General features: G+C 37.1%; 4 protein-coding genes across 8 annotated transcripts in view; all 4 read left to right on the top strand.

The window, feature by feature from the left end:
• The window catches only part of LOC121320716 (protein dopey-2-like), a 44,375-nt gene extending 24,982 nt beyond the window's left edge, over positions 1-19,393 (top strand). For both annotated transcript variants that reach the window (XM_041259291.1, XM_041259293.1), the window contains 22 exons: positions 1,449-1,601; positions 1,764-1,864; positions 2,072-2,262; positions 2,358-3,972; positions 4,908-5,019; positions 5,174-5,353; positions 6,137-6,262; positions 6,532-6,666; positions 6,946-7,001; positions 7,413-7,517; positions 7,742-7,808; positions 8,263-8,407; positions 8,632-8,714; positions 9,309-9,418; positions 10,457-10,606; positions 11,920-11,981; positions 12,298-12,426; positions 12,716-12,852; positions 13,100-13,164; positions 15,402-15,548; positions 17,508-17,640; positions 18,703-19,393. In XM_041259291.1, the coding sequence (XP_041115225.1) occupies positions 1,449-1,601; positions 1,764-1,864; positions 2,072-2,262; positions 2,358-3,972; positions 4,908-5,019; positions 5,174-5,353; positions 6,137-6,262; positions 6,532-6,666; positions 6,946-7,001; positions 7,413-7,517; positions 7,742-7,808; positions 8,263-8,407; positions 8,632-8,714; positions 9,309-9,418; positions 10,457-10,606; positions 11,920-11,981; positions 12,298-12,426; positions 12,716-12,852; positions 13,100-13,164; positions 15,402-15,548; positions 17,508-17,640; positions 18,703-18,966 (4,266 nt within the window). In that variant the 3' untranslated portion in view covers positions 18,967-19,393. The remainder of the gene's footprint in view (positions 1-1,448; positions 1,602-1,763; positions 1,865-2,071; positions 2,263-2,357; positions 3,973-4,907; positions 5,020-5,173; positions 5,354-6,136; positions 6,263-6,531; positions 6,667-6,945; positions 7,002-7,412; positions 7,518-7,741; positions 7,809-8,262; positions 8,408-8,631; positions 8,715-9,308; positions 9,419-10,456; positions 10,607-11,919; positions 11,982-12,297; positions 12,427-12,715; positions 12,853-13,099; positions 13,165-15,401; positions 15,549-17,507; positions 17,641-18,702) is intronic.
• Positions 19,394-25,405: 6,012 nt separating this feature from the next.
• On the top strand, positions 25,406-47,980 carry LOC121320715 (MORC family CW-type zinc finger protein 3-like). Of its 2 annotated transcripts, none has more exons than XM_041259289.1 (18): positions 25,406-25,456; positions 30,122-30,194; positions 30,336-30,468; positions 31,899-32,116; positions 32,522-32,663; positions 33,414-33,561; positions 34,227-34,355; positions 34,816-34,938; positions 35,060-35,157; positions 37,359-37,466; positions 38,302-38,430; positions 38,557-38,628; positions 38,930-38,972; positions 41,831-41,944; positions 42,104-42,219; positions 43,171-44,038; positions 44,147-44,307; positions 45,966-47,980. In XM_041259289.1, the coding sequence occupies exons 1-18, from the start codon at positions 25,418-25,420 to the stop codon at positions 46,114-46,116; spliced, it is 2,865 nt and encodes a 954-aa protein (XP_041115223.1). In that variant the 5' UTR covers positions 25,406-25,417; the 3' UTR covers positions 46,117-47,980. The 2 variants fall into 2 exon arrangements, with proteins under 2 accessions (XP_041115223.1, XP_041115224.1); XM_041259290.1 differs by having other exon boundaries at positions 45,945-46,057.
• A 1,851-nt stretch (positions 47,981-49,831) lies between these two features.
• LOC121320714 (chromatin assembly factor 1 subunit B-like) lies at positions 49,832-63,918 on the top strand. Its single transcript, XM_041259288.1, has 14 exons — positions 49,832-49,933; positions 51,233-51,368; positions 51,869-52,001; positions 52,656-52,773; positions 53,070-53,173; positions 53,348-53,444; positions 53,772-53,856; positions 54,052-54,145; positions 55,881-55,950; positions 56,211-56,299; positions 56,527-56,686; positions 58,577-59,017; positions 62,503-62,588; positions 62,924-63,918. Exons 2-14 carry the CDS (start codon positions 51,243-51,245, stop codon positions 63,082-63,084), a joined length of 1,764 nt encoding a protein of 587 aa, XP_041115222.1. The 5' UTR covers positions 49,832-49,933; positions 51,233-51,242; the 3' UTR covers positions 63,085-63,918.
• Positions 63,919-69,430: 5,512 nt separating this feature from the next.
• LOC121320712 overlaps positions 69,431-72,089 on the top strand; it is an 11,087-nt gene continuing 8,428 nt past the window's right edge. For all 3 annotated transcript variants that reach the window (XR_005950871.1, XM_041259286.1, XM_041259287.1), the window contains exon 1: positions 69,431-70,095. Coding sequence is in view for 2 of the 3 variants with exons in the window: in XM_041259286.1 (XP_041115220.1) it covers positions 69,765-70,095 (331 nt within the window). In the remaining variant the exon portion in view is untranslated. The remainder of the gene's footprint in view (positions 70,096-72,089) is intronic.

Here is a 72,089-nt window from a genome sequence, read left to right as displayed (position 1 = left end):
CTTCTTCAGCTACAAAAAGGCACAAGTAAACCTCATGTTATTACTTTATAAAAACATGTCTGGCCACTGTTTACTGTGAAAAAATGGCAATGGCAAGGAATGGAAATAAATAAATAAATAAATAAAATGTGTTGTCAGTTTTATGTACTATTTATTTTGGGAATAAACAAAACAACGTTTAACTTGAACTGCTATTTGGCATCATTTGTTTTGTAGTTAATTCTCTAGGGATAAGTAATCCCTGGGATGTTTTTCTATTTTAACGTGTTACATATTGTAAGATCTTGCTGTAAAATAAAGGCACACGCACAGGGGCCATTGTCACGCCCTCTGCCCCTGCTGCTATGCTCTCTCTGCCTGTGTTCAGAGCAATGTAATGGCTTTTTGAAAAAGAAACTAATATCCAAATGAATATTTAAATTATGAGCGAATATCCAAACATGAAAATCCTGTGTTCGCTCCAGCACTAATATATTTGTTTGTAACAAAGCTTGGAATTTTTCATTACTGTTCTGGGATTTTCAAGAAAAAACCTTTTCTAGATGCAGGCATGTTCACATACTCCAGGCACTTTTAACATGCAAATTAGTTTATGTCATGAGGATGTACCTTGGACTGTGTCTAGTGAGAATGAATACATCTGTGTACGGTTTCTGAATTAAGGTAAACATGGAATTAACTACTTTGTTGTGCTGTAAGCATGAGACCATTTATTAAATCCAAATACCCACATTACATTGTACATTGAACGTCATTGTTTAGGTATAATACGCGCCACTAGTGTTAACATAGATTGATCGGATAGCCTCAGACAATATACCAATGATCTAGAGGTGTGGAACCTTCTTTGACTGTTTACGCCTCTATGCCTGGTATTTATACACTGGTTGGCTCAGAATACAGGACTATAGTTTGTTTCTGTTATCTACTAATTAGATAAGAGCCTCTGCTAATAATAATAATAATAATAATAATAATTACTATAATAATAGTTCATTTCTATTATTATTATTATTATTATTATTATTATTATTATTATTATTATTCAGCTGTTATTCCACTCTGGTGAAACTATGCACAAACTACTCTATTTTACAAGGTTACTATTGTTAATTACTTACCATATTTCTCCTTCTCCGTACATTCCTGCACATGCCTTATCATTCAGTCATTTAAAGCCTACGGCAAAGTCATCTCCAGCAAACTGACTTCACATCACCAACACATTTTGTTTCTTATGATTACCAATATATTTTTACTCTACATCTGGAGTGAAATTATGAGCTGGCTAGTGCTACAGAACCTCAACATTTTGCACAGCGCACACTCGTTGCCAGACTGACAGTACAGAATTTTCAAAGTTCTTTCTGATTTGTTAAAATTCTAGAACATGTTTAATATGGTATGAATTCTAATTAAAATGTGTGTTTGATGATTGTACATCTCAGAGGGTTGCCCATGTGCTGTGGAATCAGCTGAACATGGAAAACAGGGAACACCACATCACCTGCGTGGAACTCTTCTATAAGTTGCACTGCCTGGCTCCTTCCTCCAGCATCTGTGAGGACATCATCTGCCTGGCTCTGCTAGACAGGGATAAGGTAGTACTGTTACAATGTCGAAATTCCAGTAACATGTAGCACTGTCTTGAGGACCGTTTTAGCTAAAATGGAGTTTCATTATTTTGGCATTCACATGCTTTGTAATTTCAGAATGGGTTTCCTGGTATATTTATTTATTTATTTTGTTCGTCTCTTGTATAGGGAAGCAGACTAGAGGCTCTCTACAGATTCTCAGTACTGTGGCATCTGACCAGGGACATTCAAAGTAGTAGGACCATGTCAATCAATCGATCCTTTGACAGGTAGGTTTGCAGTAATAGAACGTGTGATTGGTGGCTTTTAGTAGCTTATCCCTAGGTTGATGTTAAAATAGTATTGGTTACGTGTTAGTCAAGAAAACATACATGCATACATGTATCTACCCAGGAACCATTCACCTCATTGTTTTCATTTAATATTAATATTGAATATGACATTTCAAAGGAGAATGTTAATGTGTTGCTCTGTAGGTCCCTGTTTGTGGTCCTAGACAGCCTGAACTGCCAAGACGGTGCTGTCAGTGCTGGAGCACAAGGCTGGCTGGTGCGTGCATTCTCTCTCAATGATGTGGTGCGAATTGTGGAGCCGGTCCTGCTTCTTCTGCTCCACCCAAGGACACAGCGATCCTCCATTCAGTGCATAAAACAGAACTTAACAGTGGGTAAGTGCAAAGTCCACCTGCTGGGTTTACAAACAGGTTTTTTTTTTTGTAATACTATAGAATTATTTTCTTTTGACTGGATTTTGTTTGTTTAGGAAAGCTAAAGATCATGAACGCCAGGGATCGAACACTTTCCAAAGAGTCTGTCGCCTCAAGTGATCTTGGTGAAAACTACTCTGAGGAGAGCCTCCTTAGCAGGGTGACCACTGTGGATAGGGATGCCATTTGGGCCGAAGTGGAGAGCATCCCAGAGACCATGAAGGTCCATCATGAGCCCCTACTGGAGAAAGAGAGTGAGGGCCCCCCAGCCCATCAGGAGAATGAGAGAAGCAGGACTGAGGTGGGGGAAGACGAGGAAGAGAGGGAGAAAAGTGAACACACAGAGTCTGCTGATACCAGTATGGGCCACCTTTCCACAGAGAACACCAGTTCAGCCTCTGTACCCTATCTGCAGCGGCAAGACTGCAACAGCAGTGGGGAGGAAGATGAGAGTGGGCCAGATGACAAAGGAGGTTTGAAGAAAGACAGCAGCATGAATGGCTCCCATCATGCCTTGTACAGGACAGATTCAGAGAGGACCCAGGCCTCTGAATCCCTCTCCAGTGATGATGAAGACCTAGAGCTAGACGCCATGGCCCGCTCAAGGCTTCTGAAACAGCAGAAAGAGAAGAGGGAGATGATTGACTCTCTGTTCAAGCACATGCTCTTGTACCTGCAGCCATATGACTCTAAAAGGGTGCTCTATGCTTTCTCTGTTCTGGAAGCGGTGCTTAAAACCAATCCCAAAGAGTTTGTGGAAGCTGTGTCCACCACCAGCATGGACACCAGCTCCACAACCAACTTGAACCTCATCTATAACCTCCTAGCACGACATCAAGAGACTCTTGTTGGTCGGAGCTTTTATGGTAAACTGCAAGCCCAGTCACCCATCTCCTGTCCCCATTCACTTCTGGTTGAGCTTCTGACATATCTGTGCTTAAGTTTCCTGAGATCATACTACCCGTGTTACGTGATACTGGGGCACAGGGACATCCTGGGCAACAGGGATGTCCAAGTCAAGAGCGTGGAGGTGCTTATTCGGGTGATGAGTCAGCTGGTACTGGTGGCCAAATCCCAGGACGACAGGAACCTGAACTTCATCAGAAAGCTCTTGTCCAACTGCAGAGTGCAGGAGTATGTCCTCCTCTCCCTCTCGGCCTCCATGTACATTAACCAAAAACCCATCTCTTGCAAGAGGAGCGAGGACTTCTTGGAAGATGGCCTGTCGGAAGAGAGCCTTATCAACTTGGGCCAGGACCAAATCTGGAGTGAACATCCCCTGCAGATTGAGCTGCTAAAGCTGCTCCAAGTTTTGATTGTGCTGGAACACCACCTGAAAGGAACAAGCTCAGAAGAACAAGAAGCTTCTTCCCCCCTGGCCAAGGAATGGCAGAGTGCGGTCCAGTTCCAGCAGTCGATCAAGGCCATGCAGTATGTGCAGTCCCACCCCATAACCTTACAGGGGATGTTTGTGTCGGCTGTGGTGAGGTCTCTGCAGCCTCAGAATGGCTTTAGCATGCATCCGACCTGGGTAAGCTTGGTCACTTCCTCACTGCCATACCTGGGGAAATCTTTGGGAATGACTGTGGCTCCATTCATTGCTCAGATATGCAAGAACCTGGATGATCTGGTCAAACAGTATGAATATGAATCGGTGAAGACACCACTGAGGTATTTGTTTTGTGTTGTATGTGCATGAATTAAAAATTAGTGTCCATGGAACTTTTCTAGGTTTATGTCTTTATAAATAAGGCCCCTGTTTGCATTGTTTGTTAGTTTTAATACTTTTTTTTTTCATTAAATGGTCTAATTAATTGATGAAAACAGGGACAAGAAGACACGTAAAAAAATCTAATTCTACAATACAACATTTTAGGGATACGGAATGTAATATGCTTTTGATTAATTTAATGTGGAATACAAGATTAAACCAAATGTCTCACCTGAAAAAAGGTTGCTGTATAGAATATAATTGTACAATGGTATAGTACAATTAATAATACAAGTATAAGTCTCTGTGTGTATGTGTGTGCGTGTGTTAACAGTACAGAAATACAGATTGCAAGCAATATATCACCCTCTGCAGGTGCAATTCTAATGGTGGCACTTCCTCCTTGGGCTTTGCCTATCTTGGTTTCTTCCCATTGAAATTGAATAATACACATAATGCTTAAATCGTTCTTTTTTTGGATTAAGTGCAGTAATTTTTTTAGTACAGGGAGACAGCGCCACTGGCTCTGTATTGCACATGTGTGAGAGAGCAAGGATTGAGAACAGAGAGAGAGAGTGAGGAACAGTGAGAGAGCGCAAGAGATACAGAGTGAGCTAGATGCACTTGGAATTTTGAATTTGACAATTTTAATTATCGCAGTTACACCAATTAAGAAATATTAATATATTTGGAGGAAGACTTAGTAATTGGGGAGGTAGGAGAGGCGCTCCTTTATTTATTATTTTTATTATTATTATTCAAATTGTCTGCTTTTTCAACTTTGAGTTGGAGCGCTGATTCTCCACTCGCGCTCCCGCCTCCCCTGCCACAGACCTCACTAGCTGCCACTGCTGCATACTGTTGTGTCTGATCAGCTGATTTTATTTTCTAACAGTTTATCTTCAAAGAAAGAGAATATCGCCCCAGATTATCCCCTCACCCTTTTGGAAGGCCTGACCACAATAACTCATTTCTGTCTGTTAGAAAATTCCAGTGTACACAAAAAGGTAACTTTAAATTGGGCACTTTTTTTTTTTTTTTTTTTTTTGATATTGCTACAATTATAGTTGTTTGGGTATTTTAAGATTCTTTTGAATTGTTTATTGGTTTTCATTGATTCGGTGAGTGTTGTCACTGTATCCTCGTTCTATCTCTTGTCAGTCCCATTCTGGCACTGACCCTGCTGATCTTCGCAATGCCAGAAACAGCATCCTTGAGGAGCTGTCTTGGATCATCAATTCCATGTCTTTGTTGTGGGGGGTAATCGGAAAGGTGGAATCGCAGAAGAAATCCACAGACATTACTGGAGGGGCCACCTCTGTCTACTTCAAAAGTACCAAAGTGAGTGGAGCACACCGTCGTGTGGCAACATATAGATACCCCAGCAGTGGGGGAGTTGGATAGCTGCTGATTTTATCTTTTTTTTTTAATGTTGTACCATTGGAGTTAAAAGTCTCTCTTTAGACTGCCCTGAAGAAATCACACTCCTCTTTGGGAGTGAGAGAGCAGTTTAGAATCTGCTCATCCAGTTCTTTACATACCTTTTTGATACCCAATGCTAATGCTGCCAAATTATGAAGGGTTTTTTTTGTTTTAAATGTGCTGTAGCTTTGTGTTCTATCTTAAATGTTTGTGGCAAAGTGGTCAACAGTGTGCACCTGCAGGAATGCAATCCAATAACAATAAACAAACAGTTTTTAGACACAACAAAAAAACAAAACGCTCATGATTACAATTCAGGTCTCCTTCTTGTTTAGCGTTTAACCATAAAAAGGAACGGATTACTTTGCCAGTCATGACCCCTTGGTTAACTAATGCAACCGCTCCTCAATTCCGCGGCTGCCACATCGTTTCACTTCCAGGTCGATGTTTTAGTGTATCGTAGCTCCGCTCCCTTTCTAGATGACTGACTTCCATCTAACCCTGGGAATGAATTGTCTGGTCACCCAGTCCAGGGTACTCTGTTCTCTTTACACAGCGCCCTCACCGGTCGGAAGGGAGATTTATCACCAACAGTCATTGTGTCTCTGTCACAACATTAAATTAAGTATTATTGTTCATATTTATAGCAGTAAAATTCATTAAAAAAAAATCTAATAAATGCTGTTATTATTTTTTATTTAGATTCTCAGGCAGAGGGTGCTAGAGTTTCTTAATCCTCTGACTGCTCAGCACGGTGTACAGCTGATGGCATCTGTGGCAGCCGTATGGAACAGCAGGAAAAACCACAAGAGCCAAAGTAAAAGCAAGGTAATGTGTGGTGTGCATTCTAAAGTGGGTTGCACTGGCAACTCTATACAGAAGTTCATTTTTATCCAAGGGCTGTAGCAGGATAAATAATCTACGTCATAAAGTTTCTGATAAAACATTTTAATAATTTTTTTAATTATAACATAGTTAAGATTTCCAGACACTGGATGATATAAAATGACCAGTTAAAAAAAAAAAAAAAAAAGACAACAACTTGTGAATCCGAGATTAGGATAATGTTGTGGATTTGGCTTTGGTTTTGTGTTTAGATTCTCCCCGTGGCGAGTGAATCCCGCTTAACCGTGGTGGACCTGGTCCAGGCACTCGAAACTCTGAAGACAGATACTATCCTCCAGCTAATAAAGGAAGTAGTGAAAAAACCTCCCCAAATTAAGAGAGACCAGGTACTGTATACAAACAGCAAAGCCAGATAATACCCATCTTCCCACAGCTGTAGACTTTTGCAATAGTTTTGAATAAAGGTTATTTCTTAAGTATGTAATAATATTACTTACAAAGTGTAATTACTTATCTGTAGTATGGGCCATGTACCCAAACCACTTGACTGCCTTTGTTTCTATGAAGTGTGCTTGTGCAGAAACATTCCATGATGTTGCTTGTGGCTCCTTGTTCAAGGGGATGACTGGGTAGCTGTACTTTACTGAATTCTGCTTTCCTTACAGAAATCTACACTGCTGGACATCCCTATGTTGCAGTTCACTTATGCCTTTGTGCAGGGGTAAGCATTTATACAGAAGTTGTTCGTAATCATTAAAACAGTATTGTTCCGGGTCTGTCTTTACCTCATCACCGTTTATTTTTGGTGGGTTCTGGAGGAATCGGAATGATTTCTTCTGTGCAGAAGCTACAACTTGGAATAACTTGCCAGTACAGAAATGCATTTAAACAAATGTAATATTTATGTTTGCATTTTCATTCTTGTTTTAATTAGACTTTTCTAATAATGCTGTTGCTTGCTGTCAACATGCAGTCCCTGTACACAAGTCTGTTTTCTTGTAGTATGGTAAACAGTAAAGTAACTACAGTTAGGGGCAGAATAAACTTCTTGTAGTTTTAATACATTTGTTGTAATGACTTTGATACTATCCTGAGTCTTCATGGAGTTACTCAGTAATGTTTTGTTTTGCAGTATATCTGCTGGGACTCTGCAAGAGAATGTACCGTCCCTGATCAGCTTGTTGAAAGAGTCAGCCCAGTTAAATCTGGCTCCTCCAGGGTATTTCCTGCTTCTTGGGTAGGTTTCACTGCATGTAGGAAAGCACTTCCCCAGGTTAGTCAGACTGTTTTGTGGGAACTTGGTAAATATTTTAGTCTTTTGAGTCTAGCTGAATGTCAGAGGATTTTAGGAGCGTATGAAAAAGTGCCTTTTCTTTCTTTTGGAGCTGCTCACTTTTTCTTTGCTTATGAACCGTTTGTTAAAATGCCTTTTTAAACTTTTTTTTTTTTTTTTTTTGACAGCATTCTAAATGACTTTGTGAACAGACTCCCCAATCTTGACAGTAAAAAGGATCAAAAAGATTTACAGGTAAGAAGACACCAATAAACCATGCTGAAAGAGGTAAGGGGTTCAGAGGCCAGAGAGAGCTGAAAGCATATTTGGTGGCCATTATTTATTTATTTATTTTTAATTAATATTGTTAGCAAACATAAACCCTGGATACTGATGTAGCTCATCATATGCCTTTATACCAGTACCACAAAGGCCCTTGTTTTAATGAATTATCTAATCGATTCATGCCTCACCTTCTTTTGTTTATTTAGAAGGTATTTAGAAGGATAGCCAAGTGAGATCCACAATCTTGTTTCCTAGTCCTTCTTTTACCTAATTTTATTGTTTTTTTGAAACTCAAGAAGGTGACAATCTGGGATTTGAGTTAAACATTTTCTGGGTCTCATTTTTTATGGCACAATATACAACTTTAACACTGCTTGAGAAGCTGCCTCCATCATATGAAGATTACTTCTTCCCTGTTTTTTAGGAGGTGACCCAGAAGATCCTGGAGGCGGTGGGGAATGTGGCAGGGTCCTCTCTGGCACAGACCAGCTGGCTCAGCAGGAACCTGGAGGTGAAAGCGCAGCCTCAGGTGTTTCTGGATGAGGAAGACCCTGACTTGGATTTATATGGTATTACATTAGAAATTACTGATCGCTGTGATATTCTTTTGATAAAACTTTTCTTGCGTTTCCGAGGGGGAGTAAATTAGTCTGCCCTATCCCCACTCTACTTTGATTATCAATCAGTACCACTGCCAAAAAGTACCAACAATGCTATGGTTGTTAAACTTGCATTTTACCACAGACAAAAGCTTCCTGGTGGTAATTTGAAGTACTGCTTTTGATGTTTCCAGATACAGCAGTCCAGGTGTCCACAATGGTATCTTCCTCAGCTCCTTCTGTCTACAGTGTTCAGGCTCTGACTCTGCTGGCTGAGGTAAGATATTCACTCTCCATTGTTATAAAGTTGAATAAAAGCACCGGATGCTCATTGATTGTTTTATTTATGCTAATGTAAACTTAACTAAATTGTGATGATGATTTTTTTTTATAATAATAATAATAATAATAATAAATTATAGTATTTTTTTTTTGACACATCTATAACTACAGATAATTGAATCTAATTTAGCGAAACTGGGAATTAACCAAAAGCTCCTATTTATTAAACCATTTTGCTCCAGCTGCACCTTTACTGTATGTGAAAAGGAAGCGCACCGCTAATGTTACAAAACTAGTGACTATTAATACACTACAGTTTTTTTTATATGTATATGTGCCTATATAATTTTTTTTACAGCAGTTCCTTATTTGACAGTATATCAAATGTTTGAAATGGACACTCATGGACTTACAGGGTCTGAATAATGCTTAACCTAGAGGTAACTGCTTTTAGGTGTTTAAATGTTTTTATAATCCTTGTCCTGTAACATTTCCGTGCATCTCTCGTAGTAGGTACATTGAGACAGCGTGCAGTCTTTCTTTGGCAGAGATTACTGTTGCAGGTGCTCTCATTGTCTCCCTGTTACAGGTCCTGGCTCCACTTCTTGACATGGTGTACCGCAGTGACGAGAAGGAAAAAGCAGTGCCTCTCATTACTCGACTCTTGTATTTTGTTTTTCCCTACCTGAAAAACCACAGGTACATCACCTTTTTGTCAGGTCTGTCTTTTTAAACGAAATTGTGATTAGTGAAAGCTGCTGTTCAGCCACACACACACATTGGGACAGCAGGAGCATTTATACCGTATTCCTTCGAATTTAAGAATCCTCACTTTTTAAACCATGTTTTTCTTCTCAAAAATAGCCGGTGTCTTAAATTCAAGTACGGTATACTGATGTGTGTATTAAAACCAGAAACAAAAGATGTGACTACCCAGCTACACAAACAGCAACGTGACTGACTGGCGAGAAAAGATGAAAAGATGTTACTGCCCGATCTTGATTCATCCATGACACAGGCAACCATTTTCAAAGAAGCGTCATTAGCGTCCTGAGGCACCGAAGAGAAGTTTTCACAATTTCAGCATTTCTAACAAACAGTACCAGCTTGGACAGATCGGAAATGCTGATCAGACCCCCCCCCCCCCCCCCCCCCACAGTTCACAAATTGGGAGAAAAGCAGGTGTGAGTAATCCCCACAGGAAATGAGAAGCAGCACATAACTGTAATGCTCTGTGTGATAGCAGACCACTGCAAAATGCCTCCATATGCGTAATTCAGGTTGTCTCTTTGTAAATGCGTATTTATTTGATGTTTTATTTTTTCCTGAAATTGAGGGTGAAAAATTCGAAGGAATACAGTAGTTTGTTTTGAGTAGTTTAATACTGCTAAGTAATTTTTGTTCTCCTCCCCTCAGAAAATCTCTGCTGAGGGGCCAGTAAGAGTGGTCAGTGGTTTTGTGATGTAGACACTTGTCAAACTTATGTGTACTTTTTGGACTTGGCTATATCTTCTCATGGCTGACCATGGAGTAGACAGTGTCTTTCCTAATGAACCACATGCTGGTGGAACCTAATCATTAAATGGATGGCATACTGTCTTGAAGAAGAAAATGATAGGGAAAGCCAGCAAATTATGAATGTATTTAGGGTTAAAGATGTTTATTTCTCTGTGTCTCCTTTTCTGGATGTTTCATCCATTTTGTCATGCACATGTTGATTGTATACCCTGTCTGCAGCCCCTACAACGTCCCCAGTTTTCGAGCCAGTGCCCAGCTCCTGAGCAGCTTGAGTGGATACGCTTACACAAAGAGAGCGTGGAAGAAGGAAGCCTTCGATCTATATATGGACCCTCTCTTCTTCCAGATAGATGCCTCCTGTGTCACCCAGTAAGATCAAGATGGGGGTTCTGTGCCTCATTCGTGAAAAAAACCCTGAAACCATTTTATTTTTTGACTAGTTTTAACCCCCAGCAGTATTTTAATTCTCTTTTAAACAGCAATTTTTTTTATGGTTTTGGTTCTTCTTGTTCCTGCTAGCTATTTGAACATATTTACTCCAGTAAGATACTCCAGTACTCCAAGTAAGAAACAAACAAACATAAGCCTGTTAAAGAGATCTTCAATTAAAGGTCATTGTTTGGTTCTAGGTTTGTAAGAATAACAGGAGTTAGGAGTTAGTAAAAGACTGAATTAAACTTACTCCTGATCTGGGAAATGTAGGAACAAGAGTAGTTTCCAATCTGAAATATTATTTAAGTTTGGAGATATCGACGACTTACTATGAACACCCACTCTACAAGGAGCATTTAATTAATAGCAACAGTTTACTGAATACAGAAATATGAAAGAACAGACATCCCAAAACTCAGCAAGAATTCTTAAGCATGTGCTGTGCATCAGTGATAATCAATAGTGTCAAACCTTCAATCTAACTCAACTAGATATACTTGTCTACAGCAAGTTTACTTAAAAATGTTCCATGCAAACAACACTAGGTATTCTACCTTTTCAGTTACTTATCAAGGTTCATTAAAAGTTACTTTTAAGACTATAAGAACATTAGAAAGTTTACAAGCAAGAGGAGGCCATTAGGCCCATCTTGCTCGTTTGGTTGTTAGTAGCTTATTGATCCCAGAATCTCATCAAGCAGCTTCTTGAAGGATCCTCACAGTTCTCTGTGTAAAAAAGTGCCTCCTATTTTCTCTTATGAATGGCCCTTTTTCTAATCGAAATTTGTGACCCCTGGTCCTTGCTTCTTTTTTCGGGTCGAAAAAGTCCCTTAGGTCGACATTTTTTAATGCTTGAATCAGATCGCTGTGCAGTCTTCTTTGTTCAAGACTGACTAGATTCCGTTCTTTAAGCCTGTCTGCATATGACAACCCGGAATAATTCTGGTTGCTCTTCTTTGTAGAGCAGCAATATCCTTTTTGTTTTGGTTGCCCATACTTATTTCTACTTAATTAGTCAGTTTGCCAATAATTAATCAGTTTACCGGGAATACCTCCTTCAGAAACATTTTTCAGAAGTCTTTTTCTTTTGGGAAATGGTATTAAAGCTCTGTAGACGTTTACTTCTCTTTGAAAGGTATAGTTAAAGTTACCTTCCCTTTTTAAGGTTGTATTATATACAATAGATTTTGCTATTATTTGAGAAGAGGTAATAATTTGACCCTAACAAGTTTCTTTGTTCATACCTTTCAGCTGGAAGTCCATTGTTGACCATCTTCTAACCCATGAGAAAACAATGTTTAAAGACCTAATGAGTGAGTTGATGAGCTTTAGTTATTATTAGTACTGTAAAATAAATACAGTACACCCTCGCAATAATGAACCTGTTGGGGTCCAAGCCTTTTGTTCATTATATCAAGGGGTTTAGTATAGCGAAAGGACAATCAAAATTAAGGATAAACTGTTGAAGTAAGTTAATGAGATGACATTATGAATAAAAGTAGAATTACTTTATAGCGAGGGTGTACTGTATTGCACTTGTGGATACAATGTGAAAAATGTGTGACTGAAGCTAATAACAAAATTGTTCTATAATGACTTTTTTTTTTTTTTTTTTTTTTTTTTGGGCAGGTATGCAAAGCAGTTCTTTAAAACTGTTTTCCAATTATGAGCAGAAAGCCATGTTATTGAAACGTCAGGCCTTTGCAATATTCAGTGGGGAGCTGGACCAGTACCATATGTACCTGCCTCTCATCCAAGGTATTGGTTCGTCTCTCTGCTACTATTTCATGGTAAAGTGGGTATCTGGTCTAACTTTTGGGCACAGTTCAGATGTAATCTTTTACTCCTTCACTGAAACCTTTTGACTAACAACATCTAGTCAAAAACGTTGAAATTGTAATGATGGCTTCATTTTATGTTAAGTGAACCTGTCGTTCATATATTTTGCACTTATTTTTTTTATTTAATTTTTATGTTGCTTTTTTCTGTACCCTCTTTCTAAGGTAGCACCATTTTGAGAAAAGCTTTATACATGATTGTTTTTCAGAGCGTTTGACTGAGAACCTTCGTGTTGGTCAGACTTGTTTGGTTTCTGCTCAAATGTTTCTTACCTTTCGAGTTCTGTTGCTACGGATTTCCCCACAGCACCTAACATCTCTGTGGCCTATAATGGTGACCGAGCTGGTAAGCAAACTTTACAAGATGGATGTAACTCTTCTTCTTATTGACATATTCACGATTTAGGGTCCCAGTGTGGGGCTTTCAAGACTCAATTGCCTCTAATATTGTGAGGTTACTTTTAAGGACAAAATAAAAACAAAATATACTGCAGATTTATTTTAAAACTGCTGTAAAGTGAAACGATAAGAAATAGAAGTATATAGACACAATTTGTGCTTCTAGTATTTACTGTTACTGTCCTTTTATTTAGATCCAGATATTTATTCAGCTGGAGGAGACTTTGGATGAAGAAGAGGAGGATGAAAAGGATGGAAAGTGAGTCTGTGTCCTACTTTTTGTCCGAGAAGTATTCATCATTTAAATCAGTGTATCTCAGTCCTGGTCCTGGGGACCGCCTGTGGCTGCTGGTTTTCATTCAACGGAGCTTTCTATTACTTACCTAGACCCTTAATTGAACATTATTTGCTTAATTAGACATTATTTTATTATTTTCAGCTGTTAAACAGTTTCAGAGTTTAAATGACTTCTGAAATGTTACGGCTAACTTGAAATCAGCAACTGTTTAAGAGCTGACAACAATTAAATAAGGTCTAATTAAGCAAATTATCAGTTCAATTAAGGGTCTAGATAAGTAATTGAGAGCTCAATTGGAATGAATACCAGCAGCCACAGGGGGTCCCCAGGACCAGGATTGAGAAACACTGATTTAAGCTGTAAGACCTGGCATGATTTGCTGTATTATAGGGTTAACCGGCTATTTTGTGTGTGTTTTACTCGCATATAAAAACACTAGGGGAGTGCACACAAGGGCATAGCAAATTGAAGCCCAAGGGATGACACAAGCCAGAAGAACTGACATTGGAGCAGAACACACGAATAATAACCTGCAGTCTGCAGTGACAATTTATACTGTTACACATGTAGGGTTAGAGATAAACTAAGAAAAAGTTAATATTATTGATGGAAACTGAATTTACCAAACATAAGTTGTCTTCGTAGGAAAAGAGATTTTGTCTGCATAGCAAGTAACTATATTAAGAATACAGACTAGTGGATTTATAAAAATAAGTTAATAATGTAGGACCAGAGTAGCCTTATTATTATCACTTAGTAAAAGAACGTGGCACAACCCTAGCTTGGGTGCCTTAGGTCTACAAGGGACAGATTTTTTAGGTTCATTTGAACTAGCTAGTTAGGCACAGTGGAGGACGTTCTGCAAAATATAGTCTTAAAGCGTAAGACCGATCAGTTTTTCTTGGCTCTGATACATCGCACCGACCAAAGCAACCCCAAACCATGACACTGCCTCCTCCATGCTTGACAATGGGAACCACACATGCAGAATTCATGCGCTCACCCTCTCTGCGTCTTACAAATACTTGACGGTTGGACCCAAATATTTCAAATTTTGACTCATCGGTCCATAAAACCGACTTCCACTCCTCAAACTCCAGTTTCTGTGTTTTTTGGCCCAGGCAAGTCTCTTCCTCTTATTCTGCACTCTTAGCAACGGTTTCTTTGCAGCAATTCTTCCAGTTAGGCCAGCTTCATGCAATCTCCTCTGAACAGTTGACGTTGAAACATCTGTACTTCTAGTAGCATTTAGCTGAGCTTGTGTTTCAGGGGCAGTTAAAATCGCCGGTTTTGCAGACTTGTGACTCGAGTGAACTTTTTCTCTGATTCTGAGGTCACCCTTGGCCTACCTGACCTTGTTCGGTCCTCATGAGTGCCAGTTTCTTCGAATCATTTGATGGTCTTGGCCACAGCAGTTACAGACACCTGCAAAGTTGTTGCGATTTGTCTTAAAGATTGACCTTCATTTCTTAAAGTAATTACAGACAGTCTTTTTTCTTTGCTTAACTGAGCGTATTTTGCCATTTTCTGCTCCCTTACGTTCAGGAATGACAAACTTGTGCCTATTCTACCTATATTTATAGTAATCATGGACCCTCACCTGTTAACAATAATTGGTGACAAAAGGTTAATTAGGTAACATGCTAGTTAACTCGGAGAACATCTAACAAAGACACTTTTATACTTAGGCTAGTGTTCTAACACCGTGTTATACACATTTCAGACTTTTAACTGACTTGGGATCCAGACTGAAATCCCCTTGCTTTGGGTGACCATTTCATTGAAATTGACAAGATTTACATTTTCACTTAAAAACTAAATTTTTGAATGCAAATCACTTATGATTATCAACTTATATAAGTACACGTATCATATAATGAAATATTAAGTGTTTATAGACAAGTTTACACAGTTAAAAGCATACATAATCATGAAAAACCTGGTTTCAAGCAGGTGTACTCAAACTTTTGACTGGTACTGTGTGTGTGTGTGTGTGTGTGTATATATATATAATTTTTTTTTTTAGGTGAACATACTATTATGAATATTAAGAAACAATCAAAGATGAGAAAACCCACAAATATTCCTTTTTTTCCTTTTGGCATATTATACCCGCAAGTTAAGCTATGGTTATTGATTTAATTACTTTGTGCATGAATGTAATTTATTTAGGCAATTACTTTTGCTTTATATTAAAGGAATTCTGGCAAATCAAGTGGACCAAGACATGCAGATGGCCCCCTTCTCTCATTTCAGCAGAGTGAGCTGGATCTGTATCTGTCTGCTTGTAAATTCCTCGACACTGCACTCTCATTCCCACCAGACAGAATGCCTTTGTTCCAGATGTAAGTTCGAAGTGATTTGACCTTTTGTTCAATAAATCATAATTTTTTATGTTTATAAATAGTATAAAATGACCGTTAACCTGGACTTTGTTTGTATTATTTGTGAATGGTGCCCCAATGAATTGGCTCAGTACAACAGTTTATTTTAACGTCTTTATTAACAGCAGTGCAACAGAAATAGAGGAAAGGGATATTGCCTTATTCAGGACCAACAGTGGACAGCAGTCTTCACTTCACTCTGTTCTAACAGCAGTTTTAATCTGTCCTTTATTTATACACCACTTGTTTTACATCTTTTGTAACTAATCCTCTGTTCGACTTAATGGTTCATGATCAATAGTTCATGAAACCACAAGTCAAGTAGTTATGAATCCATAATGCGACAAGTGTACAAAGTATCACTGCATTTGGGAGTCTGTCCGCTGCATATATAGACGGTCACAAAAAGGACAACACCTATGTTATCCTCGGAAACCATTTGGTGTGAGGTTTCCAATTAGGCAAATTCAGATTTTAAGATTACCAGAGTTCAAAATGTTAGTCATGGATGGCTTGATGGAGACCAGGAAATAGACACAGGCTCAGTACTGCGGGGTGAGATGCAAATGCGCTCTTTGTTTGTTAAACAACATTAAATAAACCAAATACAAACAAAATGGCACATGGCCAAAATAAACAGACACAATAATTCAACAAGTATCGTGCTGGCCTAAATCCAGCACGAGTAGCAATTGTTTTACTTTCTTCGTTCAGACGTCTTTCTCTCCATCTCCTTTCTCCTCTATATATACCACTCATTCTCACAGGATGTATTTGGCAGAGACGAGAGGCAAGCATCATCCCTGCCAACTACATTTAACTAAAACAATAAGAGTGCACAATTTAAATTAACCGAAATAGTAACACATACATTAAATAATAATAATAATAATAATAATAATTTTATGGTATAAACATTCAAACCAGGTCATGAAGTTCCGCTTGTTTGAAACCTTCACTTGCATTGTGTAACAGGACCGTCACATCAAGGATGAGAGGCTTTTACATTTAATGTATTCATATTTATCAGCACAGAACCTTTCACACTTTGTTGTACGTTTTGCTCTTCTCCTCTAATCAATGCAGCTCATGCAAATTTCTTGCAGAAAATAACAAAATAATACATTTAGAAAATGTTTATAAAGTAAATACAAATTGGAAGCCTTTTCATTTAATTACTAGATATCTGCAGGGTTAATTGTGCGTCACTTTATGTTACTTTGTGGATTGAACCCAATGAATGCACTCACTGCAACAATTTATTCAGACAGTATGCAAATACAGAAAAGGCTATATTCTCCAATTCTGGAGATACAGAGTGGGAGTTTTCTCTTCTTTCTCTGATGTAACAAATAGCTCCAATTAAGCCTCTATTTATACAGCCCCTGTTTGCATCTTTCATAACTGCTTCTTTGTTTTACCCAATAGTCCACATTGTTCTCCACCAGTCATCAAGTTCCATAACAGTCTTAACATCTGCCTATCTTCATTTGTTTCAAATTTTTATCTCTTAGGCTAGCAAACAATTGTGGTTCACACTAGCATTTAATGTTGTGACCTTGCTCATGCAGTTACTATTTACGTGGACTCCCTAAAACTCTCCAATTAATTTCCTTTACAACTACAGTTGCCTTGTTCAGAATTATGCAGTGAGCTCAAGCAACTTTCTCATGGATTTTTACGGGGTGATTAGAAAGTAAGTTTACACATCAACTATGCTGCGCTGATGTGCTAAACTTTATATCACTCTGTATATATCTGTTCATTAAAAATACCAAATGGTTGTGCGAGTTCAAGTCTTACACAAGTCATTCATTGAAATGATTACACGTTGCTGTGGCTTGCAGCTACTGGCTAACAACAGCATGCAGCAGTAAGGCTAAAACATTCCTGTTCATTTAGTGGTTGGTTTCATTGTAGGTACCGATGGGCATTTGTGCCAGAGGTAGACACTGACGGATGGAACAATTTGGAGAACAACACACTGGAGACAGACCAAGAGTGCAAACCTCATGTTGTCAGAGTCATGGAACGTCTTAACAAAAGATGTGGGGTAAAGAAACAACTACTTCTGTTATCACTGGATTGGGTTCTTGGGAGATTAGCAAGGGAAGTCCCAGGTACTTCATTGAGCAGGGTGAGGTGTTGGTGAATTGGTAGTTAGTACTCTGCCTTCTTGACCAGAGCTCAAGAAATGCAAAGACTTGGGAATGCAGTGTGCCACTTGTTAGAAGAGGTAATATAAACACGGTTTCCTCTCCAAGATTACCTCCTGTTCAGCAGATATTAGGACTCCACAAGAGCCCAAATGTGTAAGAAGTTGTAAGGTTTACAAAGTGAAGGTAAACATGGAATTAATTAATTAATTAATTGATCATTATTGTTTAGACACAATGACGTGCCATTAGCATAACAGAGTATTTGAGTAGTAATTTATCAAGTTACCTATCTGCTGGGAGAGAGCACACAGGTGATATGATGATCTGGGGGTATTGGGAGCTTCCCATCTGTGTATTCCTGCATGCCTAGTATGTATACTCTAGTTGTCTCAGAGCCTATGTGACTACTGTTTGTTTCTGTTATTTTACTAGCTATAGTTGTCTTGTCAGCAACAGAATTAGTTACTCAACTGTTACTCCACTCAGGTGCATCAGACCACACATTACTCTCTTTTACAAAGTCGCTGTGGATAACTGTTTATCATAGTTAACCACTCTCATGCATTCTTGCACATACCCAACTGGTTTTTTGCCATTTGCACTCTAATACACATTAACAGAGATATTTACACTTGCAACTATAAGACCTTTCACACTCGCAATTGCTGGTCCATTTGGTATACATGATCATTCACGTTTCCCTGCAAAGTGAGGCTGTTTTTCCTTTTCTAAATAAAAATGAACTAGGCAATAAACAGAATAAGTTATACTTTGATCTGATGACAGAATAATTGTGCTTCACCTTAATCAGACAGAAAATAAAATCTGGATTTGCAGACAAAATTGAATTATGAGCGGTAAGAAAATATTGGTCAAAGCTTTATTATATCTTTAAGGCTGGCAATTTAAATTTGAATCTAATGTCTTTGCTTTGGTTTCTTATTGCATTGTTTCAGGATCTTAATGGAATGAGCGAAATGAATAATTCTAAACATTTGGAATTCCCCCTGCTAACACTGCGATCCATTTCAAGCATCACCCAGCTTGTGCCTTTCCTAAAGATTCTGAGCTGCACCTTCAAGGCCCACACTGGCCGAGATCATGGTGCCAGTGAAAGGTCTGTACTCCCCTTGGAGTATCCTGCTGCAAACAGTGATGGCATTTTGAAAAAACTGGAAGAGAACATTGAATGTGAATTTCTGGAAAATGTGGACAACTAAGCAATTAATGGCAACCACTATGGAATCTCTTTGTTCCACTACTCACATTTGGAGCTTATATCATAATATTTGGGTGCTGATTTGATGAATGTCATTAATAATCATTGTATGTCTGCTACCTATATCAGCTACATGTATGGTACTATAACCACAGACTGTAAATGCCTGCTCAAGTTTCAGTAGCATGCATACTTTTCCTCTCTATCCTTCCTGGGGGCTGATTCATTGTTTGTAGTCGTAGAAGTATATTGGTCTTCCATTGGGACTTAAATCAGGAGCAATACACTAAACCAGAGTGCTTTAGTAGGTGCATCAAACCAACACATGTCTTATTCTCTATGAATGTAAAGAGAAACACCTATTCAGGCTGAAATCCTAAGTTTTCAACACATTATATATATTATATATATATATATATATATATATATATATATATATATATATATATATATATATATTTTTGTGTTATTTTCCTTTTACGGGTTACAAACACAATGTCTTAGAATTAAGTTGTACAGCATTGTTCGTACTTGCTGCTCTGTGTACTTTTACTGAAACCTTTTGTGTTCTTATTAAGACTAGACCATAGATCAGCACAAAGCTTTTTTTATGATTATCAAAGCCGTTTAATTACCTAGAATCACTGTCTTTTCTTCTGTTCTTTAGCTATTTTACTATTACCTACCATTTACTTACGAATAGGAACTACTACTCCTTACAGCACCCGTAGCTTTGATGCAGAATTAAAACAGGAATCAGGTGAACACGGTATTGCTTAACTGATTTATCAGTTGTCTTTAAACCATCCGCCCCCCCCCCCCCCCCCCCCCCCCCCCCCCCCCTCCAAAACTATGGGAAGTGAATGTATTTGTAAGCTAGGGGAGAACAGTGGCTCAGTACTACTAGGTGATTTGGATTGAGTGAAGTTACTAGTCAGAGCAGCAACTACCGGTTGTGATATTGATTTACATTTTTAAAAGGGAATGCTTTTATCTTTGTTTCTCTGGTGAATGTAAAGGTAGTTTAGTGAATTTTAACTTATTTTTCACTACATGAATGTAAAGGTTATTTTGAAGTCTTAAAAACTGTTGTGCTTATCTAATATATGTATCTATATGCACACACACACTTGTTGCTTGTGGACATTAAAAATGATTAAAACAATTTAAATTCTTTCAATCTGAAAGCTTCTGTGATGGTTTAGATAAACAATCAGGCTACTTTTTATTACAGTACATAAAGTTCCCAGTAAGCAAGTTTGGAATTAAACTATTCACTTTTATCAGACCATCATTTATTTATTCACACTGCATGATAAAACAATGTTTTCTTAAAGGCAATGCTTCTTACCTGAAGTATCTTATTTCATATCTGGGATATATTCCACAAAACAGCTTGATAGAATAACATAGAAGACATCCTCTGAAAATGACTTAATAACGAATACCTTACAGTATGTTACATGTAAATACAATCAGAAGGACTCACAGCCACTTTGGGTAAACTCTCTGCCTCCCGTAGACCATTCAAATTGACACACTACAATGGTGTTCTGAACCCTACCAAAAGTATGAGAACTTGGTGCAACAGCTACAGAGTACTGAAGACGAATTGGTGTTCCAAATTGCTCATATTTATATGTTTTCTAAACTCCTGATTTGTAAGTCAGTATCACAGTTCACACCTAAGATGTAATGGCCAATCCAGGCCACGAGATGGTTTTACCTTGATCAGTGAAATCTTTGATCTAGACTCTTGCTGAGAGGGTGCCAGAATGCCTCTGATTGCTGTTAATTTGTATTCATATTATATTTTTTATATAATATGTAGATTTATCAATCTGTACTGTAAAGATGAGAACTTACACTTAATGTAATGCAAACACTATTGGTAAAACTTCAAGGTGCGCAATCTAGTTTTATGACAAATAAGGGATACCTAGGTTCAATATTGGGTCCATTAATATTTACCTTTTTATTAAATGATTTACCAACTATCTGTAGAACTATTCAAAAATAGTTTGAAGAAAATAAACTGGTATTAAACAGCAACAAAACATTATGTTGTTTGGCTCACAGGCCAAATTGACAATATTGAGTGAGCCCTTTGTCATTCACTTATCGGTTGATGTGGAGATTTATCGTGACTCAAAGCTTAAGTTTGACATTCAGCTTGTTTACACTGTGTAACACAATTTTTGTTCCTGGGTAGTAAGTGTTATTTCCTAATTGCTTATGCCTCAAAAGTATAGAAAATGGCTATTATTCCCCACAAACTTTGCTTTTGTGACCAGGACAGTGGTATTTCAAAATATCACTATTTCCAATGGGAAAACGGGCAAATGTGTGTCTTTTCGTTCACATAAAGTCAGAAAAAAACAACATATGAATCAAAATTAACATATATTTATACTAAAGTAATACAAAAATGACTACAAAAGATTTAGAAGTGAGTAGTTTTTCGAGATTTACGATTATACTGTAGTGTTATGTTGTTTTTTACTGACTTTATGTGAACGAATAAATGTGTAACTGGGCAGGCATCCACATATTTGATTGAACATTTTAATAGAACATATATAAGGTATGATTTGAGAGCTGCACAAATCTCCAATTATAGTTAGTGGTCTACTTAAATCGTTGTAAATTTACGTATTTTTCACAGAAATTTACGTAGGATTTCGCAGACCTGTTTAAACATTAAATAAACCTAAGTAGACAGTATTTAAGAACACCTTACACCTTCCTTACTAAAACAGAGTGTTGTCATTTGTTAAAGGCAAGCATGCAGCATCCCCCTGCAGTTGACTTGCCCATACATTGAGACTGCACGTTCTGCATCCACTGAATTGGCTGGAGGTTGAGGCAAAGCTTTGTCACGTTATACAGATGTGGAACTCGATTAGAGACAGCCCTAAAACTCGTTTACCCAAGGCCGTCTGGCATACTTTAATAAAGGCAATGTATGCAGCACGTTCGTTGTCATGTTATTTGTCCCATCCAATAATTAATTTTATTAGTATTGAGTCAAAACAGAAAACGTGGCTATTTGGGTCTAAAATTCCAACTGCGTAAAACTAAGCAGCAGGTTGAAGCGAGGTGGCTGTGCTAGATCGTTGTGTACTGAACTTTAACTTACAGACAGAAATACTTTTTGCCTGCACTGACTTTCCAGTTAGGTTTCTGAAAGCTGTTTATTTTACATTCTATTCAGCAGCCTGTATTAGCCTTTTGTTTAATGTGTGATTCTGAAGCTAAATAGCGATCGATCATATTTTCTCCAAAGACACATCAAGATATGCAAAAACAATTACCTCAATCTGCATGTACAGTTTCTTTGGGAAATATCTTGACACGACCATCAGCCGAAATATACCTTGCTTTTTTTGTCGTTCATTTCTACTATTTTACCGCCAATGCTGAAAACTAGATTTTAGCAACCTAAATGAAAACAATGCAGCACCAACTTGTACCCACCCCCTACTGCACAGTACAGGTCACAGAAGCATTGAAGACGCACTGATAGGCTGATTAAAACTGCATTGTCATTTGAATAGTAAACAAAACAACGGTAACGGCTCAAAGGACGGTGAAGGAATAAAAAAATGCTATCTACAGAAGGAAGAGCTTATGAATTGCATTGTGCAGTAGTCCATTTAAACAAGGTTTCTTTTTTTTCTCTCTATGTACTTGTCCGGTATGCATTGGCCCCTGAAAGAGGTGAATTTCGCGGTTTTCCCCCTCAATTTCATGATTTCCACAAAATCCGCAAAATTGTGATTTAGGTAGACCCCTAATTATTACCTAAAGTTAAATGATGAGGGACTTCTAAGATAGTAATAACATTATTTAAAAAAAAAAAAAAAAAAAAAAAAAAGCACAGTGCGGAACGTAATTATCTGACTCATTTTCTTTGTAAAACCCGACGAGTTTATCAGCTTTCAGGGATCAAGGGGATAAAGACCACTCCTTACCACCCACAGACAGTTGAGCTGGTTCAATGATTCAATTGTACCCTGGAACGTATGCTGAGGAAGTTTTTGTCTACCAATGGGAAGGATTGGGAAAGATTGTTACCCTGCCTCTTATTCGCAGATTGAGAAGCCAGAAGAGATGCACTGAACAAATATTCTATTTGAATCTACTCAAGCCTTGGAATTCAAGGGTAGAGACTGATAAGCAGCAGCTGTGCAACCTATTGAAGAAGAGGAGGAAAGCACAGATCAATATTTTCCAGTAGAAAAAGTCTGACAAGCCGGATTTCACATATCTTCCCACTAAACAGCAAATTGACTTGTAAGCAATTATTCCACCAGTATTTTTTTAATTATATCTGCCTGGAAAGTAGGTAGCAACATGGACTTATTCAGTAGTGGTTTATTCTACTAGTGTAATATCAGGGATACAATGACACCCAGTACTGTATCTCTAGCCCCACCCCTTGTTCGCTGTATTTTTCACATACCTCTTTATAGATGTGCATACTGATAAATCCTCTCCTGATCACACATTTTGTCACCAAACATGTGATCAATAATGTGATCCAAGTCATTATTTTATTACTATAACATCTCAAAAAGCTCTGCAAATGTCAATGATATTCTTTGAGCAGTGGATGCAGAAGCAGTTCTCTCCTTTGTTATGTCTGTGTTATCTCTGTAGTACATGGGGTTATGACATATGCCCTTTTTTATCTTTGGTTTCATTCGGCCATTGAAAGGTTTTGTTGGCTTTTAATCTGGAGAAAAAACGACTAGAGACCTGTGCTTTACGTCGGACTGGAAAGGGAAAATTGTAATGCCGGACCTGGTCCGACATTGGACCACAAAGGGTTAATCATGAAACAAGTGCAGTGTTGTCCAGGTTAGCCGTCAACAGGGAGACTCCATAAGCTCTGGAGCTGGAGCAGGGGGTCACCATCAGCTCTGGAGCCAGCCTAGAGCTGGACCTGAGCTACTGGAGTCACTCCAGAGCCATAGCTAGCAAAGCTGGAGCACCTTAGTTTGCTGACATAAAGGGGTTTAACAGTAACATTTTAGCAAAATACCTGAGAATCTGTCCCGGTGAGTTTTCCGAGAGAAGTGTCCAAAAAACAGGAGGGTCTCAGGAAATAAGTGAGAGTTGACAGGTCTGTGTACAAAATATAGAACATGTACAATATATAATTAATAAGGATACGATTTTTGCACGGTGATTCTTAGTACATTTCACAGGCGAGTTGCAGAAAAAAAACAACAAAAAAAAAAAAAGAATTCACGGAAATGTCACCGTAAGGCCACCAAATAATGCAGGTTTAGATACATAAACTTACACAAGAGGTTTTAAACAGTACACCAAAAACAATAAGATAAAGACTATTGCTTTTGACTGCTGACAAGTTTAAATGTTACTTTAGAGTAGAAAACTTAAAGGTCGTTTCACACCGCGAAGCGAAACAGACAGTGTTGAAATAAACTGTTCCTATTTCTCTGTGAGCGTCCGGCATAATGCACACACACACATATATATTACAGTGTTCAAAATGAAAACGGTATATATTTATTTCTTCGCTAATAAGAACGAGACGTTTCAATTGGTTGTTTCTGAGTAGCCTACACTACAGAGCACTGCACCTTTGAAAATAAACAAACAAAAAAATAAACAGTTGAAGGTCAAATTACACAGGCAGCACCGTGTCCAAGAAACTGCATCACAGAGATCAGATAAAAGACCAGAAACAGACAAAGCTCTCGTTTTATCTACAGTTTAAATGAAATAAAACAAGGTAACAAAAAAAAAAAAAAAGATTTTTCCAAGACTATTTAGGTACATTAGCTACACTGTATGAAAAAAAGTTTACAAAAATGTCATTAATATTTTTTTGAAGCTGCAAGCCCACTTTTTTGTTTCAAAAATTAAATTAACAAGCTCATAAACAGTATGTGAAGATGACAGCCGAGAGTTTACAGTAACAACGGTCTGTGCTTATTTACATGCTCGCTCAGCTATAAGAATCTCATTCGCTGACTGACACAGCTACACCCGTGTGCATACACAACCAAATAATTTAAAGAAACACTCATATTTGTATGTTCACTGCATACTGCATTTTCAAAGGAAATAAAAGCAGTGCCTAACCAAATGTGTTTTTGCACTAATTTCCAATATTTCACGGACTTTTGTTCAAATTCACGATTTCCGTGACAAAATCCTAACCTTAACAATTAATAAGTATGAGTATAAATTCGTTATGGTGTTATGAATTTAATAATACGATTAAGAACGATTACATTTGTTTCCAACGTAATTTGTTAGTAGTGTGTCTTTTACCGCATTTCAAACCAGTTTGCAACACTTAACATCCAGCAATGAAAACACAAGCGCTACCGGTGGAACGTCAGGCCCAGCTCTGACGTAAGGGTGGGCGTTTCGGGTTTGGAGTCTGCGCACTGCAAATCAAATCATTCGGAAAGATGGCTGCGCAAACAGATAATGGGATCCCCTTGAGTGCGGTAAGTTTTAAACCATTTTAACACCCTCCGTGATGATGCAGATCTGTTTTATTTGTATGCAGTTGGTATCGATTTCCTTTGCAGTCTGAATCGTGGGCTTATGTTGATTGTAATCGGGAGTTCAGGTGGCATGTTGATGCTGGCGGGGTGAAACGTAGTAAACCATATACGGGTGGTTGGTAGTGCTTGGAGGGACCGACCTTAATTTTACCATCATTCATAAACAACAGCCACGGTGTTAATGTCAGTAAATGTCGAATATGTAACATAAATCCTTCAAGTTGAGAATTGTCACATTTCTGGATAATTCAAGATAACCGGAAAAGACCTTCTGTTTATTAAATATTGAGTTTGCAGTGTATGTGTAGGCGAATTACAGTGATAAATGAGGAAGTCGACAACATCATCATTATATAACAGTAGACGCTGTCGATACAAGCTGTCACTGTACTTCGGTTAAAACGCGAAATAACCAATCTGCAAACGTGGGTACTGTCCCGCAGAGCACAATGCAGAGTGAATATTCCTAGCAAATGTATTTGTTTTTTTAAAGTTGCCAAGCTTCCAATTTAGGGGAAAAACAACAATCGCGCATGTCCAGTGCATTTTTATTGGTTTCGTTTTCGTTTTATCGAAACTTAACGTATGACGTTGTTTTTAGTAAAATGGTTTTGCTTCCTTTGAATTCATTGTTTGCATGACTCAGTAAGGATGGGGGTGTCTGTGTATATAGTGTTGATAAGAGTCATGCTCAACGTTTTAGTGTGATAGCGCTCATTTTGAATTTACAAACGACAGGATGTTAGTATTATTACTGACATACTAGTTTTAGTTTGTGAGCCGCGTTAGTGACATTAAAACTGACACCTCACACAGTACAGAGTGGAATCGCATACACTACACACTGAAATGGGATGTGTTTATTTAGTTATCAACTGTGCAAGCTATGAATTTATATAACAAGCGTTATTCAATGACCACCCTACTATTCACCATCTTTATTTTAGTGAATCCGACGTTTCAAATCTACCGATGTAACAATGTGGAAACCAATGTGAAAAATGTTCACGACACTGTGAATCTGCATATATTACATTTTTTTTAATCGTTTATTTTATATATATATATATATATATATATATATATATATATATATATATATATATATATATATAAAATTAAAAAAAAGACAGGCTATTGTTTTCCTCAGGGAATATGCAAACAAACTAATCACATTTGTATCTAGTTATTGTGTAATTATTACAATTAGTTCAGTAACCCTCGTCCCAAATATTGATTAGATCAAATGTTTCTTAGTCCCTGCTGCGGTCTGGCTCATGGTGTGTCTCAAGCAACAAAAATATGGCTAAACAGAATAAACAAAAACATTCCTTGCAGAAGTGAAACCTTCATGCAGGCCTGGCTCTTTGTTATTTCATCAGCTTAAAAACTGCCATCATGCATTTTGACTTGCTTAACCTGGGTCAAAGCATGGGTCACTGGGTATGACCCAGGATTGTTACCCAGGTAGCCAGAACCTGGGTCCAGACCCCGGTAGGATTGCCAGTGTGAAATCTTGCTTTAAAGTTTGTATATGATCATTTGTACAATGGAATACATTAATTGGATCTCTTTTCTTTTTGTACACTGATGTATTTAAACTATTCATTTAATAAAATGTACATCTAGAAAATATACTGAATTCAGATTACTAACCAAACTGAATTAAATAGCAGGCATGCTATTATTGATGTAGCCTATACCCCAAATTCCAATTCTAATAATTACCTGTCCAAATAATAAAAAAAGAAACATATTGTCTGTATCTATACCAATTTTCATGAGATAAATAGGGATTGTTATATACATAATTCAGCTGAAAACATTTGTATAATTAGATGCAAAAGACAAACCATTGCAGGTCTTTAAATCTGTAAATAATATACCTCCTGGAATTTAAAATAATTATTCTTTAATACTGCTGCTAATTCTGCTTGTTGGTGGAGTTAATCCCTCCCTCCTGTCCAGAAAGTATTGCATAGTTTCTGACCCATGAAGAATATGAGTATACAAGCATGTAACATGCAAAGATCCATAATAAATCTGAGGGGGATGCATTATAAATATATCATTTTATTGAGAAAATCCATAGTATCTTTAATATAAGAGGGCAAGGATTGTACTAAAGCTTTAGTGTGGTAACACTATGTAACACAATTTTTGTTCCTGGGTAGTAAGTGTTATTTCCTAATTGCTTATGCCTCAAAAGTATACACAATGGCTATTATTCCCCACAAACTTTGCTTTTGTGACCAGGACAGTGATATTTCAAAATATCACTATTTTCAATGGGAAAATGGGCAAATGTGTGTCTTTTTGTTCACATAAAGTCAGAAAAAAACAACATATGAATCCAAATTAACATGTATTTATACTAAAGTAATACAAAAATGACTACAAAAGATTTAGAAGTGAGTAGTTTTTCGAGATTTACGATTATACTGTAAATTTACAGTATAATCGTAAATCTCGAAAAACTACTCACTTCTAACGACACAGTGCACTCCAGAAGCGATAACACGACGCGACAGCTGGAAATTTGCCAGATCTTTCAGAAAGTATGATTACTAACAAATGCAATCGAAAATGGCTTATTATAGGTCAGGCAAATTAGGTACTGCAAGTATGATCTTTACCTCAGTTTTCAGTGAAAGTGTGTGACCTTGTGTGTATTTTATTATTTATGTAGGTATTCATTTGTTGTTGTTATTGGTTGTAGTAGTTTATCAATATACTGTGTTTATCTGTGGATGCATGAAAGCCGTCTGACATGATTATTATTATTTAAGATGACAGCAAAAAGCCGTGCTTTTGTGTGTTGTTTATTTAAAAACCTTGTGCAGTATGTGACCATCTCCAGAGTTAATTCATTGATTAATTGTTGCTAATTTGGGGATGTTCACCTGTATAAAAGGGCACTAGCCAAAGTGAAACAAACACTAACAATTCTAAACAAGTATATTTTAGATATAGCAATTGTTTCTCTATTAGTTTAGACTCGCGTCTCGCCTCCGAGTCTGACACTCTTCTCCTAGAGCGCAGAAAGCTACAGGTTTTTATACAGATGACCATCTCTGGTCACTTGTCACCTTCTGCATGAGCTTTACAAATTAATAAACAAAACACAAACGCCCAGCTTTTCGCCGTCATCTTAACCTGTTAAACCCCCAGCCCCCAACAGGTAATTTCCACCTGAGGGGCTGTGGCCTTAAATAAATCACATTATCTTCCAAAGTATAGACAGCACAGGCATGGTTCAGGGCTTGAATTCAAGGGTACCCCTTGGGCATCGGGATTTGATGAAAGTCTTGCTCAGTACCACACTGGAGGGAGATATTCAGAAAAAATACATAAAAAAACAACAAACGTTTATATTCTATAGTCATTTTTTCAACTTGTATCACATGAAGAGAGACAGATTTTTTCCCAGTGCTTCCCCAACATGTCTACTACACTGGATAAAAAATTGAACAAAGGGATCAAATTCTACACAAGTTTTTACAAAGCTAGGCCCAAGGATCTCTGAACCTCTCCAAAAATGAATATTGTATTAATCTTTATGGCCAGTCATACACAAGTCTTGAGCAAGTTCTAAAAGGGATGTTACCCTCTGGCACCTCACATGCTATGCATTGATCATTTTCAACATCACTTTCACTCCTATCCATCTCCTCCAAAAGGTCAGCCAGGGTGTCCTCGGCTCACCGTGCACCAGCGACCCCTGTAGTCTGGCCGGGCGCCTGCGGGCTTGCCTGTTAGCTGCCCGGGAGCTGCGTTGTCCTCCTATGCTGTAGCTCCTGGGCAGCTGCATGGTGAATCCACAGTGTGTAAAGAAGAGGTCGGCTGACGGCACTCGCTTCGGAGGACAGCGTGTGTTTGTCTTCGCCGCTCCCGAGTCAGCGCAGGGGTGGTAGCGGTGAGCCGAGCCTAAATAATAATTGGGCATTTCAAATTGGGAGAAAATAAAAAAAATAATTGGCAAATGCTAAATTAAAAAAACAACAAAAAAACACTAAATAACAAATTGCTTTTACATTTTGCTGTTGCGAATTTTGCTTTAAAACGTCTATAGATTACAGACTAAAAATTGCGCTTGTTGGCAAGTGCCGCAAAATCAACATTTTACACAAGCAAAGCTCCATCTGTTTGTGTGTGTTTGCTGATAAATTCAGCTAAATGTCATTCTGAATTGCTACTGTTCAAGTAATGTATTGTTTGGATACCCTGATAACATGTTGTATGTAGTTGTTTTACACCTCTCCAAATTCACAGGAATTTGCATGTAAAGCTACATGTTTAAAAATATATATTTTTGTGAGTCCTGTTTGCAAAAAAATAAATAAATAAATAAATATCTCTGTTAATATGCAGAGCTTTTACTGCAGAAAGAGGCACCACTAGTATCAGTGTTGTCTTCCATTTTACCTGCAGGCTTGTTTAGTTATGTATGGTGATCATTTAAGTGCTGGTGAATGTCCCTTCTGCAACCATTCTTGGTGAATTGATTTTTAGGTTTAATTTGAGGCAGACGGTTTCCCTGTTACTATATATACAGTAAGTGTGGGTGTACAATGCCTCACTAATGTTCTGTTTATCATCTTTCAGCTTTGTCCAAAGTTTCTGCATACAAATTCTACCAGTCACACCTGGCCCTTTAGTGCCATTGCTGAATTGATAGGTGAGTACTGTACTTTTAAAAATGTATCCTGTGGATTTAGAGCTGGAGAGTTGACTGCTTCATTTTAAGAACAGATTACTTTAATCTAACTTCCGTAAGAAAGTCAAATGCTGTGTTAATTTTGTATATATTTATTTCCAGATAACGCATATGATCCAGATGTGAATGCTAAGCAGCTGTGGATTGACAAGACACTGATTAATGGTCAAACCTGTTTGACTTTCATGGATAATGGAAATGGAATGGATCGGGACAAGATGCACAAAATGTTGAGGTGAGTCATTTTAAAGTATTGATGAATGCAGCATATGTTATCAAAGTGTACACATGTGTGTGCTAAACCTTATGCTAAAGATAACAGGGATTGTAAAGTCTTGTGGGTTTCTAACCACATGTAGTAGCTGATGGTAGAGTCCTGCATCGGGTCAGGTACCCACGGGGCCTGTGGGTGACCCACAAAAGCGGGTCGGAATGCAAACTTTTTTGTGGTTCTGTAGCGGGTAAAAAAAATAACAATATCGGGTCTGAATTTCAATCGCCAAAAACGTTTTCTGTCCTTTCAGCGTATTCGTCTGTAACCCTATCCCAAGTAACATTAGAAGGTAAATGTCCAGTATTTCCTGCACTAAAGCAGTAGGCGATTAGGGAGGGTTCAGCTGACTAAGCAGTGTCGTTCTTGCTTGTTTGATACGTCGCAAGATCTCGTCACGTCTGCTTGGTGGTATTAAAAATGTTTGTGAACGAGGTGAAACAAAAGATAGCTCAGTGTTGATATCATGTAGTTCAAGAGGTAAATCATAAGTGTGGAATTATTTTGTTATCGTTTCAAATGAAAATAATAAACATGTGATTGGATCCGTTGTTTGTAAAATCTATCATTGTTTTTTTGTAAATGACAGCCACAAAACTGGTACATCATCTCTGCGAAAGCACAGATGTAGCTCCCTTTCAGCTGGTGGCACGAGCGGAATAGACAAGTATTTTATAGTAAAGTAGAGACAGTTAATATGTTACAATGTTTAAAATATATCCAGGCCACTAGAAATAGCTACCACGTGTATAGCTTATTGTGTAAACTCAATCCATGGAGAATGGTAGAGATATCTGAGTGTGAATGTTAAAGCGCGATAGTCAGTTGACGCAAGCAGTAGGTAAAGGACAAACACTTGCGGGTTTGGGTCGGGTTGCAGGTCTTATTAACGCAGGTCATGTTGGGTTGCGGGTAAAGAGAATGTGTTGCTGCGGGTTTGGGTCGAGTCCTGTAGTAGCGGGTCCGGGTTGGAAGTGGATCGTAAAAATCTGTCCCGCGCAGAACTCAAGCTGATGGCAGTAATGGGAAGGTGTGTTCATACTACAAATACTACGTGTGACTGCAAGAGGGAACCTGAGACTCGCTCAATCCTTTCAACTCTCCACACTGCAGGCATCCTCATCAAGATCAACACTACTTGAGGTTTACATAGATACAGAAAACCACTTATTCAGTTGTGAATAACATTGCTAAGGACCTTCCTTGGCTTAAGTAAAAGTGATTATCAGATTCGGGTCTCATGAAAGTTTCTGCCGTATTGCAAGTAATTCTGTTTTTTACATGAACATACAATAGATGTAGCAAATGGCGATTTTAACTGTTTCATATTGATCACTTTTTAATTTACAACCTTGGCTGTATGTTACTGATCTACTTGTTTATTTTTCTTACAGCTTTGGCTTCAGTGACAAACTTGCTGTGAAGGGCCATGTTCCAGTTGGATTATATGGAAATGGATTTAAGTCTGGTTCTATGCGCCTGGGAAGAGATGCACTCGTTTTCAGTAAAAACGGCACAAGCATGAGCATAGGCTTTCTGTCTCAGACCTATCTTGCAGCCATCAAATCAGAGAATGTGGTTGTACCTATAGTAACCTACTACCTGGGCCAACATATCCTTTTGATTGTAAAGTGTTTTTTCTCGAAATGTTTTGTTAATTTAGAGCTTGTTACTTGAACGCTGAGGGACTACGACCCAGCGGTGCTGCTTCTTGATGCTCTGGGGGTGTGGTAATACCCCAGGGTGTCCGTTCTGCACTGCAGCTGACTCTGTAGAAGACATTTAAAAGGCAGCAGCTGTGGCAGTTAACATTAGCCAGTTTAGTTCTTGTGAGATGTCTTTGAAAGCCAGTAATTCCGAAAACATCCACAGGTAGTTTCCACGTTGTCTTTTTCTGTACTACTATATAAACGCATGCGACCTTGTTTAAGACACAATGAAGAGTTTGCATTAAACCATTTCTTGCTTGTGTTAGTGTGTACAGTTGCAGAAAACACTCCTTAACTTACTAAATTACGGAAGAGCAGAGAAGAATCCCAGGCAAGTTTAAATGCAATACTGCAGTATTCGCTGTTCAATTCTGAAAGGGCACTCATTTCAGAACTGGAAGCCATTATAGGGCAGCGTGGAACAAGGATCATTATTTGGAATTTAAGAAAGTAAGTTTCAAATTAATAATAATAATAAATAATTATTTGTACTGAGCCAACAATTATTTCTATAAAGTACTGGTTTATCAAAATAAATGTCAAACACATTTATTGGAGCACCAAACTAAAGGTAACAGGACCCCTAACTTTGTCAGATGGCTAATCCAGTTTACTGACTTTTAATATATCATTTACAAATCAGTTTTATTACACTTAGTTTTAACACACACCATTTTCAGATCTATACACAGGTCCCTTCCTTCACACATAACAGCTATTGTCTTTTTATACCTGCCTGGCTCGTTAAATTACAAACAGGTGTATTAACTTAACTGATTGACAGTCACTCAGGGTCTGTTCATGGAGATCATTCTGCGCAGATTCTGTGCAGGATCAGTTCAATTTAGCCAATGCGTGTGTTCATGGAGATCATTCTTAGAAGATCATTGGCTAAATTGGTCAGATTCTGCACAGAATCTGCGCAGAATGATCTCCATGAACGCACGCTCAGTGTTCTTGGATAGCTGAGGCATTCTGGGAGAAGCAGTTTTCTCATTTAAACAGACCTACTAAGAACTACATTTATTTTTCAAACACTTTTTTTTATGCATACCTTGCATTCCATGGTAAAGACTGTGTACTATTCGGTGTCCTGTGTATCGCCCTTCTGTATTTTCACCCCATATTGTACCACAGCATACATCGTTTTAATCTGACTCATTCCGCTCTATTTATGATGAGGCATCTGACATTTTTCAGGTCTAATGAAGGGAAAACTGAATTTGATTTTGATGCTGACAAATATGACATCAGGATCCCAGCTGACGTGTTGGATAACATAAATGAGAACTACAAAAGGCAGGAAAGATTGGACCAGACTGTTCCGGAGAGTGACTACTCATTACGGGTAAGGAGGGAGAAAAGGCACATTTGTTTTGCAACCCTTGTTATCCATTATATGACCTTATTCTCCACCTTTGGTGGGGTTGGAGGGGGAGGGGGGGGGGGGGGGTCACACAAAGCGACATTGCAAAACAAAGTAGCACAAACAAAATATGTGTAGTTTGATTTAAAAAAAAAAAAAAGTGTGTGTGTGTGTGTGTGTGTGTGTAGTTATACATATACACTATATATATATATATATATATATATATATATATATATATATATATATATATATATAATTATTAATGTACATTTGTGCAAGTAGAGTGATATCTGTATTTGTCATAGTTTTAATAAGCAGGGTTAGAAACTCGCACTACTGCACTGGGTCCATGGTTATGTATGTTTTTTAAATGATCAGGAGCCTGGAGTTTCAGCAATCAGGCTGTTGTTAAACAAATACATTGTTCATTCCCCTAAAACTTTATGAACAACACGTGAGAACTATATATTGATAACAGATCTATTTTTTTTTTTTAGATACTTGTAGAAAAACATAATTCACGTTTCAGCACTATATCAGAACCTACTCAATGTTTAGATTTTTGTCTGTATTTTTCTTAGAATGTTTTGCATCGTCATTAAAAATAAAATGTTTTAAAACCACAACTTCTGTTTATTTTTCAGGCCTACTGCAGTATCTTGTACCTGAAACCCCGGATGCAGATTATTCTCAATGGACAAAAAGTGAAAACACAACTGATTTCTAAAAGTCTTGCATACATTCAAAAAGATACCTACAAACCATCATTTCTGGTATCCTTTGTATTGCACAGAACCAACTGTGCATTTTTAAACTTGTAATGTTTCATGAAGCATTCTTTATTTTAACTTTTGTAGGATTTCAAACAGTGTCTTTACAAGTTGTATTTCATGATGCTCTTAATAAACTTCAATTACAGGTGGTGTCCAGTAGAATTTAAACTTGTGTATAACAATGATAATGATATTTGTAACATGTCTACTTCATGTGATCTAATATGACGTACCCATTGAATTATACTACAGGGATGCTGTGCTTTTGTTGTTTTTTGTTATGTACTAGTTTTGTGTTTTTGTTTATTTAATGAATTCTAGAGAATTAGCACATCTTCAGTTACATCAAGGGAGCACTTTGCATACCTCTACATGGAGTCTAGGAAGGACCCTGAAGTGGTATTGAAATAGGAAAACACTAGCATTGCTTTAACTTGTTTTTCCTAAACTTTCTGATCAGAAAAACAAAAATGTTGTCATGACTTTTGGCTATAACACAAAGAGCAAGGAGCAGTATGGTATTATGATGTACCATAGAAACCGCCTCATTAAAGCCTATGTGAGGGTTGGAGGTCAGCTCAAGGTAGGTGTACAAAAGGAACATTACTGGGCAGTTGTGTGTGTGTAGATGTATAGCTGTGGTAAGATTAGCTGTTCATACCAACCCTATTTCATTTTAATTTGTAATTTCATTTGTTTTTTAGGCCAGCCACGAAGGTGTGGGGGTAATTGGGGTTGTTGAGTGCAATTTTTTGAAACCAACTCATAATAAACAGGATTTTGACTACACCAATGAATACAGGTAATGTATTTTTCAGGACACAAAATAAACATTTGTATGTGTTCCTGATAACTGTTAATTATTGGCAACCAGACTAATTAAGTAGGAATCATTTTTGGCAACCTGGCTCCACAGAACCAAACTATATTTAGAAAAAAACAATATCATTATAAAAGCTAAGACTCTGGAACTAGAATTATTACCTTGAATGGGAAGTGCACCACAGACCCCTTCTGCTTAAAAGACTACATTAGCCCAGCCAGGAAGGAGCACAATGCTCTCTAACTCTGAAAACCCAAAGGTGTCATAAAATGAACACTTCACTTGTACATTTACAAAGGTTACCTTACTGTGTTGCAGTGAGAATGTCCACATTTAGGTTTTCCGAGAATGTAGAACTCTGGATGCATTTTAAGTCCGGAAATTGTGAGAAGTAACAGATTTTGTTTACGCTGCCCGCACTGAAAAGTTTTGTTTTCAGCCCACCCCAGCGTATGACTATAGCATTCTGTAGTAATTAATCTCAGCCAGCATACAGAAGTTATTAAAAAAAAAATTAAAAAATTAAAATGTATCATTTGTCATGGTACTGTGATTTAAGGTTTGATGTTTATATAACTATACTAATAATGTTAATCATATAATAATAATTAGGTAATAGTTGTACAGAGAAAAACTTGAATACGCATTAGTAGAAGCATAACTGTACTGCAGTTTTATATTTACCTAACTTTTGGCTCATCCCCGAGTTAAACCTTAACCCTTTCAGAACCAAGCATTTTTCAATGGGATGCACCCCCAGGACCAGGTGTTTTTTGGCCGTATTAGTAGCATTTTAGAAATGGTGTCCTTTTTTTCAGAACACTCTGGGAAAGTACTTCAGAAACCATAGAAACCTTTTTTTTCCAACACAGTATTCTTTTACATGTGTAAAAACGTGTTATGCTATAGTCTGAGTGACCTTACAATACTTACTGAAGGATTTGTTGTAAAATATTGATGTTTGGGCAAATTACAAGACGCTATGTCCCCTGAATGATTGCAGTGACATAATACACGTTTATTCTCAGGGTCTCTATACTCAATAATGGACACTACTCTCGATTTATTTTCTCAGAATAAATATTTATAAATAAAAGTTACTCATTCCATTATTGTCAGTAATAAGGAAAAAAAGTACACAATAAATGTAGTTAATGAAATGGTATCTGCGCATATCTATCAGGAAGTGAAACTGAATGCTTTCCCTATACAACGATATGTGTTTCAAGCCTGTACTGCAAAGTACGGTGGCCCTGTCAGTCCTCAAAATAAAGTATGTTTTATCGTGTTTACATGATCGCCATCCCAGAAGCCCACTTCAGTATGATCGTGTTAACACGATCTCAGTCCTTAAAGGTTTAACGTCATAAACATGACCTTGCGATGCCATGCTGATGGTTTGTTTACAACCAGGTTCATGGTGGTTAAGCCCGTTGCTAAGCAAGCGACGCATTGACTTTCCTAGCGTATTACTGTACATAGGTCAACAAAATTGATGATTGTTCAGTAGCAATGTCTTTGCTCATTGCCTGCCTTGTGAAAGCAGTGAAAGCGAAAGCTGCCTTTATGTAGAAAGAGTAGTGAATGATTGACATTATTTTAAATATATTGCCAAAACCCAGGTTTATCGGTTTTAAAAAATGGGGGTGTTTATTCATCGGTTAAAACTGAAAACTTTAAGCCCTAAGTATAATCTGATACATTCTCCACATGAAACCAAATTGTATGAAATATAGTTACCTATAACATAATAAATAATTGTTACTATAGTTACATAACCTTTCAAGAGTAATTTGAATGAAACTTGATTTGTACTTGAAAAGTTAGACTACCTGTATTTACATGAAGAGCGTTTAAGTAAACTTGCAGTCTGTAGAAAAGTATATTTAGATAAGCTAGATTTCTGTTCTTTTGTGTTTCTGTGTTTATTAAACAGCTGCACTTTCCTTGTCTAGTAGGTATTTTTAAAGTAAGTCCTCGATCTCTCCGAACTTAAATATTTCAGATTGGAATTGCTTCATGTATTCTTTAAAGTGTAAATGTACTGTAGTCTCAAACCAAGCCGCTTACCACATGCCAGAAAATGCTTTATTAATGCAGATGTTTTCAGTTTGCCTAATCCGGTCACTTAAGATTTTGAAATGAATTGTGTTCGACTTTATTTGGTATATTTCTTTCAGACTAACCATGCAAGCATTGGGTACTAAACTCGGAGATTATTGGAATGAAACTACATACAAACGAAAGAGAGAAGACCCAACCAGCAGTGTACCATTAGAGGATACAAAGTAAGTGGCAGCCAAAAAAGAAACTTTATTTAAACAAAAAAGGGGGAGGCAATGGGTGATCAATTTATCCATGGATTGATATTGGTTACAAGTGCACTGAAAAGTTACAATTTTAGCAATCTTAATAGGATGACTTTTATTGACAGACTTTGCTGTCATTTTCATCTATTAGCAGCTTAAGTAGTTTGATGAATAAGACATTTAAGCACTTTACAGACCACTACATGATAAAAAAAGGTATCTTTATCTACCTGTGTGATAGAATGAAGATAGACCACCACCACCCCCCCCAAGCTGAGATTCAAAATGAACATCTTAGAATATATACGCCAGAAAATATGCAAATTGAGTAACTAAAAAAGAATCCTGCATATCCATTTTTTATGAATTATTATAAAATGCACCATTCTTTTGAAGATTCATGTAAGATTTATTTAAACCTGTTACTGTCTGAAGTACAAAAACATTATTCTGGTTGATTTTAGTTTAATTTAATTTAGATATAATTTTAGTTTAATTTTGTTTCTGTAATTGGAACAAATACTAGACTCTGCAGAGCTGACCCTAGGGAATATTTTACCAAGTATAGAACAACTTCACTTTTCCCAGTTCTGAAGTTCAAAATTTCAATATACCCCCTAATTAATGCCTTAGTTACTAGATCAAATGCAACAAACTAGACCAGTATTCACTTCACAAGTTGAATTGATTTAATTTATTTTTCAACAAAGATCGCATGTGTAAAAGATAAACACACCTATACAACACCTTTTTAAATGTAGCTATTTCTCTTCCAGTATAACAACACTTTGCTGCTGTTCTGTTTGTCTTACAGGAAACGCCCTGATCAGAACTGGGTGCAGTGTGATGGTTGTTTGAAATGGAGAAAACTTCCTGATGGCATTGATCCAGACAGACTGCCTGAAAAGTGGTACTGCCATATGAACCCCAATACACAGTTTAGGTGAGTTAGAAAGACACGCAAGGCTTTTTAATGTCTCTACTTTGATTGCTGTAAAACAAGTGATCATGGTGGAGTGGAGCTGTCTGAAAAAATGATTTTATGAGATAAACCTCGTCCTTTTTTCAGGAACTGCTCTGTAGAGGAAGAACCGGAAGATGAGGATGAAATCCATGTCACCTATGAGAAAACCTACAGACAGTATGTTTCAGTTTTACCAACCCCACTATACACACAGCCCTGAATTAGTAAAGAAATAGGCTGAGATCTGCACATTATTAAATGCTTAGTTTGGCTTTTGTTTGGGTGTACTGTATGGGTTAATAATTCAGTGTTTCTCCAATGTTTACAAATATTTACAAATTAAAATGCAAAAGTGACCAATATCTAATTGCCCGCCCTCCCTGGCACGTAATTTAGCACACCTACATTTGTCAGCGTCTGGAATTCAGTATAGCTGATGTATCTCTTTTTTTTTTTTTTTTTTTTTTTTTCCTCCAAGGGAGAAGAGTAATAGGATCAGACAGGAGCTAACTAGACAGCAGGTAAGAACTAAATGCTGTTTAACATCCTGACTCTAATGGCTTTCATTCTTGCTGTCATTGAGCATTTACTCTGTCAAAATCATTATAGCAGAATGTTGATAGTTTATGCTGATTCCACTGTGTCACCACTAGGGGTGTACCGAACCCAAGTTTTGGGGATTCGGCCCGAATACCGAATCCATCTGAAAAGATTCGGCCGAACACTGAATCTACATAAACTGTCAAGGAAACTGTTGAATGAAAAACAGATTGGCAGCTACTAACAAGGGATGCGCACAATCTGTAGTTTTTAGACTTTCAGTTTAAAGTATTTTTATTACCAAATCAAAATATATCCCTGAATGAGATTTCAGTTTGAAACGTACACAATTTACCGCTAGCCCCCTCCCCCCACAATAGAAATGTCAAAATACAGAACTGTTTACTTTACCGTTAAAGAAAGGAGAGCACCGTCGTTGCCATAACCAGTGGTGTACTCGAGCCAGAACGTTCCGGAAAAAAGTTCTGGTACTTTTTTTTCTATAAGCAGAATCTTGACAAGAATTAACTAAACATTTGTCATTTTGTTTTAAGAAAATGGTTATATAGTGCCAGACAGCTGTAATTTCGGTGGCTGGGTATCAGTGAAGTGATATATACTTTGTCTTTCCACTGAATAAGCACTAGGAACAAATAAATCGGTGTCCGATTCTCTACATACCGGTTTTGATGGTACGTTCAGTCTCTGAATAGCGCTTATTTTAAATGTGTGTTTTCAAATCTCCCGCGCAATTATGATTCGGTCGTCCTTGTGATGCACTGAAGGGAACATTGGTACTTCTATTACAAACTACAGTACTACTTTAAGAAAAATAACACTTTAAAAAAAAAATTTTTTTGTAAAAACGCTGACGATGACAGCTGACAGCAGAAATGCATGCTACGATTGTGGCAATAAACATGGGTTTAAAGCTGTTTTGTACATCAGTCACAGACCCCGGGACTGAGTTGAATGACTGCCCTTGCATTTAAGATTTAATGTATATTACAAAACCATAAATAAGTGCTACACATTTATTTAAAATAAAAAAAAAAAAACACTGGTAGGTAATGTTACTCACAACTTAAAATACCAGAACCGCTGTTTATTTTATTTTTCTAGATAATATTCAAAATGTAGTGTACAATTAAATTGTTCAAAACTGTCGGCAAATAGTCTTTAAAAATACATTAAAAAAAAAAAAAAAAAATACTGATACAGTTCTTAAATACTGAGCGTCAACGGTTCATAATTGTATTGGATGCAGGACGTAATAGAAAAGAATAGAAAACAAAACATGCATGATAAAAATATCCAAAAAAAAATAACACTATGTAACACAATTTTTGTTCCTGGGTAGTAAGTGTTATTTCCTAATTGCTTATGCCTCAAAAGTATAGAAAATGGCTATTATTCCCCACAAACTTTGCTTTTGTGACCAGGACAGTGATATTTCAAAATATCACTATTTCCAATGAGAAAACGGGCGCTTTTGTGTCTTTTCGTTCACATAAAGTCAGAAAAAAACAACATATGAATCCAAGTTAACATGTATTTGTACTAAAGTAATACAAAAATGACTACAAAAGATTTAGAAGTGAGTAGTTTTTCGAGATTTACGATTATACTGTAAATTTACAGTATAATCGTAAATCTCGAAAAACTACTCACTTCTAAATCTTTTGTAGTCATTTTTGTATGACTACAAAAGATTTAAAAAAAAAAAAAAAAAGATTTGTTACACGGTGTAACCAAACCACCAAAGACAACATTAACCCTCTAGATGCTTTCAAAACAGGCCAAATTTGGCTGGAATAACGTCACTCTCAGCACTGTGGGGAGTAGCCTCAACGTCGCAAGCGAGACAAACGCATTACCTATTAAAACAAATGTTCCCTCAAGTTCAGTGTACAAATAAAATTGAATTCCAATCATTTGTGTTAGAAAAATCTATATTTTAATTGGCGTTCGGGTACTTTAAGATTTAGGACTGCACCACTGGGCATAACCCACTATTTTCTTTAATGACGTTTCAACCTGTGTCACCTGATCTGAGACTGAGAGCTATGAGGAAAACATTACCGTGATGAGTGACCGGAATAATACCCACGTTGATTTAAGTACACAGTGTGTGTAACACATATCAAATAAGCTATGAAATAGTTTAAAAAATATTTTAATAAAACACAGCAGTTCCGAAATGGTTCAGCTTGTATTGGCACATTGCAATAACGTCAAATGTAATTTACTAAAGCTTATATTGTTCAAAAATGTCTTGCACATCTGACAATTGTAAACTTACAAAAAATGTATTATTATTTATTTATTTATTTATTTATTTTTATATATCAGTATAATCTCTAGAACATGTTTGACAGACAAAGCACAAAAGTCTGCAACAGTTTACTGTTACTATATATTGCAGATTTACTGCATAACTTTACTCCTTGAAAAGGTGCTGTTGCATACGGGGTATGTTTGCATTTAGCAGCTGTGTGTGTTTAGTGTGTGCGCCACCAGTAGTTAGGGAGTTGAGAGCTGCAACAGAGTTCATGAAACGTGTTCTTGTTATTAAATACTGCACAACAGTTATGTTCAATACCGGATTCGGGTGTCTTTTATTTATTTAATGAAGAACTGCACACATTGGAGGGATGTATTAAAATGGATGTACGGATGTAGGATTCGGATTTGGCTCACTGAATCCTAAGTATTCGGCCGAATCCGAACCCTGCTCGAAAAGTAGATATTGGGGCCGAATCCTGGATTCGGTGCATCTCTAGTCACCACAGTTTTGGTTCTTATTCACCCACCCAATAACACACATATATCATTTTAGATGGACGAAGAAAAGAGGAAATCAGAAATTAAAACAATGTTTTCAAAACTCAGAAAAGAAAAAGAAGCACTGCAAAGGGATCATGAGGCCCTGAAGAGAAGATTGAGTGAGAATGTACGTTTACAAAAATACCACACCACTTTCTTCTTCAGTTTGTTTTATTTTTTCTATTCTGGCATTTTCAGTATAGTAGCAGAACTAAAATAAATGTATTTTAAGGTATACAATGTGATTTTGATATTCTGTTTCTGAATTTGCTTGTCTTTCATGTAGAATTGCAGAATAACAATACCCAGTCAGAGCTTGTCTGCCGTTGCTGCTTCAGGCAGTAACAACACAACCTTGCAGATCATTGATGTCCGATCGTTGGCTGCTATGAGAAGTCCAAGGTACGTGTGTAAAGAGCACTTTGGTTCTTCAAAGGACTTTTTTATTCTCTCAGCTTCATGCTGTATAAATGTACTACTCCTTCAGCAACTGGGGCTGATATTTCCCTTAGACGGAGCTGTTGTAAATTACAAATTCTCACACATTGTCTGCACTGAGGTAAACTGCATACAGTACATATATTGAATGTCAAATGCATTTTATTGTTTAAATGATGAGAGTGTGTATAGTGTTACTAAAAAGTATTTCAGAGTGGAACATTTGTTGTTGGTTTGACCTCACCTACTAGCTTAGATAATTGATTGCTCTTTTTAAATATATTCTAATGATTTTAATGAGCAAACTGTCTCACAGGAGTCCCACAATGCTGTCCATGTTAACTGACAGAGTGGAGAATCCCTTGTTTACTTGATATCTTGGTAAAAAAAAAAAAAATTGCTAAATATTTGATAAATGCAGTGTTGATGACCTGAAATGGATTTCTGCAACTGCCAACTGCAGGCTACAAAATAAACATCAAAACTTGAAGGATTATGTTAACTTTTATTGAACCAGAAAGTCCACAGTGTAGCATGGAAAGTTGGTAATAAAGTGCTAAACTTTCGTTTTTAATTAGCTGAAAAATGTATGAATACCTAGATACTACAAGTGGATTCAATGTATGGGAAATAGCAGGAGTGATACAAGATGTAGACTGATTTTTAGGCTAGTCTTCTGTCTCTAACTGTTGCCTGTCTTTAAAACTAAGACCTCATACAAAGAAAACTCAGTTCAGTAAAGGGTTTAATGTGCTCTTATTGCTTACTCTGTTAGAGATTGCACTGGCATTCCTTCCTTGAGATGCTCTTGCATTAAAGCTAAACTGTATTTTTCTGTACAGTGACAAAGCCTAAATTGGATGCCTGCTGCATTTACCAACCTAACCTGCTAATTTCATTTTCTTGTGTTCTCAGCATTAAACGAACAATGCCTGTGGACACCGGCGACCTGAATTTGAAGAAGATGAAATTGAACGGAGTCAACGAGGAGGTGGAAACCTCCATAGAAGACAATGATATTGTTATAGTTGAGACAAAGAGCACCCCAAAACCCTGTAGGAAGCTTGACATTTCCAGGGTCAAAGTGGAACGCATGGATAGCCTGGAGCCCATCGGCATGCGCATGGAATGCTCCGATGACAGCCACTTGGAGTCAGAGAATGGATGCCCCAGTGCCTCCTCTCCTCTGGAACAATGCATGTCCATAACGACTCAAACAGAAGACAAACCCCACTTGATCCCAAAAGAGGAGGACAATCTTCCTCGGGATGCTATAGAGGTGAAGGAGAAGGTAAACAACGATGAAGAGCGTTGGAAGAAAACCCTGTTGGCGGCTCAGGTGCAGCAGGATGAGCTATTAGTGCTATTAGACACCACATCCCAGGAAAGGGATGACTATAAGAATCAGGTTCACACTTTGACATGCCAGATAACCGATTTACAGACACGGCTTCAGGAATTACAGCAGAAGTACTTGAAGAAAGAAGTCTGCCATCAATACACTGAGATCGACTGCCAGATTCTGGGAGAGATGACAATGCCAGGGTCAGACTTTTGCCGGCTGAACCAAGTGGAGATGGCAAAAGTTTATGAGCAAACACTGAAGGAGATGGAGGGGTTGAGGGAGCAATGCAAAGTGCAGCAGATTGTGAAAGCTGATTGCAGTAAATGTGCTTTGTCAGAGAAACCTAACAATAATGATGATGAACTAGCCTTACAGCTAGATGACCTGTTCAGACAGCTGGATAAGTGTATGCAGGAAAATAAAGCATACAAGGCTGAAGTGAGTATTCAGTTAATCTGTGGTAATATAAATACTTTATAAATGGTTGGTTAATGTTCAAAACCATCCAGCGTTAATTGTCTTTTTCTTTTGCACTGTTTTATGTAGCTCGAGGTGCTTCAGCAGGAGAAAGCTCAGGTCATGCCACAGTGTGAAGAGTTAAGGAAGACCATTGAAAATCTGAGATCTGAAAAGCAAAAAAGTCACGAAAACAAGGGCTGCAGTTCAGCTATGCCTGAGGGTGTCATGGGCAACTCTGAAGAGAGTTGGTAAGAATTTAGAGTAAACATGGTTTAACCAATCCGCTCTTCATTTTCTATTATATCCTGTTTCTCTCCCACGTAAAATAATCACTGTTTTTTATTGGTGCGTGTGGACATGATTTCAATTTAATCATCTGTTACTTTTGCAGACAGACATGGAAGCTCAGTAAATTAAAAATCAGGGGTGAGTTGAAATGGCTGCGCTCAGACATTATGGTTTGGGAACCGCGGCCTACACGGTCTCAGATCTCGGTTAAAGCCTCGCAAATACTTACTACCGCGTAAAAGAACTGCTTTTTAGTCAGGTGAGCGGGGCTATTGGTGTGTTATGTCTAGTTCACCCTTCGTTACTCCAATGAGGTGAGGGGGTTCCTGGGGGGGGGGGGGGGGAGCTATTAACACATTTTGGACGACCCCCCCCTCTCATCCCCCCTCGGATATAACACATTTGTTGGTGGGGTTCATATTTATTTTTTTACTGAAAGAACAAAATTCGCAATTTCATTAAGGTGGTTGTTTTTACACTATGTACCCCATTGGTGCTTGGAGACGGCTGTCTTGGCAAGTTGCTATTTCATTGATCCACAAAGAAGTACTGTGCATTAAACTGTTATGGTGCAGTTCTGCAGTTCACATCGCAGAAAATGGTAAAACTATTAGAACTTGAGAAAAAAAAAAAAAAAGTTTGGAACTGGTTAGAACGAAAAGTAACAGCATTCATTGGAAAGAAGCAAGAAAAAGTAAAAACGCCCACACGAGAATGTTTTCAGAAAGTTGATGTACCGGGAAAAGTGCTATGCATTATGGATCAAGAGGATACAGGGCGTTGGAAAGCCATATTCTCAGCAGAAAACATGTCGTCTGCATTTTCTGTGCGACCTGATGTTGGAGACAAACATGGCGATCCAGCGAATTATAAAATACACCATGTTTAAACAAGCATCTTTTGAAAAACAAGAAGTTGCCAGACATTTAATTCCTATAGAAGACTGAGTGAAATATCAAGAGGCCATTTTTAATTTATTTTTATTAACAGAGCCTTAAGATTTTTCTTTAATTGTACACAGAACCTTAAAGTAAGTAAAAAAAAAAAAAAAAAAAAAAAAACAATCTTACATGACGTGAGCAATTAATTTTTTCATCTTTTTTTCCCATGGTAGCAAAATGCACAGGTAAGAAATTATAGATTTCACTTGAAACTAAATATATATTTTACCTCTACTTTGACTGGATACTTGCATGACTTGTCTAAAAAGAAAAAACAAACAAACATCTCATTTTGCTTGGCAGGTGCTGTTTTGTTCACTCAAGTATTGGCATTTCTGGATTTGTGAAACCAGTTAATTTATTTATTTGGTATACATTGTAATTTCAGGTGTAATCTGAAACTGGAGCAAAAAATCCAACACGGAAGTGAATCCAGATTCCTGCTATTTTTCAGATTTTTTGTTTTCTTCTCCTCACTCTCATCTCTGTTAAATGTGTGACCTTTGTGATTTATATGCTGCATATGAGAGAGAATTGAGAGTCTGACATGAATGTAAACTTTCCGCAAAGCTCAGTTAATCCTGACCTAAAGGATCAACCCTGTTGTTTCTGCTGTACTTCTCCAAGGAGAATTACAGCATTGTGATTTTAATCAGTCTTGTTTTGTTTTGACACAGGAGACTAAGGTCCCTTCGGATTAGCGTAGGGAAGTTGCTGGTGAGCTTTGTTCCAGCTTTGGATTTGCAGCAAGTGAACTATGAGAGTGATGTTATTGATGAGATTTTGGACCAGGTGCTGGATCAAGTGACGTTAACCAGTTCAATATGAAAAACCACAAAGAAAACCAGCCACTCTGCCTTGCAGACAAAGGCATCTCTTCTTTTACAAGAAGTGATCTGTTTCTGTTGTTGTTGTGTTGTGTTTTTTTTTTTTTTTTTTTTTTGAGAATTTAAACTGTTGTTAATGAATGTAAATCAACCAGAGTGCATTGTACTTTATACCTTTTTGTTATTTTTCTGTTGTGATTCTGACTTATCAGTAAAATCTGATTTGTTTTTTTTTATTACTTCAGGTTTAAATGAATACAAACTAGTCTTAAGTTTTCTGAAGAACATAAGAGAAAATTGAAATTGAAAAATTAATGTCTGAATACAAGTAATTCCTGGTAGACAAATATATTGGCCAGTATCTTTTCCATGTCACTAAAATATTTGGATTAGATGCCAGAACTTTAATTATTGTTTTGTTTATATGTTGATTGGAGAGGATAAGACAATTAACATCTGAAAATAACAGTACAATAAATTCATTATAGAATGTCTGTAGGTACACAGAACAAAGTAGAATGTCTCATGGCAAATTTCATACATTTTTATTCTAAGAAAAGCTATTTTTTATGCTTTATTTTAATTGATGCTGTAAATAGAAATATTTTTATATTTAACTAGTCATGAATCTTCCAACCTGAAACAGTACAGAGTTTGAAACATTTCATTTGTATTTCAAACAATGCGGTAGATGACCTTATCTTTTCAAATCCTCTACCTTACCAATGGCGGTAAGGGCTTTCACGTTTTAAAAACAAGTTGCCTAAAGGATGGTCATTGTTTAATATAGTATAGTAATATGTTAAAAAAATTACTGCCACTTGGGTATTTGTTCATGTTAAACAAGTTAAAATTTAAAATGGACAGGTTAAAAGAATAAAATAAAAAATAAAAAATTACACCACAAATGACCATTAAGGGCACATGTTTTGTATAGAAAGACAATGTCCGAACATCATTAAATTTACAGTTACATGCATGCAGTTTATACTGCAATTAAAGGTACTATACTGGAAAACAGCATTCACAGTACATTTATGTACTGTGCTGTATTTCAAGCAGTAAAAAAAAAAAAAAAACTGCAAACTGTCCACTTGCAACACTTGTTGGATGTTGTAACTACAACTGTTTCTGACTTTATAAATGTGGAGAACATGCAACATACCATAGCTACAAAAAACAATCATGTAAATCACTTCAAGATAAACTATGAGGATTAACCTGGCAATTCTTCCCGTATTAATCCCTGTTTACATTGTCTCATGGTTACTCTGGTCAGTCCTGTCTGATCCAACAGTAAAATTTTTTTTTTTTTTTTTTAAACTTTGTTTGACCGTGTAAAGTTACTTTCATACAAGTACAATAGGTATTAAACCACATAGTTCAGGCTCGGAACTGAAAGAAGTTCTATAACCAGCTGTATTTAGTAATGAAGTTGCTCTTTTGGTGTTCCCTCCTGCACATTTACTGTTCTAACTTTTAAGAATGTAGAAAGGGCATGCCTTTTCTTTTTTTGTATTCCTGGGACCACTTTCGTGTTTAAAATGTGTTGCATTAACAAAAGTACAATTTCCATTTCTTCTTTTATACATGTTCTCTTGAGCATTTTTTTTGTTAAATTTGTATTCTTGGAATGCTGTTCACCAGACTTGCAGAGACTGAAAAAATACATTGTACGTCTGTACCAGGCTTTTAAATGTTAAAGGGTTGTGTAATAGTTTTATTTTTACAGGTTAACTGTAACTTAAAATCTCTGTACAGCAATTTATTTGTAAATCAGTGTGTTTTGATTTTATTGTGATGTTGTTGTTATGCCTTTTATGTTTATAAGATTCTTTATTGAATTAAATTAAAGGTTCAAGTGCCATAAAGTTTTTTTTTTTTTTTTTTAAATATAAATAAGTAAAAGGACCAAGTGTGTGTGTGTATTATTCTGTGCTCACACACAAGTAAGCCAACTTCCCTCTACTAATACTCTGTTTAATTTCAATAGTTTAGGTTTGTGTCCCATGGTTTCGACTGTATTCAATTGCCTATAGACAATCGTATTTGACATACTGTGTGATCTTTAAACATTACAGGCACACAGTGTTGTAGGGGTATGTACTCTTTTCTCCCGAAAGGCTTTTAGCACACAAAACAGCACGAACATCCAATACAGGCTCAGTAATGTCCAGATTGGGATACTCAGTTGAAGTGGGGAGAGTTGAAGAGGTAGTGAAGGGACGTGCGTGTAACCCCACAAAACTCGGATGAGCCCTGTCTAGGGCCCTTGTCAAGTCTCGCAGAGGTCAGAAAACACTAGCCTTTGCTGTATTGTTTCAATGGTATCCTGCTCTTCAAACCATGCTTTCACACATGCAGCCCTGTGGAAAGATGCATGATCATCCAGGGGGACAACAGCATAAGGTGAACATTATAATATTGAATTCACAGATAGTGCACAACAGTCACTTTAATTACCAGACCCCTTGACAGCTGAATGATCTCGAACCACCAGACAGCTTCTTAATAAATGTAGTTTAGTTTGGCAGTTCCCATTGTCAATACTGTACAGTGGTACAGTATTGACAAATATATAGTTAGATACAATTAAAAAAAAAAAAGTTTTCTGGTATTTGGGGACTGAATAGTATGGTACAGCAACCTGCAGGTTTTGGGATTGTTTCTTTGCAGGGGTGACCAACCCAGTCCTGGGGAGCCACAATCCAGCAGGTTTTATAGGTAACCCTTAATCATCAGTTTCTAAAGACTTGGAACAATTTAATTTTGACTAATTAAGTAGTATTTATTTTTTTCAATTTAACTAGTAATTTGTTCAATTAAGTAATTTAGAGATTATTTGGAACAAAAACCTGAACACCCTGCAGTTCTCATGGACCAGAGATGACAACTCCTGATTTAGTTGAACAATTTAACTTGCTAAATTGATCAACACGTTCCATTCTTCAGAATTGAAATACATTGATAATTTAAGGGTTACCTATAAAACCTGTGGGATGGTGGCTCTTCAGGGCCATGGTTGGCCAGCCCTGTTCTGAGTGTTAGCACAACATAAGTACCGTAGACATCATGCCTAGCATAACAGTCTTATAAAAGGCTTTATTGTACTTTTCTGTTGTATGTTTCTTGCATCTGTGTATACCCGTTATATTTTAGTGAAGCCTGCATTAGCCAATGCAGTGTTAGTAGATGTGTGAACTCTGAAACACTGCGTGTAATCATATTGAGAAAGAGCAAGGTGAATAGCCTAGCCTCTGCAAAAACTTTAAACTAAGCAACACAGTCCTTTATTGAAAGAATCACGTTGTCACGCGAAATGTGGTACTCCGGACTAAATTTAATAGATCACCCTTTTTGTGTGTAGTTGTGTTATTTTATTTGTATTTACATTGGTCAGTGTTGTGTGTACTTGTGTAAGGCTACTAGGCCAATACATCCTAAAACCTGCCAATGTTGCTGTTTGGAAATTTTTACAGTTTGGTTCGGTACTATGACTATGTGGGTTGGGTTTTATGCTTTTAATTAAAGTGGAGCTTAGTTAAAGATGTTAATTAACATAAACGTTTTCGTGAATCCGGTGACTCTTCCAAGGCAGTAGGTGGTGCTGTGCAGTATTTTATACCCTTGGCTCTGCTGCGCCGCTGTACAGCTCTTTGACCCGAGTTCAGACAAACTGGGGTCTGCGCGCGCGGGAAATCAACTTTGTTTAGAATTCTGCGCATCAGGGAAAGTACAGGAAGGGGTAGAGAGAGCTCTTCAACTGCGTCACTTTATTAACCTGTCACTTTATATTCGTGGGATTTACACACGTAACGGTACTAAAGAATTCGAGACAACAGGGATAAGAATATATATATATATATATATATATATATATATATATATATATATATATATGATATGTATGTATGTATGTATGTATGTATGTGTGTGTGTATGTGTGTGTGTATATATAAGATTTGTATGTTGTAAACTTTGAGACGCCGAAGAAGCAGCAAAAAATGCATTCACTGTTTATGTCAGTAGTAGCATACTCTGCACATAGGAGAGAAAACACATTTTAGTTTTATTCAGATGTGTTATTCATAATTATTCCTATTAACCTTAATATCTGTCAGTAAATGTAAGTTTTATATTGAAAAGCTATCCCCATAACGTTTCATTTTGATAGATTGCGTTAGCAGGTCCTGGTATGACAGTTCATTTGCTTTTTAATGTCGAGTTAATGCGTTTATAAATTTGTGCATTTACATTGATTTATAGTTTTGTTTTGCGTTATCTCCGTGAAATATTCTGTGTTCCTTCAACTGCACGGATATCGTCTGGTTACATACAATCCTGACATGTTGTAATTCACAGTACGTGTGTTTTAATGTGTATAGGAAGGAAGGCCACACGAATTGCCTTGTATAGGCATTGTGGAGTTTTGTAGTACCCACAATTTTGCTGACATCGCCAGTCTGTTCCACATTCCCTCAAGTTAACACAAACTCGGATGATATGTAGGTTCCTTTTAGTAGTTAAAGCTAAAATGTGTTTAAAAAAATATACTGGTATTCTACAGAAATGAAATGTATCTTCAGAGCAGAAAACACATTTTACAAGTTTACATTTTTGGTGTTCGAAGTATTGAAGTCATCAGATTTCATCCATGTTGATTAATTGGATAGAACTAAGTGTCTCCAGATCCATCCATTGTCTAATATCTTTGAGACCAACACTTGAGTGTACCAAGCCACTTTCAAACCCAGGGCTCAAGGGCTGATGGGCAGTTGCATGAGCTCACAATATAAGTTATAAACAACAATGAGAATTGCAATCTTTATATTCCCTGCTACTAAGAAGAGGATGGTTGAGCCTGTAATCAGTTACAAGACAGGGCAGACAACTTATGGTCTTCATATGGGGGAAAGTGTCCATATATACAAATGTCGGTTCTGCAAGGATGCATACAAATGATGTACAAATAACTATTTTTTTGCTTTTTATTTTGTTTAAACGCTAAATGTAACCAGACTGCTCTGTGACAGTACTGTCCACGCATGACTGGCACAGGGATGGAATGATATGCTTTGCTGTGTTTTAAAGATAAGCGCTTTACACATTTGTTGCAGGTGAAACAGAATGAAGGTTATCACTTGTGAAATAGCATGGCATAATAAAGAACCTGTGTACAGCATTGACTTCCAGCATGGAGCTGATGGGAAAATCAACCGGTTGGCTACTGCAGGTGTGGACACCACAGTTCGGGCAAGTATTATTGTTATTATGATATATTTTTAAGGTGATTAAAGAGCGAAAGGCTGGGGTAAATACTGAGGTTCTAGGGTGTCCACCATCGTTGTATATCTGAAAACAGTCTACAAGTATCTGGATCTAAACTGTCTAAGTGCACCAATTGGTGTTGCTCAATGTCTTATGGCAGAGACTTCCATAAAATACAGTTTCCACAAATGGTTGAAACAACGCCCAAGAATTTGGTGCACTTGAGCAGGAATGAGCCATACCTTATAATGCCAAGAAACGGATACTAGCAGGTAGTTCTGTGCATGTATCCAGATCTCTGTCACTCGCATTTAATCATCACCTCAATTCAAGTGCGTGGCATGTGGACTAGCTCCTTCAAAAGAGAACTGTTACATTTGCATCAGTGCAGACATTGATTATAGGATTAAGTGAGAAATCTATTGCATAGCATTACCTTTTAAATCTTGTTACTTTTCTCTATTAAATAGTATTTGCCTTAACAGATGTGGAAGATTGAAAAGGGGCCCGATGGAAAGGCCATTGTGGAGTTTCTGTCTAACCTGGCCCGCCACTCGAAAGCTGTGAACGTGGTGCGGTTTTCCCCTAGCTCTGAGCTCCTGGCATCTGGAGGAGATGGTAAGGAAGGAAAACTGATTTTTAAAAAAAAAAAATTTAACACAATTTTAAAACAATACTATCCATATACCCTTTTCAAACTAACTTTAATAATGCACCATCTACACGTGTTGAAGAAGTGATAGTCATTCAGAGTCATCTTTTCAATGTGTTGATCACACTTTGGTAGTGTTAAGAGGAAGTCAAACTTTTTCAATGTAATGATATTTGAAATTCATCTCTGAGTCAGTGGTATGCAGTGGGAGTCCTGTTCCCATCTGTGTGCAGTATGTCTCATTTAAGTGCAATTTTACTTTATTAGTGACATTTGTTAAATGAATGGATTGGGTCAAGATAACCCACATTTTCATTAATGTTAATATTAGTAATATGGTTGATTAATTTTAATAAGATAATATTTTTCAGTTTTGTCAGTTACAAGATTTCTTCATCTGTGTGGGTCCCCACTATCTTGATCCAAGTCTTTCAACTCTTATTTCTTCAGGAAAGCTGTGCAAGTGTTGGGAGCCCTCCTTGTGCTGCTTGCAGAATTTGGCAACAAAAACAAACAGAAATAACAGCTTGTTAGAATTTATTTTAATGTTATTTGCATTTGCAAATCATTCCCTACAGACTGACTTATTTGTGTGCTGTTCTGCACATATTTCTATGTAGATGCTGCAATTTTGCTGTGGAAGCTCAATGACAGCAAGGAACCAGAGCAGCTAGCCTTCCAAGAGGATGAAGATGCTCAGCTCAACAAAGAATACTGGACTGTTGTCAAAACATTGCGGTAAGGATCAATGAGGCAGCTAGTGTCACCTTACTAATATAAAGGCACTTTGAATGATCGAGCCTAGATTACTACTGTGGCATGCTACTATAACTGCATAGAAGTTCCAGTACTGAAAGTTCAAACCCCCTGAACACACCAACAAACCACTTTTTTATTGCAAAAATCATGAAATGACTTTTAAAATAACAAAAAGTAATGTAATTTGAAGCCCCTTGTTCTTTTAATATATATTGATATTCTGTAGATTTCAGTTTTTGGCATGCAAAAAAGATAATGCTTTCATCTTAATACAGCGGTCACATAGAAGATGTGTATGATATCTCTTGGACAGCTGATGGGAACTTCATGGTCTCTGGATCTGTGGACAATACTGCAATTATGTGGGATGTCAATAAAGGTGATTTTAATACCATGTACAATCTTTATATGCATGGTCATTATAAATCTTGCCAATAAATACTAAATGATCTGAAAAGTATATCTTTACTAGTAGGGTGTTTTATATTTCAAAATATTAACAAGTAAAATAAGAAATTGAACTTTTTTTTGTACCTGTACTAATCTTTTTCAGGACAGAAAATGACTGTTTTTAATGAGCACAAGAGCTATGTGCAGGGAGTTACCTGGGACCCCCTGGGACAGTACATCACCACCCTCAGCTGTGACAGGTATCATCAGTGACTGCTAATCATTATAACTAGTTACTCTCATTTCTTGTTGTCTTTGTTGACATAACATTATTCAGCAGGTTTCATTCGACTTTGTGAAGCAAAATTAGTTAATTCTATGGTTATGCAAAATGTTTGGCCACAGCTGTAGGGCAATAAAATGTAACCCTTTTTGTACTGTTTCACTGCCATCTTATCCTGTGGTCATTTCAGAGACAGCTTCATTTTTTTTGTTGTGTAATGATAGTTTTAACCTCATTGAGTAGAGCATTATGTCATTATGTTGCTACAATCACACTGTCTGCTTGATAACCTGTGTTTGCCTAGGGTAATGAGGGTTTACAGCACACAGACCAGAAAAAAAACCTACAATGTCAGTAAGATGTTATCTGGGGCAGCGACAGAAGGAGAGGCAAGTAGTTTTTGTTTCACATACCAGATTGCCTTTGGCATAAAACTGTCCTAGTCCTTTAAGACTGAAGTGTTGACCCGTAAACAGTCCAAACACTAGTGCATTCCTTACCATAATTTTCCAGGGGTATTTTATTTAGTCACATTCTGAAATGGAATCCCACACTTTTTTTATTCTAATTGTGTCTTTTTACAGGTGAAAAATTATCGAATGTTCCACGATGACAGCATGAGGTCTTTCTTCCGTAGACTCACTTTCACACCAGATGGGTCCTTGCTTCTCGTCCCAGGTATTGGCAATATGTGTGGGTTTTGTTCCTCTGTATGCTATATTAGTAAACATCCCTGTGATGGGAGCTTGACATAACTTATATCTGCTGCTACTACAAATACAAATGGCTAATAAACCATTTCAGCTGGCAACTTATTTTTTGTTTAATGTTCTGGGAACTTCTCTGGCAAAAAGAGAGTACAGTTTGAGTTTGTCTTAACATTAGGGCAGCAACGAAGGGTACATTTTGAGCTTCGAAGGTTCGGAACAAATTTTCGAAGGAAGGATCGAACCTTCGATGGTACTCATTTTCATAATTTACGGGCGACGTCACCATAGCTACTTGTTTATATTTAAAACATTCATATGTACTTTAAAAATGTTACATAGAACAGTAATCATATTTTTATAATTTAAATAAAAATAGTTTATTTACACGTAATTGATACTGCTTGCGAGTAAGCTTGCATTGCAGCAGCACTAACTGCAACTGACTTAAGCAAAACAAACTGAATTTAGCAGTCACCGTTCCAAGCAGGAACTAAATAACTTGTTACATATTATTATTATTATTATTATTATTATTATTATTATTATTAAGAAGACGACTTTACTGTCGAGGTGGCAAATGAAGAAATTTGCCTCCTGGTTAACACAAGCTGGATGGGGGGAGGGACGGACGGACGGACGGTGCTCAGTTTTTTTGGAAATAAAATTAGTGTTGGCGTATATGTTGTATGTTTGAAACATATTCTACCAAAACACTTCTCTTGCGCTGCCTTGTACACTAGATATTCAGTACATGTTTTACTGAAGGACTACAACTGCAATAGGTACCCCACCCAGTGCTTTGGCATAATATACCCTGCTTCGTATACCCGACGCCATGTAGAGTTACTACGTATAACGATTTGGTAGTGGATTTTCATACAGCTTTTGTTTAAGTAATATGTATTATACGAATCAAAAGATCGAATTTTGCATGGGAGTGACATTTAATGTGTGATTTTAACGTGTTCACACGTGATCAAACGATTTCTGTTACCAGAAAAAAACAAAAAAACATACAGTAGGTGACTGGCGTCTGACGAACCTTGAAGGTTTAAAACAATCTTCGAATGTCTGGCTCCCGAACAAACCTTCTAATACAGCCTTACTTAATGTTTGGTACACGGCTGTGTTCTTTGATTTTTAAAGCTATGTTCTATTATCTGTATAAAAATAAAAGAATAATACCCATTTACTGCCCCTTTTTTTTTTTTTTAAACTTCTGGCCGTATCAATGATACAGACCTCATCATATACTATGAAATGATTTATTTGCAGTTGGTACACAGATGTATTCTAACCCCTCAATGCAATTCCAGTATAAGTGGTATCCATTACCTTATATGCCCAGTTCTGTTGATCACAGAAAGTAATGACTAAAAATCTGGATCGGTCACCTTAATTTACAAAGCACAATGTCGGTTAATTAACCGACAGACAGTGTCAGGACAGAGGTGAGGTCAAGCCAGTCATCATTTTGAATTACTGGCCGAACTATGGGTGTGTGCGGTTTTTGTTTTTTTTTTTTTTTTTTTTTTTTTTTTTTTGTATTGCATGTTCAAGTTACAAGCACATAGTGTATTTGGCAGTTTCTGGCATTATAATAATCCTCCTTGAAACTGCCACATGTCCTGTATTTGACAGGCACCAACTGGAAAAAGTAATTGATTATTTATTTATTTATTTATTTATTTATTTTTTTACAGCTGGGTGTGTTGAAGCAGGAGAAAATGTCACAAACACAACTTATGTTTTCTCACGGAAAAACTTGAAAAGGTATATTTTTTAGCTCCCAATTTCCCTGTATATAGAGAGAGATTGATTATTTATTTATTTATTTATTTATTTTTTAATGAACTGAACTGGAAATTAAGGTTTTGCTGTAGCGTAACCAGGATCTGCTCTGTGTACTGATAATGCTAGATACAAAAAAATAAGCAGCTGGATTTACTTATTCTTTGTTTCTGGATTTTCACTGAGGAAGGGCATGCCAAGTGGAAAGTTCCTTAACATGCCTTCTGTGCCTTCGTTTTCAGGCCTATAGCTCACCTTCCATGCCCTGCCAAAGCAACTCTGGCTGTACGCTGCTGTCCTGTCTTCTTTGAACTGAGATCATCCTTCAAAGGTACTGTGTCAGCAGTTGCTGAGAGGCAATGTGTTACTTGCTAGTAGCAAAGGTTCATCAGGTTCTTGAGAAACTTGGCAAAAGTATGCGTGTGAGAACCAAATCCTCGTCACATTTTGTATGAAATGAAGAACTGTTAACCACATTTTATTTCCTCTGATTTCTCATGTATTAAATGTCTTGTGCTGATGTGCGATGTGTTTTTTGTTTGGTTGTTTTCCCCACAGATAATTCCTCACAGAAACAGTGTAATATTTTTAACCTGCCCTATCGGCTGGTGTTTGCAGTTGCTTCTGAAGATTCAGTGTTCCTGTATGATACTCAGCAATCCATTCCCTTTGGTTACATTTCAAATATCCACTATCACACGCTTAGTGACGTCACCTGGTGAGTAGATTTTAGTAGGTTTCTATCTATCTATATCTCTCTATCTGTCTATATTGACATAAATTTAAAAAAAAAGGCCTGTCAAGTGATTTAAAAAATATAGATAGAGCTCCAGGCAAGGTTTTTGGGTCATTTCAGTAATTTACTCTCCAATTTAGACACCATGTGAGTAAAATGCAACATTACCTTGCAGTCATGTGTACTTTTCAATAAATGTACAACTATGGCCAAAAGTTTTGCATCACACTGTAGAATTAACTAATTTTGCTTCATAAAGTCAAATCAGACCTGCATAATAATGCCACATTAACATATTGAACTACATACAGCTTTGTAGTTTTCCATATACTTAAAGAACAACTGACAATAATTGGGGAAAATGTGACATTTTGAAATCTAACATGAAATACTGTACTGCATTTACGGCTTCCGGTAGGCGCTTGAAATATCATTTTATAGTTTCTTTGATTTACATGTTAAATAAAATGTCTGAATTATGTTAATGTTGTTTTGTTTTGTTTTTTTAAATGATGATTCTAGGTGATGCTAAACTTGAAGCTTTAAACTTAAAAGCTGTACATACCTAAATGCTAACTTATGGGCTATGCATTAACTACAGCCTTACATTTTACTTTGAACTGCTGTACAAAAACCTGGTCTAATAATAAACAATTATTCTTATTTGCTTTATTTGAGAGTTGTTCACTAGATTTAAAGGCGTTTGAGGGAATTGGAGCTTTGTCTAATTTTTACTAGTCTGCCCTACTGACTTGTTTCTGCATGAGTTGTGTTTCACCATTGCTAAAACAAAGCAAATTGTAGCAAACAAAACTGAAGCACAAGAAGAAAAAACTAAACTGAAAAATCACTGCTTTCTCTATTTAATTTGTAAGGCATTTTTAATTCAGAGACCGATAGAAAAATAAATAGGCTAACAAATACTGTACAACCACTCCCTTGTTTTATCGGGTGTGTCAGGGTCCAGTATAAATCCTCTACGCAATCTGCTTTTTCTCATTTTTCGTATAAAAAGCAGCACACCATTTTAATTTGTACAGCAGAGGGCAACTGCTTCTCATGAACTTGTCTCCAGTTAATTTCATGTCTTAATCTCCTTTCTCAAATGCACAAACCCGCTGCATTGTAAGAATTCATTCCCAACATAGGAGGCTTGTTGCTAGGAAGCTGACGTCCCTGCCTTGTGCCTTTTGCTAGTGCATTGCTGCCACACATCAGCACCTTGTTGGCTAAAATAAAAACCGCTTCAGCAAGTAGATATTTAATTTGCTTTGTGTTATTGTGCAATACATGTGTATATGATAACAGTACAATATTAATGTTTTGTAATTGTTTTGTGCAGTACAAAATAAAATGAACAGTAATTCTAAGTGTCTATGTATATTGCAGCTAAGGCATACGCAGTTAGACAGTAAAAATGGGGAGCCAACTCCATGACCGCGATATATCCGAATCCGCAGTATGACGAGGGGCGATATAACGCGGGATGGGTGTACAGTAATTTTACATTCAGTGCACTTTATAATTGGCTAACAGTCACAGTGGGAGAAGTGGCAGGTCCTCAAGGGTTGATTTACAGGTTAGCTCAGCAAGAGCAATACAGAGATGCAAAGATTTGCATCAGTCGGAACAGAATGCTGATATTAATGTTCATCTTGGAGAACTAATATCCGCACACAGTGTGATCTGCAGATTCTTCATTGTATAAAGACTTACCAGTTGTCATAAAAAAGGCTGATGTTGATGACTTGCTTTATTACATTAACAGACTTATTTCTTTCATGGAAATGACCGGCATAGGTTTGGAACAGATCCATTTAGCTCCAGTGTCTTCAAGAAAAACAAAGTGTAATTTTTTTCTTTTTTAAACAGGTCGAAGGATGGTTCTTTCCTGGCTGTGTCCTCCACGGACGGGTACTGTTCCTTTGTAACATTTCAAAATGGAGAGCTGGGAACCCCTCTGAAGCAGAAGCCTGTGTTTGAAATGCAGACCCCAGTTGCAGCGGTGGAGAAAAAGATAAAGAAAGTACAGAGGACTGCATTACCAGTTCCTAGGTCAGTGGAAGCCAGCCCAGCGAGTGGCAGGAACAGCAATATTGGTGCTCTCAGCCCCCTGCTGGAGGGGACTCCATCGAGAACTTTGCCAGGGAAGGAGACCCCCTCCACCCCACTCAGCACCAAGGCAATCCCAAGCTCTTCTGCTTCTAAAGATATGAAGCCCCTTAGTGGCAAAGGCAGCCAGCCCCGGAGGATCACTCTCAACACACTAGAGGCCTGGAGCAAACCTAGCACGCCGACAGGACCCACACCCAGGTAAAAACATGGGATGTACACATACAGGAGCACAACACTGTGCTCAGTTGCAGATTTTCTCCCATTAACTGATAATCTTACATTGAGCATATAGGTTTTATAATTATGTACAGTTGAGGACACCTGAAATGGACCAAAACACCCAAAAACAAATTGTAATGTTAAACATTTCTTTTAAATACATGCACTGTAATGATTGTGAAAACAGCCTAATTTGACTGGAATGTATGGGTGCGTCTACACCACCAGTGAGCGATGCGAGCGGTCAGTCTGGGTGAAACGAGCGACTCCACAGGAATAGAAATGTTCCAGGGTTCTCTGCGGGCGGCAGAACATTATAGCCGGAGCCACTTTTAACGGAAAAATAAACGTGCCTTACCTTACATATATAATACAACAAAGAATTTGAATAATGTGTTGTCTTTCGTTGACTATCTGATCGCGCTTTATGTTCTACATTTTTCTTTTTCATTTCTGTTTTTATTGTGGTAAATGATCATGCTTATTTAGGCACTCTACGATTTGACTGGGGAAAGATAATGTAGGTTATTGGAGTTATTGGTTAAGTGTTGTGTCAAGACTTAACACAGCTGTCATGTGGTTCCGAGATAGATAGATAATTTTTTTTTTTTTACGCAGCAACGGTCTGCTAGAAGCAAAATCAGTCCTTATTGTTAAAGGCGCAGTAGCATGTGCAAGATGGGCGGATCAGGTTTTTTCAGCCAGTCGGCGACAGTCACTTTGCCGGGTGGCCTGCCCGGCTGAAAAGGCCTGGGGAAGAACCCTGTGTTTTATTTCCCGCCAGTCACGAGTGACTAGTGAAACAGACCAATCAGAAACAAAGTCAGTTCCCAAACATCTCACAAAACCGCATCCAGGATTAACTTCAGCCCTATTTCCAGGTACAGCCCCAGGGTCAGTTCCAACCTCTGCCCCAACCCCAGTTCTAGGATAAGTGCCACCAGCAACAGCATGTGCTGTTGGGACTGTGGGAGACGGTGGACAAGAAGGGGACATTATGTAAAAGTTGTTTGTTGGCATTGGGGGTTTATTGTGTTGTATTACTGAGCATGATTGTGTGTGTTTTGCCTCATCCCTCTGCCAGCAGGACCTCTCTGCTGGGTGTGTGGTGCCTTTGCCTGTCATTTCTCTCTCTTGGGTGTATGGCGACTTTGCTGTCTCTTTGTGTGTTGGCTTAGCTTCCTTGTTTAAATCCAGTGCTTCCAGTGTAAATCCACCTTTTACAGTTTTTTTTTTTTTTTTATAATTTTTTTTGTGTTAGGATACACCAGTATAAATAAGTCTCATGGATTTTTAGACAGTGGTTGGCTTAAAACTGCAAAAATCCTTGGAGGTCACTGTTTGATAAGCTTCTATGATACAGTGAGCAAAAAGCTGAAGGTTCTGTTATTGAAAGAACTTGATTACAACAAACAACTTGTTAAAGGGCTTTGTATTACTGAACATTCTGTACTTTTAAAATGACCATGAATAGGGATCTCATGGTGAGAATAACATGTTACCTATTCTGTAACTGGAATATAGGGGGTCAAGAAGAGCTACTTCCTTGTAGTGACCCCTGGGCAACGTCTCTGACGGCAAAAAGCTCTTCAAATCGAACTTACCATGCAATGCTTAAGCAAAGCAATGTTGGGCTTGGTTAGTACTTGGATGGGAGACCACCTGGGAATACTGAGTGCTGTAGGCTGCATGTTAAGCTCATATGAATATATATACTGGAATACACATGGCAAAGGGCGTAAGATATATATATATATATATATATATATATATATATATATATATATATACATATACACACACACACACACACACACAAACATTGTAAACTTTGCAGTATTGGCTCCTGACATGTAATATAAGCTCAATAAAATAAAAAAATGTTAAGTACAAGCATTTAGTGAACAGTAGACACTAATTAATGACAGACCAAAATACACAATTTCTGGTAGTGTAACAAACTATATTTTTAAAAAAGCACTAAAGCAATCTCAAATATTTGTTCATGACTAATGTATTTGCACCTTTACATTAAACATTTAATAGAACTAAAAAATATATTAATTGATTGAAAATCATTACTCATTAGCGAAGCTGCATAAAGTCAATAGCCAGAAAAAGCGGTTGTTATTTCCAACATCTACTAAAGAATGTTTTGGTAAGGAAAGGGCTAAAGAACAGGATCAAATATATCTGGAATACCAAAATCCACACTAATCAATAATCAGAAAGTACCATAGAACAAATTCAACAGGAACACCTGAACGAAGTTGACATCCAAAGAAAATTACATGTGCAACAGGTAGAATTGTCCAAGCAGCTAAAAAAAATCCAAGCATAACAGCCAAAAAATTAGACAGTTCTGGAAGCATAATGCATTAAAGAACTGTACAAAGGCACCTGAATACAAAAGTTATATGCATGGGATCCTCTCTGCAAACAACTTTTTAAATAAAATTCATAAAACAAACATCTAAAATTTGCAGAGACATATGAATAGGAATCTGAAGAATTCATCAACAAAATGATCTGGTCCAGTGAGACTAAAATATAACCTTTCCCCAGAAATGGACCACTATGTTTTGGTTAAACAGTAAAAGCCTTCAATAAAGAAACCCGTGTACCTACAGTTAAACATGGAGGTGGGTCAATCATGATATGGGAGTGTTTTAGTAGTTCAGGGACTGGAGACGTTCACGTGATTTCTGGAATGTTTTGGAAACGGATACATTCATTCGATCTTCAAAGTACAAACGTACCATCTGCTCGTAGGCTGATTGGCAGACAGTGTATCTTCCAACACGACAACAACCCAAACCATATGACAGTCAACTGGAATTTTTGAAGAAAATGAAGATGGAAGTTCTGAAATGGCCTTCGCTATCCCCAGATCTCAATCCGATAGAAATGCTTTGGACTGATCTGAAAAAAGCTGTAGCCAAGCATTGTGCATCCAATCTGTTTGAGGTGAAGGAAATATGCTAGAATAGGCCCAGGTTTCACCAACAAGATGTAAGATACTGGTTAAGAATTAACATACATCTGAAAGCCATAGTGAAAACAAAAGGAGGGGTGCCAGTACTTTTATGAACAAATACTTTAAATACATTTTGATTTGATAGATTATTTGTTAAATTGTTAGAAATGGTGTATTTTGTTAAAAAAACGGTTAAAGTTTACTAAATGCTTGTCCTTATCTTGAATTATGGCGTAGGGTGCCAATCCTTTTGTCTGCGACTGTAAGTGAAGGCTTGGTGGCTTTTTTTTCCTTCTATCCACTGACTCCCTGTGTGGCCCTGAGCAAGTCACTTAATCGCCTTGTGCTCCGTCCTTCGGATGAGACGTCTACTGAATGACAATATAATAGTAATTTTTTCTGTTTTAAAGATTTGCAGTACAGACGCATATATGTATTTTATTGTTTGAATTTCTTATTCTCTCGTGTTTTTTTTTTCTTTCTTTAGAAGAATAGCACTGACCCCTGTTGCATCTCCAGTGCTGTCTAATACTGTGATTTCGACACCACCTTCTACGGAAGAGGCAAAACATGGTTAGTAATTCAGTCTTATGCTCCAGGGTAAATGTGCTTTTTTATTTCTAGTTCATATGCACTTTACTATCATGCTTGAATTTTAATATTAAGACTTAGGTTCAATATCCTGACTGACTTGTGTGATTGCTTTGGATCTTAGTATTAACAAAAAACTAGGATAAGCCTTTCCTATAAACATGTTCCAGTCCAAGGGGTGTAGTCAAGTTACCCGCAGACGGCACCTGTTTTAAATGTTGATGCAGCGTATTACCATCAATTTTGAATTCCAGTTATCTTTTTATGTGTAATGATTTAAGATGATTGTTAATGAAGTATATCTTTGTTGATTACAGAGAGACCTTCCCCACCAGCTGATCTGCTCTGCAAGCCTCCAGAGCCGAAGAGGCCCAAGACAGAGGAGTCCCCGGTCTCTGGGACCCCTGACCGACACCACACTGAGAGCAGCAAGAACACCACGCAGCAACAACCACCCAAGGATCCCGAAACCGAGTGAACTGTCAAAGCACAGAGACACTGGCTAATTTCTTATACTGAGACTCAAACGTGTATTTTGGACTTCCTTGAACACAGGTTGCCAAAACTTGTTTATTACAACAACAAAAAAGAAAGAAAAAAATAACTCTTCACTTGAAATGCTGTCACCTGGCTCTTTTTTTTTAATTCTTTTTAAAAGTAATTCTTTTTATTTGAAATCATGAGGTAACGTGTTAAGGGTTTTAATGTGCATTTTTGTATAAAATAATATGTATTGGGGGTATTTTGTTTCAATCTTAAGTATTGTAGCTGTCTGAAATAATATGCTGCTGTTTGGGGCCTTGCTGCTAACAGCACATTTGGATATTTTGAAAACAAGACAAACTTGCAGTTTACAAATAAAAGAAAATTGTATATAACTTGTGAGAAAACAGGGATTTTAAACTTATATTCTGAGGACAATGGTTTAAAATGTCTGTCTTGGATTATGCTTTTTTCCCCTCCTCCATATAAAACTGTTAACACTTGAAGTTTTTGTGGATTTTATGAATGAGACTGCAGTTGCACAATGGCATCTCTAGTATGTAGCTTAAAATGACTGCATGGTAAGAACTAAAGGAAACATCTGTTTGAAGTTGATGAAAGTAAGCTTGTGTACAAAAGGTTTACAACGATGCCTTTATTTCATATGCCTTTCTTATTGAAAGACAATAAAGGATACTTGTAGGCATTATATGTACAGTACAGTGAAAGTATTTGCCGCCTGTCTGATTTTCTGCATTTTTGCATATTTTTGACACTGAATCTTAACAGATCTTTAACCTAAATCTAATGTTAGATAAAAGGGACCCTGAGTGAACAAATAACACACAATTTTTATATTTATTTATTAAAGAAAGTTATGCAACACCCAATGCCCCCGTGTGAAAAAGTAATCTCCCCCTTAGACTCAATAACTGGTTACGCCACCTTTAGCAGCAATAACTGCAACCAAACGCTTCCTGTAGTTAGTGATCAGTCTCACAGCGCTGTGGAGGAATTTTGACCCACTCCTTAATGCAGAACTGCTTCAACTCAGTGACATTTGTGGGTTTTCGAGCATAAACTGCTCGTTTCAGGTCCTGCCACGTCTCAATGGGGGTTAGGTCTGGACTTTGACTAGGCCATTACAAAACTTAAAATTTCCTGTTCAACCATTCTGATGTGCTACATAATCCAACTGCGCTTCAGCTTCAGTTCACTGATGGATGGCCTGACATTCTCCTGTAGAATTCTGATACAGAGCAGAATTCGTGGTTCCTTCAATGATGGCAAGTCGTCCAGGTCCTGATGCAGCAAAGCATCCCCAAATCATGACACTACCACCACCATGTTTAACTGTTGGCATGAGGTTCTTACTGTGGAATGCAGTGTTTGTTTTTTGACTCATCTGTCCATAGAACATTGTTCCAGAACTCTTGAGGATCATCCAGGTGCTTTTTGGCAAACCTGAGACAAGCATTCATGTTGTTCTTAGTGAGCAGTGATTTCCTCCTTGCTACTCTGCCATGAATCCTATTTTTGTCCAATGTCTTTCTGATGGTGGTGTCATGAACACTGACCTTAGCCGAGGCGAGAGAGGTCTGCAGATCCCTGGATGTTGTTCTAGGGTTATTTGTGACTTCCTGGATGATTTTACGCCTTGCTCTTGGAGAGATTTTGGCAGTACAGCTACTCCTGGTAAGATTCACTACTATCCCAAACTTTCTCCATTTGGACAATATGACTGACTGGTTTGGTGGAGCCCCAGAGCCTTAGAAATGGCTTTGTAATCCTTTCTAGACTGATAGGCATCAACAACTTTTTTTCAGGAGATCTTCAGGAATTTATTTTGATTGTGGCATTATGTGCCTCTAGAACCTATGTGCTGATAACTTCACTTATGGTAAGGGCCAAAGTTAGTCAGATTTATATTGGGCAAGGCTGGCCCAAATCAGGCCTGATTGTTAACCAAAATATTCAAACTGCTGACCGTAATTATCCCTTTAATTGGGTTGAGTTAACCTTAGGGGCAGTAACTTTTTCACACTTGAAGAGTGCATGTTTGACTACTTTGCACACCAAACAAATGAAAAAAACACCAAACTTTGGTGTCATTTTTTTTTTTCTGTCAGACTCCCTTAATATACTACTACAACCCACAAAAAGATCTGACCAAATTCAATGTGAAAAATATGTAAAAATGCAGAAAATCAGACATGGGGCAAATACTTTTTCTTGGTACTGTGTGTGTGTGTAAAAAAAAAAAAATATATATATATATATATATATAATTAAAAAAAATACGTATAAATGGCATTAATGTAATAAATTTGGAATTGCCAATGATTTTATCTGATTTTCTCACCAATTTGAAATGCCCAATTATTTTTTATTTCAACCAAACCCATCCCTCCCACCCCTGTGCTGACTCGGGAGAGAGGAAGACGGACACACGTCCTCCAAAACGTGCAGTGCCAGCTTTTCACTCTGCCTTCCTGCTATGTAGCCACCAAAGAGCTACAGCACCGGAGGACCACACAGCTCTGGGCAACTTACAGGCGCCCGGCCAGTCCACAGGAGTCGCTGGTGCACGGTGAGCCAAGGACACCCTGGCCAACCTAAGCCCTCCCCCACCCGGGTGGACCTCAGCCAGTTGTGTGCCACCACCTGGAAACCTGTCCACGGTCGGCAGTGGAATAGCCTTAGTGTTTTGACATTAGGTTATACATGTGCTATACCTTACCAGACAGTGGATATCTCAAGGGTTCAATCCTGATTAAATAAATACACTTGAACAAGGCTTAAAAATAATGACCTATTTGTAAAGGGAAGATATCTTCATGTTCTGTAACACTATAAAACATAAAACAAATTGAACAGAATATACTGTATAATAAGTACTAAATACACCTAAAAACTCATTAAACAGGTAATCTAACCAATTAATGAGTCTTGAAAAGGAGCACCATCTTATGCAAACAGATTATTAATTAAATAAGTTATTTATTCCAAGGCCTGCTACACATTTATTTTGAAATACACTGCATAATAAAATGAATTATTGTATTGTATTTTAATTCTGCCAGCGTTGTCAATGTCGGAGGGAGACCTGCTCAGGGAGTAGTCGAGCTCGGTTTTAGACTAACCTGGTTTACCTGTAATCTGGACATGAAGCATGTTCGAGTTTGGTTACAGTACCTTCTGAAATGCTAGGGTTGCTGGGATACCACCCTGCACTATCCCACATAGCAGTATGTTTCAACAACAACCAGGCTAAACTAACCCTGTTTCATCACTGCAATCTGGACACTAAAAGTTTCTCATCTTCCTGAGAGCTAGTTCACCAATCTAACTGTGAAGAGTAAGTACTGTAGGTGCTATACTTTTTTTTTTTTTAAAGTTTAAATTATCAGCAATTCCATTATGATAATAATACAAACACATTTTATCATCATTTCACATCTGAGAGTGACAATGTCTTTGCAAACCTGTACAACCCAACAGCCCAGTTGGTTAATATGCTGATGACCAGAGTTGGTTGGGTGTTCCAGTGTGTGCCACCCTTGCCATCCTGAGTCCTATGCTCTTCAATCACACATTCAAATAATACCTTCTAGCCTAAGGACTGATGTGAGTCAGATTTTCAAACACTATGGTTACGGCTTCATGATATGATTATCCTGGGCTACAGTAAGGCACATTCTGAGCTGATCTATAGTTAGTCTTTGCAGGTGTGGAATATGAGACTTGAAAGAGTTTGGACTGAGAAAACCAAAGAAATAGAGAGAGCATTGAACAGAGATTTCACCAAAAAAATCATGGCCTTTGGAGAGATAATAATACATCAAAGGGGCAGGTTTTGAAGACTACACTGGTAAGAACAGGCATAGCAGGCATAGACTGATAGGAGGGGGAAGTTAATGCCAGCAATTGCACGTAAAGGCATTGTAAAGACCAGAGTGAGGAAACTGATTACAAAAACAACAGCTGTGTCATTTGGGGAACCACAGTATAGTACTGCTGGCAGTGCAGTTTAACAATTTATTTTGGTGTTTCTGATTTTCTTGATGAAAAGGGGTATAAAAACTAGCTATTATGGTATTTAACCGAGGTGAACTAAGAAGAATTTACAACACCAAATCTGTACAAAGTATAAAAAGGATGGTTAATGGTGGATTTAATATGACCCAAGCTACTGCAACCTTATCCAAGGGTAAGACCGATATAGGCAGATAAAAATAGCATTTTTAAAAAAAAAAAAAAAAAAACTTTAAACTTTATTTTAAAGTTTAGCTCTGTTGCAAATTAAAGAAACTGTACTGAGCTTTAGAAATCAAAACACCACTTTTTTTTTTTTTTTTTTTTTTTTTGGACAGTTAAATTACTTTTAGACAAATGTAGTACTTTATATTGGTATAAATATGTGTACAAGAATCTTAAATGTGTTACAATAAGGGTCAGTGGGAATGCAATAACTCGTTTTATTAACATTACCACACGAAATAAAATCTGTTTTTTAAAAGTTTAAGGTGGCTGTTTTGAGATCCACAACTGTTATATCATAACATTAAATCATAATAAGTCGATTACTGCACTTTCTGTATACTTTTTCGGATTAATCTAAAACACTACATTTACTACTGATTCTGATATTCTGATACTGATATATTTACAAGTTAAAAAAAAACAAAAAAAAAAAAAAAACATGGATATTATACAATAGTTACATACATTATATTCAAGCAAACTGTGATAAATATGCTCTTTAAGAAAACGGCTAAAACTATTATTATTATGTAATGTAATCTTTTGGGCACCCACCTAAATGTAAAGTAAATGCAATACCTTAATGAAGTGAAGTATCATAAGATTTTAATTCTCTATGTGATTGAAATTAAAAGTTTAATTGGAAAAACAACAGTAAATAATGTATTCATGTTTAGTTTGTTTGAGATCAATGTGTATTTACAGTTTAACAATAAAATAACCAGCTGCTGCGAGATTATTTTGTTAATTACAAGTAGCCTACAAATCTTAGCATCTAAATAACAAATGGTTGTCTGTCAGCTGTTCTTGTGCCTAAAACTCCACGTACCGTTAATTGATTCTCTTTTAGTTATGCAAACTAAACATGATACATTTTGTTTGAGTATTACCTGGTATCTGTTAAACCAATAGCGGAGTCCAAATTAAATCAAACTCGTTACTTTATATAACTATATCAAATTAAAACGTACTATGACCAGCAATGCACTTGTCTTTTAGAATATTTTTAAACCCGAGCCCCGTGCTGCAAACACAACGCGTTTATCATCAACCTATCTTGACTTTAAAAAGAAAGAGGACACAAATAACGCATAATTGATTGACGTCTGTATTATCCAATCGCAGATTCTTTGATGTGATATTCTACAACTCCCTGCTAATACGCTTTGGCAGGAGGCGGGGGGTAGATGTATTTTTCTCCCCCATGGTTGGTTGTCCCTTGGTAACCAGCAGAAGGTTACGAGTTAAAGAATTGGATTATTTGATCATCTGACTACTGGAGCGGAGAGAGTTGCAACGAGAAAAGACGAACATGATTTTATTTTGAACATATTATTACCCAGGCCGGATCATCTCACAGTTAAACGGTTTGGCAGTAGAGCGATAGTTTGCTGTGTAATGAGTAGAAGACAAAATAAGTTAGAACAAAATCAAGTAATTTGATGTATGGTAACGTCATGGATATTCGGGTACGACGAGGCTAACCTGATCGTCTGACTGAAGAGGACACAGTTGCGTGTCAACACCAGGGGCAGCGTTCTCATTGCTGAATGCTGCTGGGTCCGGTTAAAGTGAGAAACTTAACTGTACATGCAGATGATCATGAAGACAACTTTGGAGTCCATAACAATATTTTCTTTATTGTTGTTTTTATATTATTAGCAGTTGAATTGCAGGAAAGTAGACGGGTTGAGAATTACGATACATTTGGTATTTTTTAGTTTAACGTTGAACCAAAAAAAACAAAACAAAACAAAAAAAACTTATATACATAATAATTTTGCCATCAGTCAGGTAGGAAAAGTTTTCAAAAAATTTTTTTTTTTAAAAAAATTTATAAATAATAAATTAAATTGAGCTAAAAACTTACTAGTGCATTACGTAAAGATTTTTCTTTACGTCATTGCCAAAGCAGTAACATTGTGGATTACAAGTAATAAATAATGTTCTTTTTTTCAAATTTTTTACTGACTGTCGACGTATAAAATTTTCATAAATTTAATATTATATATATATATATATATATTTATATATATATATATATATATATTATAGCATTTTGTAAACGCTGTACGCTGGACAGTGTCTTTATTAGCACTATTTATTTCATTTTAACATTTAAGGCTGAGACATAATTTAATTTACTATCATGGGTACATAATTAATGTTGTACCCGAAGTGGGTGCTTTAGTTTTATTGGTCAAAGTTTGTGTATGTAACTATACTACTAGTGCTGGGGATGAGATGCGAACTGGTGCTGTTGGGTTGAAGAAGAAAATATATATATTAAAACCCGTTTTAGTGTATCCGCTAGCTAGAACAGTGTTGTTTTCAAGATAATTAATATAATAGCAACAAGAAAGTGTTTTAGATCTAAAAGGAGGGCGGCAGTAAATAAGGAAGCCGGTGAAAATGGCCGGCGACTGCGTATACAACAAACACTGTACTAAAGAGGCGACTTCTTTTAGTAAGAAACATTTGTTGGACTGCAAGCAGGAAGCTGGAGGAGATGTTTCTATCGATTCCGTGGGGGAAAAGGCGCTCTCCTCCCCTTTCTATGAGGTTATAGACGGAGTACTGTATCGCAAAAAGTTGGAGAAAGGCTACATCAATTACAGAGAGGTGCTGGATGCAGATAGGAGACTCGGTGCTATTGCTACTTTTCATCAGAAGAGAAATGGAGCGCTGCACCTCGCCTTGGAGGACACCTACAGATTTGTGGCGGAAAACTACTGGTGGGAAGGTGGGGCTGTTTTATTTTTATTTTTTATAATGCTTTTTTTTTTTTGGATACTCCAGTTGAAATACAAATGAATTATTTCTTGAATGTCCTGGTGATGTAGCTTTAGACTTCAGTAAAAATGCTTCTGCAATTGAAATACTAGAAACTGCTTTTCCTTTTCAACTTGGGAATTAGGTCCATGGATGTTACAGAATGTAGTAAATAACACTTCACAACGTTTCATGCTAATTATTTTGTCATTTTAAGGTGTGTTTTTTGACTTGCAGTGTACATCCTCAGCGCTGATGTGTAGTTAAGTGTATCATAACAAGTTTACACATGTCCATGTCATCCTTAAAAAAAAAAAAAAAAAAAAAAACACATATTTGTAATCATTGGGTTTTTACCTGGATGTATAAAGAGTAGTAGTCCTAGTAAAGACATGCATGCATAGAGTAGTGTTATCACAACAGAAAAGCCCCGTGTTACAAAAATGAGGGCAGCAGCTTTGGAAACCAGTCTGTATTCCATTATGCCTGCTTATGTCATATTTGTGAAAAAATCATGAGATTATTTCTGCCACATGTTACCTCTGCTAGTGGCAGCGTTGCACATTTGTTGGTACAATCGTTGAATCTGGTCTAAAATCATGTATTTGTACAAACACATCTACTCTGTCCACAGGGGTATAATAAGAAATTAGATTCATACTGATTTTCTACAATAGGTACTTCTATGATTTTCACTATTTCCATTACTGTATGGGTGAATGTGTTATCATTGGACACCTGTTGGATGTAGTCATGCACAAAATTTAGGTAGACTTCATCATTCTGTTTGGGTTTCATGGCAGTGCTTTTTAAATTTTTTTTTTTTAATATAAAGTAGCTATTTCAAGACTGATGCTGCTGGATTTGATCCAGTGTTGTTGGCGGCCATGTAGGTCACAGTTTTGTTTAATATTAGAAAGCTGAAAGCCACATACAGGTACATTTTGACATTTAAATGTTTTTTAATTTTTAATTTTATTTATTTATTTATTTTTTTAGAAATCCTCATTCCTTACCAGGGGTTTGGGGTTTTATTCACCATTCACCATCTCTTTATCTGTGTCATCATTGTTTGATTGTCTCATTGCGATTTGATTCTCCAGTAGAAATACAAATTCATTATTTGTTTAGTGTCCCCCAAGAAATGACTCACTCTGAAAGAAAGTTCTGTTAAAGGTTTGATCTTTGTCTTTCAGAGTTTTATTTCACTCCAGAGCAAGTGTTTCTGTGGCAGTGCTCCAGTAAAATACAGTATTAGCATGTGGGATCATCAGAAAGGGTCCTACCTTTAACATGGGAAGTTTTGGGTAGAGCAAACCAAGAACTTGCAGTGTTGTGGCAGGATAAACAGGCTTCAACAAAGGGAAAACTCAGACGTAAATTCAAAATTAGAAAGCTGTAACACATGATGGAAATAAGATTCTTATTGCATAGCAGTTTGCTCCATTCCTGATTTTACTATGAGTTTCAGAAGACACACCTGTGCTTGTAAGACATACTGTGGCTAATCCAGCTTGTATTAAAACCTGGAATGGGTGAATCTGCTATGCAATAGGAGTGTTATTTCCATCCTTGTGACATACAGACATACATGTGCCCATCTCCAAAATATTATGGACTTGGGAGAATATTGTAAACATAAATTCTGTGATAATGATTTTAAGTAGATCATCCACAACTTCAAAACACAGAATTCTATGGTAAAATATCTAAAAAACTAGACGCATGCAGAAATGTTTCTTTACTTGTCTTAAGTTTTATCTTTTAAATATGATAATAGACTAGTGAGAAATAATAAAAAAATGAGCGATATGGCAATAATTTAAAAGCCTTAGTTATTGCACCTTTTAAAGGTAAAATTTGAATTCAGATCAAAGGGAAACGTATCTGTTTAGCAGATATTTTTCATGAAATTGGTACTTAGGCCTACTTTCATTAGTTACATAGATAAGTCGTCTATACCAG

The sequence above is a fragment of the Polyodon spathula genome, chromosome 9 (genome assembly GCF_017654505.1).
Source record: "Polyodon spathula isolate WHYD16114869_AA chromosome 9, ASM1765450v1, whole genome shotgun sequence".
In the NCBI taxonomy this organism is placed as follows: domain Eukaryota; kingdom Metazoa; phylum Chordata; class Actinopteri; order Acipenseriformes; family Polyodontidae; genus Polyodon; species Polyodon spathula.
Note: the sequence above shows the minus strand (reverse complement) of the source record. Positions and strands in the feature narration are given on the sequence as shown.

Coding starts and splice junctions, on each gene's coding strand:
- LOC121320715 (XM_041259289.1), top strand. CDS start 25,418: ATGGCTGCGCAAACAGATAATGGGATCCCCTTGAGTGCG. Junction 34,939..35,059: donor GGGTTGGAGGTCAGCTCAAG/GTAGGTGTACAA, acceptor TTTGTTTTTTAG/GCCAGCCACGAAGGTGTGGG. Junction 42,220..43,170: donor GCTGCTATGAGAAGTCCAAG/GTACGTGTGTAA, acceptor TTGTGTTCTCAG/CATTAAACGAACAATGCCTG.
- LOC121320714 (XM_041259288.1), top strand. CDS start 51,243: ATGAAGGTTATCACTTGTGAAATAGCATGGCATAATAAAGAACCTGTG. Junction 52,774..53,069: donor ACTGTTGTCAAAACATTGCG/GTAAGGATCAAT, acceptor ATCTTAATACAG/CGGTCACATAGAAGATGTGT. Junction 54,146..55,880: donor GTCCTTGCTTCTCGTCCCAG/GTATTGGCAATA, acceptor ATTTTTTTACAG/CTGGGTGTGTTGAAGCAGGA.